A 72,089-nucleotide genomic window follows, 5' to 3' on the forward strand; every position below is an offset into this window, starting at 1 on the left:
CTAATATACAACTAAGTAACAGATTGCATTCTGTGTAGTAATCATAAAAATGGCCCACTTATTTAAGTTTCATACACTTACAGAGAAATAAGCAGTATCTCATGAGCTTTGATATGTCACTTAAATGAGATGGGAGGTGTAGAAATTTAATAAAATAAATAAAAATAAATGTTAAAATCCTGTCTATTCCAGATTTCTATTAGAATGTGGTTTATTCAAAATTTAATAATTTGTGTGCCATCTATTCCTTAAAATCTAATGTACCTATATTATGACCAGTGTCAGAGAAGTAGCACGTATGAATATTAGCTTGAATATTTTCCCCAAACACTAACCTAGGGATCTTCTGAATATATTTACAGCCAGACCTTTCAACAAAACTGCAGTTTAATTTCAGAAAGTGTTAAAATATATTGTACATCAACTTCTGACATACTACGTTAGTATACACAAATGGTCTCTTGAAACTGTATTTATGAAATGTACATTTTAATTTAAATACTCAGTATACACTGCACTTAATCTGCATGTTGCATTTATTAAATACATTAAAATCTGCAATGTAACAAAACGTTTTCTGCATACGAAATTCAAAACACCATTTTAAATGAACAAAAGATGGCTCACTTCATTTTTTAAACTAGTGCATAACACACCAGCTCAGCTCCACCACACTAGCTGTTCTTTCTTTTTTTTAATTTGACATTGTTCACAGACTATTACATATCACAATAAGAGTGCTGGATAAAACATGAGGTACGAAAGTGGTTCAAAGATTATAGGTCATGCAGATCCATGCTAGACAGCAAAGAAAAATGTGAATGAGAACACTAAATAAAAATACATAAAGAATGTGCATTATAAAATAAAAACTCAATTACACAGCTTTGCTTCTTTGGTTACAAAGTAGGTTGAACAATTTCACAGCTTTTTATTCCCCCCACCCCCCCACCCAAAATCATACGAAATGTCAAAAAGCAGAGGAATCATGGCAATTTCTCTATTAGAAAGTAGAAACAGAAATGAGCAAAGTTTTCTTCATCAAAATAGCCCATCAATTATTATATCACAATGACTGGCGACTACCTGTACAGATGCACTATGGTCTTCATACTTACACTATACAAAAATTTACATTCAAGCTGGATCTTAACTACTGAAAATAAATACCAAAAGGTAAATTGCCATTAGTGTTAGAAATAGGCCAGGATTCTTTTGTTCAATTATTGCCTAAACATTTTTTTTTCTATTAAACTCAATCCTGTCTATCAAGTTTTACTGATACTTACATTTATTTTTTAAAAAATTAAAAGTTCTGTGACATTGTTCATGTACATTATGAATAGCAGCCCTGTAATAAATAAAACAAATAAATGAAACTAATGTAGGCAAATGTTACTTGTCATTGAAAGAACAGTGGCTCTAAAGATGAGTTGTTACTGTGTGAAAATGCAAGGCTCAAAGTAATCCATGAGTAATGGAAACCTTGAAGAGCCTTACTAAAGCTCTTAAAGACCTCCACTCATGTGCATCAAACAAATGCAGATTTTTGCATTATAACTCCTTCTACATTTTCCCTTGTGCACTGATGGCATAATTGGACACCAACTGTGTAGTATGACATCTCAGTGAGGGAAAGCGCTTGCAGAATGATTGTCTAATACTGAAAAGGCCAAAACACACAACTGAAGCATGGCTACCTGCTTTCATATAAAGTGGAAAGAAGACCAGTGGCACACAAGGACAGATTGCTTTCAGTTCTTAATGAGGCAAGAAAGCTTTATGCTGAGGAGACATTCGGCTGCTGTGGAGGTTGCGTTGGCTGTGGAGGCTGTGCTATCACTGTTTGCTGTTGAGAAGTGCTACTTGGATTGGCCTGTTGGGTTGAAAGTTGTGATAACTGATCATTGTTTGAAAGAGATTTTAACAGTGCATTTTCCCGTTCAAGTAAAGAGTTTCTTTCAACTAATTCTTTTATTTGTTCCTTCAGTACTTCCACTTCTTCTCTGACTGCATACATCAAATGGCTTTTCACCAGATCCTGTAAAAGGAAAATCAAATAATAGAGAACTTCATATCAAGCTGTTATTTAACTCCAAATACTTGAATAAAACTCCATTGTGAGCTTGAAAAAAAAAATCAAGAAATCTTAGATAAACCACATACACTATCAATAATACTGCTAAATATATAAAGTAAAATATAAAAAAATAAGTTAAGAAAAAATAAACTGTAATCTAGCTTCATATTACACCAAATATGTTTATTTTACTCAAAAGGAATCATGGCTCATGACTGGGATAGAATCCATAGTGAGAAGTTATGATATTTCTAAAAACACAAGCCTATGCATTTTGCTAATAGTTAATGTCTCCATGGATATGAATGGAAACTTTTCATCAAGTATTGATCTGAATTAAGCACCTCAGGTTTACCTTTGAAGAAATGAAAATAATAAATTAATGTTATATATGTGGCATAAGTTGCTGGCTTTTACAGCTGGTCCACAACTTATGAGGTCGCTTAGCAACTGTTCAAACACCACAATATTTTAGATGATTGAAATAATATTAATTCTGACGCACAACTTTTTAGATGATTGAAATAACATTAATTCTGATGCAGAATTTAAACTGTGTTTGCCCAGTTAAAATATTCAGAATTTGAATATTAATTACACAGCAAGTATTAGAATGGACAGTTTTATTGCTAAAAATTCTACAAAAGCTCCCAATTATTTCAGCATTGGTGCTACTTTGCTCATCACAAAATTGCTAAAGTGCAGATAGCCAAAAAACTAAAGCAAACCATAATCTGTGCTGTACTATGCTATTGTTTTGTGATATAAAGAATTTAGGACAGATAGAGAATTCTAAAACATATAGCTATTTATATTAAAATCTCCAAATAATACTCTCACAATCACAGTACATGATCAACACTGTAGGCAAAATAAAGTTGCTGTTTAGAGTGCGATGACTGTCAGATAAGTTTAATAAATAAATAAATAAATAAGTTCCTTACTTACCATTGCCTGTTCTATTTTGTTATCAATGGCTACAACACTCCCACCAGATGCACTGTTTAAAAGAAAAGCAAAGAAAAGTCACATAGGAGCTTTGAGTTCACTGAAACGTTGTTCAGCAAAAGTGATGGAAAAGCAAAGTCTTCCATTATAGTTTCACAAGTCAGCATTTAGCAGTCAATGTTCTTCTACATTTTAGTGATCATTACAAACCTCCAAGATTGGCTACTGTTAATTCCATATGCTCAGGAACAAGGAAGTGTGGTATCTTCAAATCATAGGCATTGTATCCCAGAGAAAGTGAGACATATTTAAATCTCATCAAAATCAATGGGAACTGAGAATATTAATGTTTTCAATAGAACTTAGACATAATTAGTTCATGCTGGTTTGGGCCCAAGATATTTATGCCAGTTTCTGGCCCTTGTTGAAACTGAGCACAGACCTCCTGAGAGTATAAGAAAAGAAATATTGCCCACATCCTATTGGCTGTTATGAGCTCCCACATTTGAGCACATTAATATGCAACTCAAATAGTTCATAATCATAACCAAGTCAACCACTATGTGTTTGAAAGTGACATTTTGATACAAGTCTGCTAGATCAGTATGGAAATATGTAAAAGCACCTTACTGGCACAAAATAAGCCAATTCTTTTACAATAAAATGACACAATACTGATTGTTGGGAGAGTTCCACTTCATTGTAGAATACCCACAAAAGATAGTTGGCTTGATTACCATGGTCCAACACTTTAGCATTCAGTTCAAATTGTACTTTTGGAGGTACTTCCACATCATTTCCACCAGACATTTTACAGTATACAGAACCTGGTTTGAATTCTAGCCAGCACTAATTATGTTTACATCATCCTGTGCCATGCTGATCAAAATGTCATCTCCATATGGTTTAGATTTTTAGTACATTTAATAAATTTACTATAGAAAAAAACCCACTACATGGCATATTTTTTAGCAAAATATTCGGCATTCACTACTAGACAGTTACATCTATTTTTCATTTCTTTATCTATTATTGGCCAGGGAACTTAAGTCATTATCATACTATGTCATTATTCATGTTTTTATAATCTAGCATAAAAATAAGGCAAATTCAGTGCTTTTAACTGGATAAAAAAAATTCCTTCCATACTGATTTTATTTTAAATAATTATATAGCGCAAAATCTATCAAAATTTTAGGATCTCCATTGTTTAGTTTAATCACAAAAATAATCTGCATTAATATATAACTTCAATTATTAATATTTCATTCTTTTATATATGTATGTATACTACAATGTCTTTTATGGCAAAGTATTGACATTATTAAACAAGAACAATAACCGCTGTAATAATTAAAACACTCCATAAATAAATGAAATTATTTTCAACGGATTTGACTTTTTCCCTGACTTTCCTCATTGTAATAGTAAGAGCAAGTTGTGATTAATCTGGGAGATACTGGTCAGTTATGAGCTGGCACTTACGAAAATTAATTCCATTTTTAAAAAAAAGTTTAAGGAATATTAAAGAAACATCTGATTGCCAAACAACATATCTAAAGCAGAAATATGAAATTATAGTTTGTATTTACACTTGCTGAAAATTTGTGTAATCATTTCCAAATTTCTCAGGTCCATAAGAAACATAAGAGCACATAAAGATAAATGATGTAAGACTGATATGATTAAAGCATCATTAAGAACTTTCAGCAGTATGTTTAATACTCGAATAACTTTTTTTTTTCTTTCTCTGAGTCATTACAGTTGCTTTGGATGAATCTATACAAATACTAAATATAAATGTTCAACATGAAAAGGTATGTCAATTAACATGCATTCCATACAGACAGGAATCATAGCATTTCCAATTTAATTCTTACCACCAGGATAGTGCATGAAAAGAATTACCAACACTACTTTATTGTAAATTTATTTTCCATTGTGTCTTCCTTTCTATCATAGGAAATATTTAAATCTTCTCTATTTATACTGTAGTTGGGATCCACCTCAAAATTCCTTGGTGAGGTAGAATAGAATTGTACTATATATTCATTATTTAATAGCATATATTAAAGTGAAATATATCAGCCTTCATTTAAGTGACACCACCATGATGACGTGAGTTTGACACCCCTGACTTAGAGCCAACAGATTCTTGTTAAAATGTGGACTTTTAGCAAGTTTTTCAAAACAGGCATGAAAACAAAATGTTCATTTTGTTTCTTTTAAAGGCAATCAATAATGGAAACATATTTTACATTTAAGAGGTTTTCACTCACTCATTTAAAAACTAAATGCTTAATATTTTATGTTGCTAAGTATTTATAAAGCAGTCCTAATGGTTATTCTAACTTTACACTTCCACAATCTCCAGAAAAATATCTCATATTTTTGAGGCCTTTACATTTTTATTACTAAACAAGCAAGTTGTTTGCATTTAATTAAGTGTAGATTTCACAATTCTATAATACATGAAAAATATGTTTAAATGCCTTTTTCAGGTTATTTGATGTTTGCAATAAAACCTGTTACTTAGGAATATAACTGCATTTACCTACGTTATGAAACATTAATATTCAATATTTTAAAATGGAGCAAGTGCAGCCCTATTAAACTTTTTGGAGTCAGGCAGCATTTTGGATCACATGCAAAGAATAGGAGAAAGGGGCATTGTTTTGTGAAGGTTCTACTCTTTATTGAGTATGTGATTCTAATCAGTTTCTCGACAGTAGTTATGTGATATAAGCAATTGAGCCCTTGACTTCTCTATTTTGGGATCATACAAGATTCAGTTTTTTCTCCTTTGCTGTTTAACATCTAACTAAAACTAACTAAAAGAAACCATGTTTTAGTTTGGAATAAGTGATCATCAATCTATTGAAGATTTATACACTGCCACCATAAACCAAGCCAGAGATGCAGTGGGGGTTATTATCTGATACCTAGGGGTTATGAAGGAATAGGTGATCAAAAATAATCTGAGATGCTGGCTCCTACAAAGCCCAGGATAGGATTACACTCCCTGTGGAAAACTGTTACATGAACCTGCTGGGAGATATTGTGTATCAATATGCTGATAAATATACATTGCCACCCCTAACTGAGCTAGGTATGCCACAGTAATCCGTAAAGTCTGAAGGTAATAATTGAAGATTTGGATGGGTCAGGATCAGAGTAGATTCTTGCATTACTGAACTACTACATTTGTTTCTACCCCAGCTGGATAGGCTTTAGCTCTTGATAAGATCATACTCCCTCTAAAGCAGGAGTGTCAAACTCATGTTATCATGGCAGCGTCATGTGATGTATCGCGACTCCCCCCCCCCGTTGCTAAACAAGGAAGGGTTTTTGCCAGTGTGTGAGGCATCTGGCCTGTGGCCCAAGAGTTTGACAGCCCTGCTCTAAAGGAGCATGCCTGCAGTTGGGGGTTCCTAGACTCACAGCTCCTGCTGAAACTCCAGGTAAAAGACATAGCCAAAGTCTCCTTTGCTCTGTGTTGGTTGATATGCCAACTACTGCCCTTTATGGATCAGGAATCTTTTCCAACAGTAGCTTATGTCCTAAATATCCTTATATTTAGGTTTAAGTGCTGCAAGACATTCTATTGGGGACTTTCTTTGAAGACCACTAGGAAACTAAAATTGGTTTGTAAAGCACTTGTCTTCTTCCTGGTTGCTTTGGAAATGACACCTATTTTGTGATGCACACTGGTTATCAATAGCATTCAAACTGCTGATGCTTATATATAAAGCCTTGGCTTGGTTCTCAATTACCTTTGGAATCATATCTTCCTAAGTAAAATTTACGTATCCTATGCAGCTAAGGAGGCTGGAGAAGACAGACCTTTTCTTTCAGCTGCCTCTATAGTTCAGCTTTCTCTCTTGAATTTCAAAAAGTCATTTAAAGCAATCTTATTCTGTTGGTGTTTAGGAGGCTTGGTCTGGTATTGCTGAGTTTTATACTAGTTTACGCATATATTTAAAAATTGGTTGTTAAAATGATTATTTTTAATTAAGGAAACAATTGGTCCATTGCTGAGAGAAAGTGGCAAGAAAGTGACAAGCAACAGGGAGAAAGCAGAACTATTTAACTCATTTTTTGCATCTGTCTTTACACACAGGGCTAAAACAGTCTAACCTATCAAAAACAGCACCACAAAAATCAGATTAGGAACACAAGTTGAAATAGGGAAGAAAATGGTAAGTGAGCACCTGTCTACCCTAGACGAGTCCAAATCACCAGGATGGATTATACCCCAGGTTTCTGAAGGAACTGCCAGACGAGATCTCAGAACCACTGAACTATATCTTTCAGAGATCTTGGAGCACCGGGGAACTGCCAGAGGACTGGAAAAGAGCTGATGTGGTTCCCATCTTCAAAAAAGAAAAAGAAAAAGATCCAGGAAACTACAGACCTATAAGCCTGACCTCAATACCAGGAAAGATTCTGGAAAAGATAATCAAGCAACGAATTAGCAAACACCTAGAAGTAAACAAAGTAATAGCCAAAAGTCAACATGGATTTGTCAAAAACAGGTCATGCCAGACTAATCTTATTGCATTCTTTGACAAAGTGACAAAATTAGTGGACCAGAGGAATGCCGTCGATATAGTTTACTTGGACTTTAGTAAGGCATTTGATAAGGTAGATCATAACCTACTACTAGATAAAGTAGAAGAATGTGGGTTAGACAGCATCACCACCAGATGAATTCGTAACTGGCTGACCAACTGCACTCAACATGTGGTCCTCAATTGAACTGCATCTACATGGAGGGAAGTATGCAGTGGAGTACTCCAAGGCTCTGTTTTAGGCCCAGTACTTTTCAACATCTTCATCAATGATTTGGATGAGGGAATAAATGGGGAACTCATCAAATTTGCAGATGACACCAAGCTGACAGGAATAGCCAACACTCCAGAAGATAGGCTTAAGATACAGAAGGATCTTGACAAACTTGAACATTGGTCACTATCTAATAAAATGAAATTCAGTGGTGAAAAGAGTAAGGTTCTACATTTAGGCAAGAAAAACGAAATGAACAGGTACAGAATAAGTGGTACCTTGCTCAATAGTAGTAACTATGACAGGGATCTTGTGAATCCTAGTGGACAACCATTTAAATATGAGCCAGGAGTGTGCAGCAGCTGCCAAAAAAGCCAACACAGTTCTAGGCTACATACAGAGGGATAGAATCAAGATCACGTGAAGTGTTAATACCACTTTATAATTCCTTGCTAAGGCCACACTTGGAATACTGCACTCAGTTTTGGTCGCCACGATGTAGAAAAGATGTGGAGACTCTAGAAAGAGTGCAGAGAAGAGCAACAAAGATGATTAGGGGACTGGAGACTAAAACATATGAAGAACGGTTTCAGGAACTGGGTATGTCTAGTTTAATGAAAAGAAGGACTAGGGGAGACATGATAGCAGTGTTCCAATATCTCAGCGGTTGCCACAATGAAGAGGGATTCAAACTATTCTCCAAGGCACCTGAGTGTAGAACAAGAAGCAATGGTGAAAACTAATCAAGAAGAGAAGCAACTTAGAACTGAAGAGAAATTTCCTGACCGTTAGAACAATTAATCAGTGGAACAGCTTGCCTCCAGAAGTTGTGAATGCCCCAACATTGGAAGTCTTTAAGAAGATGTTGGATAGCCATTTGTCTGAAATGGTACATGGTTTCCTGCCTAAGCAGGGGGTTGGACTAGAAGACCTCCAAGCTCCCTTCCAACTCTGCTATTGTATTGTAATTGTTCTTTTTTGTCTCTTTTTGTGTTCTTTCTTAAAAATTGCACATGGCCACAAACTGACACAATAAACAAACAAGATAATGAGATCTAGTATTCAGAGATAGGAGGGAGAGGACTGCAAGTAAAATAGTCACACATCTCTTAAGTATCATTAGAATAGTTGTGACTCTTACATGTAAAGATATTAGGCAAGAATTCTTCCAATATTTTAAGGGCGTATACACTTAAATTATTCAGTGGCGTTATATTATTTCCTATACTATTTATTCCATATTTTGGTATTTTCTATTGTAACTTAACATTTGCATGGAAAAATCTAATATTTTAAAATATTCATTGCACTTTTAACACATTCTTAATTTATGCATTTGTTTGAATGTGGACTACAGAAATCCAACCATAAAATTCTGTCCAAAAAAGAAATTCACTTCAGTGTCTGTACTCCGGTGTCTTCCTCTCTCTCTCTCTTTCTTCCCATCTCTTTCTCCATTTCTCATACAAGGCCATAAGTATTTTTTTTAGGATTATAAAGGAGGCCACTATAGAACTTACAAAGGAAATGTGGAATTTAAATATAGTAATACACTGTATTTGCAGACACACAAGAGGATATATTTTACAACATATTTCTAACATCTAGGAAAAGAATACCTCAAATTCAAGACTAACGCATACATTTATAAAGAGTGGACCAAAAAGAAAGTGTGCTTTTCTCTTGAAACAATCTCTATATATTACAAGTAAATACTATATTACAATTTCAGGAATTGGCTCATTTATTCCTCTCTCTGCCTTTCTAAACATGTACTATGACTACTAATTTCATTAGGACATTTTAACACACACACACACATACAAAACTTTTTCAAACTTATATGAACTGTTACTTTGTTTCACCTTTCAACCATTGCTTAGTGAAAAGATACATAATCTGAAGCTGGAGAAGCAGAGATTTTTTTCATTTTTTATTTCACAAGTTTATCTACCTTTATATACATATGTAAGATGCATATGTAAGATATTTGGGTAGAATCTTTGATATCAGATGAATCAGATGTTTAAGATCCAAAGGTAGTTTGTAACTTTGAAGACTTTTAACAGATTTAGTCTGAGCTCTCTCCATTGTAGCTTTCCTTCCATATGTAGATAAAGCAGAGGCTTTTTGACACTAATATAGGTAGTCTGCTGTTTAGTTTTTCTCCCATATGTCCCTATAACAATCTTTGAAGAAGTAATGTTCTGTCTGTGTCTCAATTCTGATAGAATCTGTTTGGAAAAATTTGCTTGGAGACACAGAAAGAAGAAATATTTATATTGAACTAAAAATCAATTACCCTACTTTCCATTTTCATTCCCAGTTTTTATCCTAAAAAATATTAAGAGAAAGTATTTTATAGATAGCTATGATGAAATGCTTGACTATATTGGGCTGATACTTTGCAAACCATATATACTATTGTCAAAACATTTTGCCAAAATTAAAGTAGCTAATGAAGTTTAATAATTTTATAGTTAAACATTTTATTAAACTGAAAATCAAAATCTTTTAAACCAAATATTAAATTCAATTATTATTGACTCATACAACTTTAAGTACTATCTAATAATCATCTAACTATTTGGTGAGATGGGAAAGCAGATGAACAAAAACGTTTTTAAAAATTATGAGTCTGAATGATTATATCAGTGGTAAATAGTAAAGGTTTAACATGGTAAATTGACGTAAGATAACTGATGAGAAACTTTCTTTGAAAGGGACATTTTACAGTCTTATTTTTAGAATTGTTACTGCCAATAAAACATTTTAATTACTTAGTGAACATATCTGAAACAGAACATGCTGATGCACACAAACTTTCTAGAACATTGTTAAATACTACATTCTAATTTGGAGAAGTTCAGAATTTAAAGAGGTTCAGGAAGTACAAATCAGAACAACTCATTTCCAAATACAAACTGAATGAAATGCTGAGTCAAACCAATATGTCAGATGTACTGAGACTGGAAATGGCCATTGGCTCAGAATTCTAGGGGCAGTATTTTCAACACACAATATGGATCATCACAAAGAGGAGAGCTGTGACTAAACAAAATTGTCAATACCGATAGGCAGACTTTATTTCCCATTTTCTTGCATTTATCGCAAAGTCAGAATATACTAGGCCAACCAGCAAAAATATACTAGGGCAAGCAGCAATTTGATTGCTCCCTGGTGTGTCCTTTTTAAAGCTATTCCACAATCTCTTATTCTGAGTAATTAAAGTAGTGAAAGGCTCCTGAGGTTACTGCACCTAGCAACAAGTGGTAAGAAAAAAACATGGTGTCTTCCCAAAGGAAGCTTCAACCTGGCCAAGGTGTTTAATTCTTAAAACAATAATGTAAAATACTGTATCTAAGACAGAAAGGTTTCTTCAAATACCTAGCTCATACTGCTCAAGGTCCAAGAATGAATTTTTAGAGATGGCTAAACCCAAGAGTATAAAGAACAGTCAAAATCATATGTAGTAGAAACATAATGTGATCAGCAACTGGTTTTGCCAGCTGGTCATCTCCAATATGGTAGGTAACATCATAATTTTCAAATCAGTGCACAAATTCATTTATTACTCTAGGGAATCATGATTATCATACATTTTGAGAACCCCTCCATTACAGGACAATATAGCCTAATTTGACCCTATTCACATCTCCCTCTTGTTCATGGATGCTACTCACCTTATCTATGTAAGTACTGACTCCTAATCAGAATTTCAAAGGGGAAAAAAGGCTTATATTACATTATAAGCAGATTTTGTATTCCTTAGAATTGCTTTATATGAAGCATCTGGATATACACTTGTGAATCAATGTTACTTAGATAAAACATTTCGGCACTAAAGTTGTGATGGGCTCCCACTCTGCTGATCTTCTAGAAGGATGTCAAGGTCTAGCTTTGGCAACTGGCATAGGGATCAAGAGATACATGTTGATAAACAAAAACAAATACAAAAAAAGGGTGATGTGCATGAGAACACCCTCTCCTCTTTTTAACTTTTTAAACTTGATTTTACTCCTATTTTTTAACTTAATTTTAATCTCTATCTCTTTTGTATGGCTATATGGTTTTTATGTGTAAACTGACCAGAGTCAGGATCCAATCTGGGTTGGTCACCAGGACCAGTATTTTTGTCTTCTCAACTTTTGGACTTGTGCTAGAGCCCATCCTCAGGGAACTTCTCTCCCACTAGAATGTGTCCCTTAGATGAGATAGATGGTTTATAAATTTGATAAATAAATATATAACAGAATTCTGAGTTATGGATACATCCACTACAACTACAATGTCAATGTAGTTAGATTCAAAAGTCAATAAATTAGATTCAGGATTTGTTTCCAGTATCATTGATTCAGTTTTATTCCCTCAAAAAGTCTTGTTTGGTTGAAACTCTTCTCTTAAAACTCAATGTGTTTAGATTCCTAAACCTTCCAAAGTAGAGTTGAAGGGTTTGCTGCAGAATTTGTAGAGTTGAATGAACACGGAGGCCGTATCAGTGATAGAAAAAAAAGGTGCTCTTTCTCTATTCCACTAGTGTCTTTATGTACTGACGGAACCCATCAGTTCACAAAATGCAACATTTGCACTCAAGCCACACCATACAAAATAGTGTGAACAGAAATGTCTGGCAAAAAAAAATCAGCATTTAATAAGTAGGCTATAGTCTACAATCAATTTCTCCCCTTTAACTGTAACATCCATGTTTTCTACATTTATCAAATTTCAGATTAAAGAAACCTGATCCATATATTAGACTATTATATGCATAGCAATAAAATATCATATACTGTGCATATCAATATATAAATAATAGCTATCTCCCACGTAAAAGAGAAAAAACCTTCCTTATTATTTATCAAAAAGACTATGAATTTCTCCATGAAATCCGAGGCTTTCCAGAGTTCTTGATAGCTCTCAAATAGATATTCTTGAGATACTAAAGTTGCCTCAGCAGAGCAAGACACAATCTGAAGGAAATGCTGAAATGAATTCTGCACACATTTTGAAAGAACAACCTGCCACGGAGAATAAGTATGAATCTGTCTTCAAACAGTTCTATCTATTCCAACATTATCACAGAATTGGAAAGGATATCTAAACTAACTACCTGCCCTCCTTCTTTCCTTACAGATACATTTGCTTTATTCCAGTCTTCTGAGTTCTTGCTAGATCTTTAGGAGTTCTCAACAATTATTCAAAGTTAATGTAATCATCTCAATAGTCCAGAATGTAACTCATCTAGCCCCTGATGTTTGAGTTCATTTAAAGTGGGTAAGTGTTCCTTTAGCCTCATCTTGCCTAGCTTGTGTGGCAACTTCCTCCTTGCATTAGGGGCACAATCGTAGCCAAACACGGCTTTATTTCCTTTCAGGGAAAAAGCTTTGAAAATAATTATGGTATTCTGTATTCTCATCTATTATTATTCCTTATTCCCCACAACAATTTTACATCCTATTTGCTTTTCTTTTTGTTTCTGACACACTCAGGAAGGCTCCTTTTCACTCATTGGACATTTGTGAACTCAGCACATCTCGTTTCAATCTTTCTGATACTATCTCCACATTTTTGGCCTTTCTTTGGTTATATGTTCTTCCTCCAATTTTGTATTATATTATTTGGCCTTTTTCTAAACAAACCGACAATTTCTTTTCTCTATTTGTGGTAGAATACCAGAAATTGAATCAAGCTTCTATCAGCCATGTTCCCTTTGGTTAAATTTGCAATGCATGAAACTGATAGGTAGCAATGATATTAGGAAATTTTGCTTTCGAAACTAAGTCAGTGAGATGAATATTACTAGATTCCTCTTTGACCCCTATAGTGCTTGTCTTCATGAAGCTAGTAGATCTGAGACTTAACACACAAAACCACAGAATTATTATTTTTCTTTAGTCTTATGGCATATTGAAACCCCAAAAGTGGAAATAAGCTATTAAAAGTACTTGAGGATCTTAATCTCAATACTGAAAACAATGGCTTTATAAGCTCTTTTGAATTTGTTTTAAATATGAGTAATTCAGATTATTGTGATTTTAAATACTGTATTTTTAATCTAAAATGTGTTCTTTAAAATGTTGAAATCAGCAAGCATGTGAATTGAGCAAGCTTTAAGAAAAGCCATTCAGTTTTCTTTGCTTCAATACCACAAATGCAAACAAACAATGATGCTTAATGTTCAATTAGCAGTAGAAAATATAAAACAGACAAGAACACCATAAGCCTGAAAAGCCAACATTCCAATCTTTTAATATTGGAATCTGCTAATATTGTGAGAAAGCAAATTGCAGCTGTTGAATTAGTAACACAACTTTGACAAGTGATATCCTCAAAGTTGAATTTGTTGCAGTTTCTCGCCAATTGCCTTGCTGTAATTGAATTATCTTTTAATGCTTTAATTTATCATGATTCAATTTGTAGATATGTTATAATTGTTATTTTGTCCAATAAATATAGATCTCATATTTACTGTTCTTAACTCTGAAATTTAAGATTCTGATTTATTTTCAAAATACTTTAGTCAGGCCATTTTTACTACTGATAGTTTTCAAACATTAAGTCTGAACTGTTGCTAGTTACAACTGATAGAAGTTCTCATTTTAATATCAATGAACATCTAATTTTAAAATACTCTTCTCCCAGAAAAAGCTTGTGATATATGCAATGGAGCAAGATTACACATGGCCCAAAAGACAACAGTTATGTAACTAAGAAATTTTGAGATACTTTAATTCCCCTACATGGCAAATAAAGGAAGGAAAAGGAAGAAGATACTAAAACGAAGATATTACTTGATGACGAGAAACCTGCACAGTGCAAAGCTCTTCATGCATACTTAAGCATGTATGCTTTCCATACTCAAATATTCATACCTATCCCAGAGGTTCTTTGATTCCTGTAACTTGTTCGAATGAAACACTTGGTAGAAAGTAGTTGAAGGATTCCTATGAGAACCAGGAAATGAAACAAGATTGAAAATGAACAATCTTTTTGAGTAAAATTATGTGTTCTGGTTTAAACATTTAGATAAGCTAGGTTCAAAGCTTAGCAGATATATAATAGATAAAAGAGAAACAAACTATGTACAAAATATTCTTCTTGGATATTAAAGAGAATCTTGCTCCTTACATCATTTTCAAAATGTGTCAATCAAATCCATTTAGATGCTTACAAGTAGAATATAATGATAGCATTTATGATTCACCTAGCCCTGATATTTAAATGGCACTATCTTATGAATGAAGAGTTGTCTGTTATCACTATGCACTGATAATATGGATCCCGAAGACAGACCATGCTATAGATACATGAACAAGGTAGTTTCCACAACTTCTAAACAATGAACTTAAAGGCACACAGAGGAATGGGAATCCAAACATAAAACCTGATGCCATTAACCAGAACAGTTCATATTTGCCAAGCAAGTTATTCATGTCTGATTACCTGGACGAAAAACCACATAGATGTTTCCCAATAAGTAATTTTCTCAAATTATCAACCTTAGGCTTAAAAAAAAGATGTTCTAAAAAAAGGAAAGTCTTAAAAAAAGATGTTCTAAACTGTTATTGCTTAACCAACTGATGTTCTGTGAGCAAAAATGAGATAGCATAGAAAAAGACTGACAAATTCCATGCTGGTAAAGACAGAAACTGGATTAGGAATAAATTCCCTTTACCTAAAGATAAAGATGACAGGCAATACATCCTTCACAGAAAGTTGATCACAAAAACAGGACATCACTGTATTAGAAAGGCAAGAATATAACTATTTAGGTATTATTTTTTATGCATTTCAGCTTGCAGAATGATAAGTTTCTCCAAAATCTGAAACAATTTTCAAGTAGATAGCAAAAATGTTTTATCAGTAATTCCCATAATATCTGTACTCTTTTCTTAACCATTTACTATCCCATAAGGGAAATATATATTTCAGATGCAGTCTGAAGAAATAGAAATCTTATCTTAAAAAATATTATACCTTACTTCTAAAAAATCACAGAGAAAATACTGATTAAACTTATATTACGTTGCAAAAAATTGCCACGCTAAATCCTGAGTTTGCATAATTCTCCTTTGATCAGATGTTGAGGACTTTCTATTTTCAATTCCCAAGGCTCTAGAACAGTGATGGCGAACCTTTTTTGGCTTGCGTGCCGTAAGCAGGGGGAGCGCAGGGAGGTCGTGTGCGGGCGCGCCACACCCATAATGCAATGTGTGACCCCCCCCAGCATACATACGCACATGACATGTGCAAACCCCCCCCCATTTTTTGCTTTTTAATGCTTTTTTCGCCCTCCCCAGGCTCCAGGGGCTTTATAGGAGCCTAGGGAGGGCAAAAACACCCCCCCCCCCGGAGGCACTTCGAAGGCTTCAGGAGCATCCCTGAAGCCTCTGGAGTGCAAAAAGCCACCCCTATGGGCAAATCGGAAATTCAGGAACGGACTTCCACTTTGCTCGTAGGGCTGATTTAAGCCCTCTGGAGACTTCAAGGGGCCTTCCGGAGGCTTCCCTGAAGGCTCCAGAGGCCCAAAAACAAAACTATGAGCAAACCGGAAGTCACTTCTGGTTTGTCCATTGGGTCAAAGCCCCCCGAAGGGTCCGGAGGGCTTAAAACGGCCCTACAGACAAACTGGATGTTCAGGAATGGACTTCCGGTTTGCCCGTAGGACCCGCTTTTTGTGCTCCGGAGGCTTCAGGGAAGCTCCTGAAGCCTCCAGAGGCGGGAGGCTGTTTTTGCCCTCCCCAGGCTTCTATAAAGCCTCTGGAGCCTGGGGAAGGTGAAAAATGGCTTTTAAAAAGTCTGAACTCAGCTGGCCAGTGTGCGCAGGACAGCTGACAGGGCAACACCTTGCGTGCCCTGACAAATGGCTCCGCATGCCACCTGTGGCACACGTGCCATAGGTTCGCCATCCCGGCTCTAGAATCATCGTCAAATAGGTACTACTGATAGCCATGACTTTTGGAAACAGAAAATTTCTGACTATAAATTGTGAAGTTAATTTATTTCCATCATTATACTTTAGCATTTTGATGGCATGCTAAATGCAGTTCATGTAAAACAGAAAGGAAACAGGCCCACAAGAACCTGAGGGCTTGCTGGGACTTGTTCTTGTAATACTAAATTGTAATTTCATATTATATTTGAATGTTGACATAAAAATTGAATACCAAGCCATACCTAAGGAACTATTACATACAAAATTCAAGGAATTATCATACAAACCAAATACAAAATAGAAACTATTATAAATCTGACAAATGCAATTTATGTCATATAATACAATGTTACCATTTTTATTAACAAGGACTATGCGTGTATTTTCTCAGGAAACACTAATTTGCAACATAATCATTACCATCTTTCTACAGTTTTCCTAGACAATTGCCGTGGTGATTTAAAAAGAGAGAATGATGCAGTGTCTAGTTAACATGTGTGTAATTAATGAATTAATTCAGCTTAAAAATGTTTCCTCTTTCTCTCATCTACAGTATTATTATTCTACATTAGGGGTATCCTTTTGACTTGCCTGAACGGCATTGTGTGAATGTATAAATAATGTATAGAAATCACACAATAATGCTAAAAGATTACAATCTTGTGGGGCTGTATTACTATCGGTAGCTGTCCAGGGCTTAGGCTGGGCACATCTGTTCTACATAATCAATAAATATTATTTGTTTGAGAAGGCAAAATCTGTAAGTTAAACCTTATCAACAGATTCTGATAAAAATCTTGGTTAGGCAGTATTAGATAAAGAGGAAACTAAATTTGATAAATTAAATAAAAATATTAAAAACAGAAAGTAAATCAGGGTTACTTCAAGGGAGTATTATAGAATGATTGAGATCGGTAGTACTGTATAACCTAGCTGCACATTTCTAAAATTAACCAAGACACTAAGCTTCTTAACAAGAAAACCTCACTGTGTAAATATAGAAAAACGCTTATGAAATTAAAACAATTAACAAAAACTGTGTAACATTATGGTACATATTTTCTTACAAAGACACTGGTTTTCTGAAAAGAAATGAATTGGAACATTTTGTATTTATCTTGCATTATATTTTGTGGGAAAGTATTTTAAAGTATTGTATAAATCTATTTTTAAACAATTTTCAATACAGTTTAATTGGAGTATTCAACTAAGAAATAGTAAATTTAGTCTAGCCCATTAAAATATTTTATTCAAATATTTGAATAGTATGTACCTAGAATGCATTTACTCTTAAATAATTAAAAAATATAAAAGCATAGAACATCATCTATAGTTTAGAATGACTAAAATATATGCACCTAAATGCTCTTTGGAATTATGATTTAAGCCATTTAAATTCATCAGTATTGTTCACTATTTTAACACATAAAGTTAAACAGTTTATGAATCCATAGTTTTATGAACAATTATTTAAAAAAGATCATTACAATTCCAAAGAAAATCTACTTCAAGTGGCTAACTTTTTGAAGTAGAATATCTTATAATTGAGTAAAATAATCACCAAGGAACAGGATGCTAAAGAACAAAAGATACAGGATACTTGAAAAATTAAAATTAATATTCTAGTAGCACAGTAAAGTTATTGCCTCAAGGATATAGATATTTTTTTCTTTGACATAAAATGTCCACGTACTATGAACAGAAGGAAGTTTATTTAACACTGGAAGTTTTTAAGAAGATGTTGGATAACCATTTGTCTGAAGTGGTGTAGGGTTTCCTGTCTAAGCAGGGAGTTGGACTAGAAGACCTCCAAGGTCCCTTCCAACTCTGTTTCTGTTTCTATTCTATTTTATAAATTTTGTTCACTCTTTTAACCCACAAAATGTATCTTCAATGTAAGAAACATGGAGTAGCTCAGAATGGATGACTCAACTACCCATAATCTCTTTGTAAAGTTCTATTACACTCAAACAAGGGTTATGAGGTATCTTCCCAATTTGGGATAATTCTGTCCCCATCAGTTCACTACTTATCCAGAGGGCTATTTGTGAAAAAGGCAAGTGTCTTTACATTAACTTTTATCTATCTAATCAAATACAGTAAATTTGTTACTATTTTTAAAATACATCGCATATAATTACACACAAACATTACACATCCTTCCAGAAGAAGGCATAGAGAATGATTCTGAAAGACAGTGGGAAGATACATTACCAAGGCAATGATCAGGCAAGGATGGCTTGAGGCCATTCCAAGAAATAAACATAAGAAAAACCATCACACAGACCATTTCCTAATTCAAATGAAGATAAAAGTGAAGGAGGAGGGAAGCACTTTCCCATTTGCAAGATTCTATTACTATGGCTATTCTAATAAAAGTAGATTTAAATCTATATTACATTGGTTTCCTAGTTTGGTTTAACCTACTGGGTTGGGATCAATCTTGAAAGTCTCTTATTCTTTCTAGAGAGGCAGTAGATCTCCCTATTCCTGGATAGTCTAAAATTCTTAAGGTACACCACTACTATCAGCAAGGCACTACACTTCAGCATTGTTGGAACATCAGTAGTAAGTGGATATATAAATAACCAATTTAAAAATTCCATGCTGCAGCTAACACAACATTTGGACAGAATTTATCTCAACCTGCAGCAGCCTGCAGCACAACCAGTATTTCTGCATTTTCATGGGAACTTGCCAGAAAAATCTAGAAGAGACCAGGACTGATTCCTGATTTTCCCAACTCAAATGTGAACTATTTATGGCTGGCAACCTAGTAGAATTTCTCAAAGATTGTACCAAGATCACTTTCATACTGAATTTACTATAAGGAGCAGCTAGAGTTGGCAAAGACAGCATACACACAGACCACAGACATGAAGGTAAGAGGTGGCTACTTTAGTGTGGCTTTCGACAGATTTTTTGCTGGCTCCCTGATTGTCAAAGAAATTTGACTTGAAGTTTATTGGCCCCTTTCCAGCTAAACTTGTGACTACTGATGTGTTAGCATCAATGAAGATTCTGTTTTCCATCAGTCTTTGATTATGAGAGGCGCATCATCTACCCTATGCATATTAGGAAGACTCCAGCTTTGTTCATACTGGTAGATAGAGAAAAGTATGAAGTGGAGACTATTTTGGACTCTGATACAAAGGCAAAAATTTAAGTAAGAAAGATTGCAGGAGACTGCAATAGATATGCATATTCCATAATGGTATGCCAATTTCACATGAACTATCTTCCATTACAAGAATGGGGCAAATCAGAATAGGCAAAGTTTTACTTCCTGTAGGGGGTTATAGAACTGACAAGTGGGAGAAAGGGAAAACACCTCGGTTTATCTACATTCATGATATAAGAATGGAAAGGGGAGGGAACAATTACCAGAACAGGAAGATGAAAAACAGGCTTGCAACAGGAAGGGGAGGGGAATTACCCCTCAGGGCATAAATGAGTAACAAAATTTGTTAAGTGATCTGGAGGAACTGCTGGCTGAAAAGGGAACAGGATATTTGCATTTCACTCCCATGGCCTCACTCTGGAAATGTGGGAAGAGGACTGAGGCTGACAAAATAAGTGATGTGGAAAGCAGAGAGATTGGCCCTGAAGGACAGTGGGAAGATGTGTTACCAAGGTAATAATCAAACAAATGCATCTTGAGCCCATATCATTATTTTTTTTAAGAAAACACTTCAGATAGGCCTCTCCTAAAATCCCACAAAAAAGTGAGGAAGAAAGCACATTCAGACTTGCAAGATTCTGTTACTATAGTTGTCCTAATAGCAATAGCGCTTAGACTTATTTGCCGTTTCACAGTGCTTTACAGCCCTCTGTAAGCGGTTTACAGAGTCAGCATATTGCTTCCAATAATCTGGTCCTCATTTTAGAAACCTCAGAAGGGTAGAAGGTTGAATCAACCTTAAGCTGGTCAGATTGAACTCCTGGAAGTGAGCAGCAAGTTAGCCTGCAATACTTCATTCTTACCACTGCACCACCATGGCTCTTAATAAGAACAGTTTTACACCTACATGGCATTAGTTTCTTAGCACTGGCACCTAGTCAGATTGTAGGTTTCAGTGAATCTGAACAGAATCTGGCACAATAATATATTATTCTATGCATTTGCAGTATAAAATATTTGTTCATTGCATTTTGTCTTTAGAATTATTTTATATCACTTCAAATTCATCTAACATGTACAGTACATCCTAACTCAATATTGTTATATCTACTACTTTTCCTCTAAAATACTTTTTGCAATTTTATGTTAATAGTGGCCTCTTTAGATTATCTGAGCTATATTTATTATTAATTTATTGAGTGTGGCATCTACTACAGAAGTCATGCAATCACTGATATACAACATTAATAAAACACAATATAGGCAGACTCAAGTATACACACACACACACACACTTTTACAACTCTGTAATCACTTAATTCAGAGTCGAGTTGGAGCAACTGGATGGAGCTGACCGGATGCCGTTCCTGATGCCATGCAGAGTTCACAGCAGATATTTTCTCCTTGCACCTTGAGAAACATCTGCTGGTATCTAGGGTTGAACTCTCAATCTTCCGAGTGGGAGGCAAGCATCTTCACCACTAGACTACTGCACTGTGTGTATATGTGTGTGTGTACACACCTGTACCTATGTACAAACAGTATGTCTATTTTTATAAAGTATGTGGACAATATAATATATTAAGGTAAAACCATAATGAAATCACCATTATACTGTATATTGTCATGGTCACAGTAGTATAGATCAGTGTTTTTCAACCTTTTTTGTGCAAAGGCACACTTTTTTCATGAAAAAAATCACGAGGCACACCACCATTAGAAAATGTTAAAAAAATTTAACTCTGTGCCTATATTGACTATATAGGCGGGTGTTTTTCGAACGGCACACCTTACACTATGTCACGGCACACTAGTGTGCTGCGGCACAGTGGTTGAAAAACACTGGTATAGATGGTACAATTCAATATTTAAGGAAGCAAATCAGTGTGCTTCTAGCGTGGCTATGATGAGACCATTGAATGTGCCTTAAAATTTCTTGAGGGAACATTCTCAAACTATATGTATTATCATCTGTTCTGATAATTTTTTGGGGGGGTATGAAATATACACTACTTCCATGATGGTATGCCCTGCGCAACTTTCTGTTCTAATGGAGCAGCTAAAAGTCTACACACACAGCAACCAAACTGGATAATTTCACGGTCAAAAACTACCGTTGCAGCAACTAGATTATCTGAGCTAAAATAATGACTGCCCCATAGTAATATTTTTCCATTTCTAACTTCCTGCAAATCTGTAATCTGTAATTAAAGAAGCAGATTCTTTATCAGACTAAAATTTTTTTTCGTTGAAATCATAATTCAAGATGCCAGATATTCATTGTTGCCCCCTTTAATTTGGAAAGGGGAATAATCCTATGAAAATATTTTACTGAAAACAAAATATCCTTTAAAAGTAACAGCAAAAAAGACTTTCTAATTTCAATAAAAAGAAATCTTGCATAAGTGAAGAAGGATGATAGTAGTTCAAGTGGAACATTATAAATATTTTCCATTCAGAAAACTTGGCCTGTCCATTGCTAATTTTTCACAGAAAGGTAGCATGTTGTTTCAATAGTCTTCTCTATTTGGATTAAAAGTGATTTTACTTGGGTTCCATTGGAACCCATGAGTGGTTTACTTTTCAAATGTGATATTTATCAAATAACATTTAAGCATTTTTCTTCCACCATCTTAAATAGAAAAATATTCAAGAGTTGATTTTACTGTTATGAATCAAGCATTTACTTTCTAAATCAATTAAGATGCCATTTGTTTCTTTCCACTTTTCTAAAAATCTACTTAGAAACACTAGCTTATTGTTGTTGCAGCCTTAACATATCAGCCAACTTTTAAAAGGATAAATAATGTGAAAAGTCTTCTGTAAGTTCATATACCTCAAACGTTGGTTAGAACTTTCATGGCAAATTTTTAAAAGGATTTTTACATCTGAAGTTCTAGATGACTTGGAAATGTATGTTTCAATTCTCTATTTCTACGATTGGCAAGAATGAGATTCACACATGAGATCTGGTAAAGTTGGAATATAGATCTTCTTTTGTTTTTAAAGGCTAGAGATAAATCTAATATTTGTCCTATTAGACTAAGTTATCTAATATCAATTCTATTGATCAATTTAGCAACAAAACTTACAAAACTAATAATTCTTATTCTAAACTATTATTAATCTGAAGGAAATAATTTTAATGACTTTCTTCTCTCATTGCACCGATCTCTAAATGTTCAAAATAAATTGGAAAAGTAAAAATGGGATAAGCTCTGTCTCAGCTGGTCTGGACCGAGTATGGACATGGATGTTATTACCCCTCTCAGTGGACGAGAGTGGTGGCAATAACAGCAGTGCTGACAAGAGAGGCAGCAGACTGGGTAGCCGATCTCCATGGTGGCCACGCCCAGGGAGTTGGCCAATATGGGACTTTTCCTGGAGATGTTTCAGGTACGCTTTGAAGATGGGTCACGAGTCCAACTAGTGGAGGGGGAACTCCTGTTGCTGAAGCAACAGAATAGGTTGGTAACGGATTATATGAGGGGCTTGTCCCAGGGCCGGTGGAGTAGCTCCACTCCACTCCCCCTCCTCATCCTCAGGCCAAGGTCTCTCCCTTCATCCCAGCATTGGCACCCCAGCATGAGGGGGCATTGGCATCCTGGGTCCCCTCTCTCATCCAGTTCCTGTCAATGCGGAACTATGCCACCACTCCACTTTCATATTTTCTTTCACTTATCATTAAAATGTCATATTTAAAACACTGCATGCCTGCTAATGCAGGTAGCTAAATATTTATTCAGCAAACTTTTTCCTATTAACTATATGAACATGATATGAACAAGATGCTAAGTCCTAGACCTTCCTTAGGCCTGCATTCCCTTAGGCATGAAAACTGGGAGACTTTGTACCAGTCATTCTCTCACCCCAACCTACCTTACAGAAAATAGAAAGTAGGAGTATTAAGTTTGCCATGCTGCCCTCCCCCCTCATCCATCCATCAATCCATCTCAGGATAAAAATATAATTATGAATTTTGATTTTTTTAAATCCAAAAGGTACAAAACTGAAGAGAGATACTAGCTAAAAACTGAAATGCAAGAGTTTATAAAAGGTTTCTCACATCATAAATTAGTGACATAAGACAGATAGGGTATGATATCCTTTTCTGCTGGAACAGATCGTGAAAGCTTGTTATTCTATTGGAAGATAAAGCATCATCTGGAAAAGCTCAGCAACTAAAATGATGGCTTATCTCCAAACTATGCCGGTCTGGTTATAGAATAAATATAAAACTTCTTGTGAACTGAATTGGATGATAAGTAGTTAATTCATATGAACTAACACTGGCTTATTAACCATATTAAATATATTGCTGTATTTCCAAATTTTAAGTGCTGGAACACCAGTCCTTTTTAACAAAAGGAAAAAAAATTCAAAGTGGCTAGACTTATGTTTTTCAAATAAAGACCTTTAGAATAATTTTTAAAGGGCAAACTATTAAGATATCTGATCCAGTCATAATAGTCTCAGCTTTAATAGGGATAAATATTTCTATCTTATGGCAACATCCAATCAGATCACAAATATATTTTTGTATGCCACTAAATAGACAGCTTTACTCCACTTAACTAACCTAAAATCCTAAAAAAAATATTGGATTTGTAAACAGGAAGTTTAAGTTTGGCTATTTAAAATGTTTAAGCCAACTACTTCAGAAATGGGACTATACAAAGAGTATACTTTTTCCTTTATTTCATTTGCTGATATTTGATCTACATTCATCATTGCCTTTTCAATGACATGTCATTTCTCTGCTACAATCTCAATAGATTCTAAATTTATTTTTCATTCATAGTGATTCTAATTCAGTCATCACCAACCACACAGGCTGAAGTAAATGAACATAAAATAACAGAGAACCCATTTTTCATTAGTCAGTGCAATAAGTCTATTAGGACACTTACAAGCCAATGTGAAGCTCATATTTATTCCATGGAATCCTTTCATGGGTATAAAGGGCAAGAGAACTTCTTCTCTGATCAATTATGACAACACAAGTTATTTAGAGATAAATACCAAGCCCAATCTAACTCTGTAACTCAGTGCCAGAAAATCCACTGTATAATAGAAATAGGGAAATTGGCTTATCAAATGAAACAGTATTAGGAAAAGCTACTAACAATATTTATTTTTAAAAAACTTTGTGAAAAATATTAAGCATTTATCAATAATCAAAATTCTTAATATAATGGTTTGTTTAGTATAGGGAGGATAGATAATTGTGTCACTGATATTAAAATTTATGATTTTTGCTAAATAAAAGACTTGATGTATGCATTTGAACATTGCAAGGTCCTGTTATTCTAAAAAATGGAAGCAGTTTTAATAAAATTATTTTTAAAAATGTCTAAAACATGGTCTTCCAACCTTTTGACTTGGGCTGCATATAAAATATATAATACACTTCATGTACATAAATAACAAATTTCCACTATTTGTATTTTTTAATATCTTGTGGGGTTGCATTAATAGCTGTCAATGGCCACATGTGGCCCAGACACACCTGTTCTAGAAAGATAATTATACAAGTTTAATAATATGCCAGGTAACTGCCACTAAAATTTAGGACAATTTAATAAGAAATTATTCCTTGCATTCACTTTCTTCTTTAATTATATCCCAAGATTTAAGGTTCTGATTCCAGAACATTTAAGACCATCCTGTTTAATAATGTAAAATATCAAGATCTACAGTTACAGCATGATCTGTGTATATTATGAATGTAATAGATCTAGAAAGGATTGGAATGAACTTTAACTCTCATATATTTTGATGAATGTGTAAGAAAATCTGTTGTTATCCCATGAAGTTAATTATATAGAACTACAGTGAATCTCAAAGGATGTACATAAGCCTTGAACTGGGTTCATAGCAAAAACTAATTTTAGATAATGGTTATACCTGTTAGCAAGCTTAAGAAACAACTAGGAGGGGGAAATCAATAATAACAGGATGTGAATAGAGCCTAGAGCCTACTATTTTCAATTTGTACAATCTTTTTAAAATCTAGCCTTCAAATAGCAAATATAAAATGCTATGAACAATAGATTAAGAGACCATCATCTCTACCATATCATACAGCTAACTTTTGTTTTTCTTCCATGAAGAAAAAAGCCTCAAAATGTTAGTTTTATCTTTATAATATTGTATCACAGATTTGGACAATATACAAAGACATTTTTAAATATAACACAAACGTGGTTTGTGAAGAATTTCTTGCAAATTTTCAATCATTTATTGGGACTGCTGAACCCATACAGTTCATATTGATTAACTAAGTCTTTCTATACAGTCTATGGTATTTATTACACCATGTATCCATCAATTGAAAAATGAAGGTTTAAAATAAGTTTTCACAAGAGCCAAAAGTATAATAATGAGTTTGTTGTATTTCTTAAACAGTCTATGGATTTAAAAGAATATAAGTTTAGCGATCAAATATATGCTAATTTATTTAAAAATATTTTAATTTGAATGTTATGAAGCATTTTCTAATTTAAAAAGTAAAATTGTAGCTTCATACATTTATTAATTTGATATAACTCATAGAGGACCTTTATTAAACCAATGTAGAAAAATTATGTCGCCTTTAGAGCAAGCAGATCAATCTACTTTTTAACTGTATATTTTCAGATTTAGAATGTTTGCATACTACCAATTCAATACCATATATTGAGATCAATTAACTGAATATTAAAATTCAATTATACTATCATAATCTGTTGAACAAAGCTTCTTCTATTCACATGACACTAAGACATAAAACTAATTTATGAATCCAGTAATTATATAATTCTTCTGCTGATGAATATCAGACCCACCCAGAATTCTGAAGACCATCAATGAGAAGAGATATTATTTCCGATGTAGTTTTAAACAACCTTGATAATAATGGGGTGCAAAATCACAGAAAACTATAATAAACTTTACCAACTAAGAAAACAATGTTAGCAAAAGAATCTGTGCTTTGAAATCCTTCATATTAAACAAGACTTCATTTTGAAATTCCAACCTATCCAAAATCTGTAAAAAAAAACAGTATTGTAATACCTACAAATTGCTTCAGAACTAATTCTACGGATTTGTAGTACTATTTACTTTAATAGGATAGGTTAAAAACTGATATTTTTTATTACAATGCTCATTTATTTTGTTATAGAACTTCTTTGCCTCAAAATTTAACTGTAATAAGTAGCTAAGCAATATAACATAAGTACACAGAAATAAGTAACTACCTGCTAAAAATAACAGGTTTCTCCTGAGCATCCCACAAGGTCATATTTAATGCCAACCAATTAACTGGAAGAATCTTAAATTATATGAACCATATACATTTTAAATCAAGCACAATGCTACCTCCTCTTTTAATTACATTATAAAATACATTTCTCCCTATTTTTTACAATTTATTTCTTGATTTCCCATACAAAAATCATGTTTCTGCTGCTGTGGAAATTCTATCATAGAAAGGGGGGAGAGAATATATTTGAACATTATGTGCATATAAGTACGCTATTAACATACTGTCAGTTTTGAGATGAGGGCTGTGTAAAACTGCAATTCCGTTTTCATTTGGGTATACATATGACTACAAACTATTTGGACTGAATGAATTATACTATAATAATAATCAGAAAATGAAATGGAATAAATTCAAAAATAGGTATTTCATATATATTATTCCATGATACCATGAACACAGGACTTTAACAAGCACAATCCAATTGGAGAAAAAAGACTGCAAGCTTACAATGGTGTGAAGAGTGAAACTTGCTTACAATTATACTACACATATATTAAAACATTTTATATTGATACATTATTAATCCATTAACACTTAAACCTTGTGGATAGCAAAGTTGCTGTGGAATTTATCTTTTATTGACTTCAAGTTATGGAAATAAAACCAGAAGTTACAATAAGGATGCATAATAATATAAAGATGCATGCCTCTATTATCAGATGGTTTATCTTTAATAAACCATAGCAATCATTAATTATACATAATATTCAATTGATAATAATAGACTGTCAATTGCTGTAAACTACAAAAGTCTCTTGTTGCATTTAAACATAAGTAGATTTGTTGACAATACGATTTCATAGATATATGAGTTTGCTATTTTTCCAAGTGGAAAATTTTTATATCATGCTTACAACTTATAATGAAACAGAATATCCTTGAGATCACAAATCTGCATAATTGAAAGTTTCTTCCTGAAATAAATATTTTAGGGAAAGTTTTTAAAGAAAAACCAACAGAGCAAGCCTATATATATATATTAACTGAGAAATCCTGGAACATATTTCCAAGGTGATTTAACAATTGCAAATTTTGATGCAAACTATTTGTTCTACATTTTTAGGTTTACTTACATTAACTTTTATAAAGCTGTTTCAGAGCCAGTATCTTAGTTCAAGAATGTTCAGCTTTACAGAAGAGATTGGCATTTTCTGCATATCCTGATTTTTAAAAAAATATGAACTCTTTTTATCCCCTCTTACTTTACTTTTGTGATTACATCTTTTAAACATACATTTCTTACTGAACTGTATTTCCTTAAAGCATTTTGATGCTTCAACGAATGAGGGAGCTCTACATTTCCAAGAAAGCATTTAGAAATATTTTATCTATGGAACTCCAAAACCTAGGAAAGGTCTGGTACAACTTATTTCAAACCAGAACATGCTGTTGTTTTAAAAAATAGCATACTAAAATTGCAATCCTAAGCAATTTCTTTTCAGGAAGCAAATTCCAATCAAAATTTAAGTGTAGCATGCGGTTCAGCAAACATCCTTTAAAACAGAACAGTGTGCTCTTTTAAGATTTTATGTTCCTTATGAAATACTCACATACCTGTAACAATGATAAAGATTCTATTTAAAAAGAAAGTCAATGTGGAACCTTCTTTACCTCTATCATCTTTTTCTTAAGAAATACCTTTTGTTAATATCTGCAGGTTTATATTAAAACTCCTGGCGGATATATATTCCAGATTATATTTATTTCCTCATATGTTTCCTTTCACATTTGTGAAAATATATAATTAGTTATTTGATAGAATATGTTGATAGTCCAGTTAATAAGGCTAAATTTAATTATTTCTAGTTCATGCTAGAGAAAAATGAAATAAAGTATTTCTTTTCAAGTTACCAAATGTACTTGATAGATTCAAGAGTTACTGTAACTGTTTCAGCAGAATAGAAGTTTATCTTTTTTTATTTAATGTCTATGATCTCATTTCCTTAAGATCTTCCTTATAAAGTTTTCCACATAGTTTTGCAACATAAATAGTTTAGTAATGAACCAGAGAGGTTAAAATTTATCCTACTTGTCTATCTTATCAGCAAGTACCTTGAAAGAGATTTAACATATATTTAAACTCAATAAACATTCCAGTAAAATGTGTTTCCAACAATACATTCCATTTAGAAAATATAAAAATAAATAAATACCTGTCTTCATCACCATCAACAGGAATAGCTATGCCAAAGACAGTGCTGGCAAGACTGTTCATAGGAGTAGTTGCAGGTAAATTAAGAGGGTTTGTTAAACTGTCCGGAATAGGTGGCTTCACATGAAGTTTGTTTTCAGCAACAAGAGAAAGTGGTGGTTGAGGTAGGGGTTCAGATTTTCTTCTACTATCATCAATCTGGCCTAAAGGCTGTGTCTGAAATTGTCCAATGTTAGATTGTGGTAGATTTGTAGGTACACTGCTTGTGCCTTGCATTAATGGAAGGCCAATATGTTGCTGGACAACACTGGAACTTCTACTGACAGTTGTATGGCTGGTCAGCTGAGATTGGACTAAAGTAACAGAGGCATTTGGCATAGTAACAGAAGTTGTAGACACATTAGGCACAGTAGTACCAGGTACAGCTACAGGCACATTCTGAACTCCGGAGACTATATTGTGTGGAGTACCAGCCACTTGACTGCTGCCACCCATTTGCTGCTGAGTCATGGATTTCTGTTGAACAGCCCCTGCATGTCCAAGGCCTTGTACCACACCTCCTGGTTGAGAAATGACAGTCTGAAGTGGAGTTGTCAGTCCACCCTGCATTAGCCCAGATCCCTGTCCTATTGTTTCGCCTGCTGGTGAAGCAACTCCCATCACTGGTGCTAGAGGTGAAGGATTCTGACCAACTACCTGTGCTGCTGGAAGACTGGAAGCTCCAGTGCCTGTGACCGAGCCAGAAGCAGCCTGTTGTGTAGCTCCTTGAGACTGCATTACTGTCATATGCTGAATGTACTCTGGCTGACCAGGAGTCTGGGCTGACACCATGTGTACTGGTGTCATTTGCGACTGAGAGTAAGCAAACTGCTGAGACTGTGCCACTGGTACATTTGCTTGCTGTACTTGCTGTTGTGGCATAGGCAAACCTGGCTGAGCTATTGCTACATTTGTAGTTGGTAAGCCTTTCCCATTAGGCCCAGCTTGCCCCATGCTCTGTGCATTTACCTGTGTCTGCAACAGAGGTCCCATCACCTGCTGGCCTGCTACTGTGGCTCCCGAATAGATTGGCTGAGCACTACTATGAGGCTGCTGACCAATAATAAAATTAGGCTGCTGTGGAGAGGGCTGGTTTATTTTCTCTGGCTGGAGTAGCTGTGAAACAGCAGTAACAGAACTGTCAGCTAAGGAGTCAGGGCCATGCGCAGAAGTTGCCACACCTGAGACAATCAATGAACTACCAGTAGCACCTAAGCCACTGTCCCTATCTTGAACAACTTGTTCAAAAGTACTGTTGTGTCTAATGCAATCACCAGTCCTGGCTAACACAGCCCCACCATCCGAGTCCCGATCATAGTATTCCATACACGTCCATCGTCCCCGTCTAAACGGCTCTCCAGTACCATGGTCTAGCTTGATCACTCTGAAGCGAGAACTGCATGCAGCAGCAGCCGTTAGAGGCATGGCTGGCGGACCAGCAGCTGGTTGCACACTGCTGCCTCCTGTCGCTATTGAGCAGGCTTGGCTGGCAGTCGCTGAAGGCATCACAGTGCTCCTGGGAACCGCTCCTCCATTGGCAACAGGCACAGCAGAAGGCGGCGGCTGGATCCCTCCAAAAGCTGCAGCAACAGCAGCAGCAGCTACTTGGCCATCCAGAAGCAAATTGGGAGAGACTGTCCCTGGAGTCTCAGCATCACCCACATTGTTGAGAGTTTCCTCGGAGGAACTGCGCTCACAGACATCTTCAGGTCCATAGTCGGTAGCACGGGACACATCGAAAATCTCCGATGAAACATCCTCTGTGCGGGATTCATCCGGGTCGTCCAAGCTCTCGGTATCCTCCGTGATGCTGCTGGCCACCTGGGCCGTCGTCACACTTGTGATCTGAAAACAGCTCTTTTTCTTGGCCGGCATCTTGGACATGGCTCCTTCCGAGAAAAACGCGGCTGAGAAGTCAGGGGGTTCCGCCCACCTGCCCTCGCCGGAGTCGACGAAAAACTAGGTGAGGACCTTGAAAGGGGTCCGAGCTGGCCACCACACACAAGCCTGGCCGGGCGTAACGAGGAGGAGGATCACGTTCTCTCTACGGCGCAGTCGCTGGCCGTCTCGCACATTCCTCCGGCCTCCCGACGCAGTCCGGGCTCAGCAGGCGGTCACCAGGCCTGGGGTTGGAGACGAGGCAAAAAGGGAAGGGGGGCGGCGGCCGGGCTCCTCCTCTTCCTCCCCTTGAGTAAAGCGGCGGGCCCCTCGGCGGGCAGGCGGCGGCGGCGCCGCCACCACCTCCTTCTCCTCCTCTCGCCTCTCCGCGAGTTCCGCTGTCCCCTTTCGCAGCCGAGGTTCCTTTCACAGCCGTTCTCGGGTTGCGCGGCCGGGGTGGCGCTATCACTCAAGCCGCTCCGCTGCCGGGCTTCCGGCCAGACCCGGGATTCCCAAGGCGGGACAACGCCGCTGATCCGTCCGCAAGCTTTCGGAGAGGGGCGGCGGCAGCCGGCGAGGCGTCCCTGAGGCGCAGGCCGCCCTGCCTCCCCGCTCTACCTGGAGATCAGCACCAGACGCATCATCTTCTGGGGAAGGAGAGAAAAGAGGGGACAAGAACGAGTCCGGTCACAGCGGCCCCCTCAGGCGGGCGGGCCTCCTAGACGCGGCGGGGTCGCTCGCTCCGTGCCGCCAGAGCAAACTCCCCCCGTCTGCCGAGCCAGGTGGCAGCCAGGCGGAGCGGCCGGCCTCCTTTCTCCCTTTTTCTGAAAAGCGCCGCGCACGCTCCGTTCCCCTGCGCCGCCGAAGGAGCTGAAATTCAAACTGCTCACTCCCCTCGCTCAAGATGGGGCTCAAATGGAGCCGCGGGGCAGGCTGGGAACTGGAGCAGGGCTGCTACTGCGGCAGCCTCGCTTGTCCCCGCCCCCCACGCAGGGGCGCGCGCTGACATCAGCACCAGCGGACCCGCCCCTCTCCAGCTCGAGCGGGTGAGAAATTTCATCCGGCCGAGAAAGGGGCGGGCGGGGAGGGAGGGAGCGGAGCGTGACTTCTCTGAGTCAAAACCCTTCCCCCTTCGCCACCGTCATGTTAACCGTTTGGAATATTCCACTGGCTCCACCTCGCCTTCTCTTTCTCTCAGCAGACTTGGTATCTTCCCGGAGGGAGGGGGAGACCGGGGGGGGGGGAAGCGAGGGTAGGAATGATGTAGTGTCTTTTTTTACGTCCCTGCTTCTACTCCACGTCGAAGTTTTATCTGCCCCGGTTGTGCCACTTTTATCTTTAGGATGTGACACGCCCGCCTAAGTTATACTATAACTTTTATAGCCTCCTCTTTGCCTCGAGGATTTTTCTAATGAGGGAAGGGCTTCCCCTGCTGCTAGGACTACATTTATGAGTCTGCTGGGTTTTTTAAACTGGTTTGGATCCGCATTACAGTCAAACGTTTATCCACTTCCACAATGGATTTCACTTATATTCTTTGCTTTATTTCCCACACCAGCTTTGATAGCCCAGTATGGCAAAAATGGCCAGAGAACTAATGGACAAATGTGTAGGAAATTTTGTTTCTTTTCTGCCACGTAGTGTTTTCCAGGATTTGGCAGCTTTGAATAGGACATGCCTTATCAAACGGGGCACTACATTATATTTTGACTAAAGATCCCCCAGGCAACAGATTCTGGGCTGCCAAAATCCAGGCAACCACTAGATGGTGACACAGAGCTGTCTGCATTTTGGCAGTTCAGACAATCCTGGATAAGTTCTACAATCTCATCCACATTGAATAGAATGTTTGTTGCTTGTTTTTTTAAAAAGATTTTGAGAGCCAAATTAACAGTTCAGAATATTTGCCTATGCAATTGTAACCCAAGGGATCAAGTGCAATTTGTTTCCATGAAACAAATGAAAGTGTTTAGGACAGAGCATTGTATCCTTCCAAATGTGTGTTAAATTTCAATTCACAGCCACCTGTAATCCAGTAATCAATGGTAAAGTATGTCAGGAGAAGTGTTTTAGGATCTGAAGGGGGACATGTTGCCTTTTAGTTTATTAGATGAGTTTGTTTGGTTTATTTTTTTGCTATTTCAATGTGCAAATTACTAGTGATTTTAAAGGGATTAAACAAAGTTGTTGTGAAGTACCAGATGACCACAGATTTGGTTCACTTCCCAAATGTTCAAATTTAAGATTATCACCCTCTTCTTAGCACTAGTGTTATGTGTTGTAAGATACAAAGATTGTTTCATCTTTTAAATATTATTTTTTCACACTTTTTAACCGTCCGTCTCTCAGAAAGGGACTTTGGGGTGTGTATACAATTTAATCTGCAACAATATTATATGTAGAGAGATGGAAAGATTCAGCATTTATCCATTATGGAAGAATGGTTGGTGAAATTGATGTCTTGCTGAGATGGATAAACCAATTTTGATTAGAGAAAAGATACTATCTACATTTATTGCTGACTTGAAATGTCTTATGGGATTTTTCTGTAAAAATGAATTTGTAATTTATGGTTTTGATGATTAGGCAGGTTGTTTTTTCCTTGTACATTTTGCTTTGTCTTTGCTTTCTTTTTATTTTTTCCTTACTTTATATTAATTTAAATCCATTTAATGACAATTTTTATCTTCTGTTTAAAAAGTTTTAATGAAAACATACACACACACAGACACACACATAAAGCTGCAGTTGATTCAGTATACAGCAACCTGGTTATATGGCATGTTTTGTCCATTTCATTTCCCCTATCCTTGGGCCTCTTATATTGACTTTCAATGGGTGCAGTCTAAAATGCTTGTTTTGAACTATAAAACCATATATGACCTGGCATCTAGGTACTTTTAAAAAGCATTCTTCAACCTGATCTGACCACGCCATCTGAATTTGCACCAGAAAAAGGATTAGGATTTTCCTGAGTCTGAAAGACAGGCTTATATATGCCCTTTGTTAAAAAGTCTTAATTTGACCCTTGGGTTCATTTTAACTTCCATCCATTGCTTCCCCTTCCCTTTTTTAATATAATGTTCTTGAAATAATAGTTCTCAATCCTTGCTTCACCTTTATACCAGCTTCTTTGAACCCACTCCAATTACATTTTCATGCAGGATACTCTATGGAGTTTGCATTGTCTCACATTAACCTGTCAGAGATCAAGATGAATCATTACTAGTGCTATTGAAACTATTTGCTGTTTTTTTATACCTTGGATCACTGAATATTTTACTATAACAATGGAATTCCCTTGACAAGTATGGCATTTCAATAATTACAAACTTATCTTTCTCAAAAGGTAAATTCTTAGTCCTTCCTGCTGTCAATGAGAATTTCTCAGGGCTCAGCATTGGATTCCTTATACATTCTATACTCTGATTTCATATTCAAAGTTCAAGCATAATATATATGGTGACTTTCAGACCTATTTATCTGTGTTTACTCAGGATTATATTATATTGTATGTGTATGTCTTTTCATTTGCCTAGACAGGGTTTCAGATTGGATGTGCTCCTCGTCTTAAAGCAAAGATGAATAAAACAAAGATTACTGTGTTCTACACTAATTTCCTTATCCCTTCCTATTTTCATTGGAGTTTTAAGTTGCTTGTCTTGCCAATTGTTAACCACCTAACAGTATACACTAGTGACAGACTGTCCTTAAAATCCTCTATTAAAAATGTGAAAACCTACTGTTTTCATTTAATGACAATTTATAGAACCCACCAGAACTCACTACTGAGACAGCCAAAATTTGGGTCCATGGCCTGGTTGTGTCCTGCTTGAATTATTTATAGCATCCTATTGGCTGGGTTCATAAGACCTCTTTTTACAATTTCATTTGTATTCAGAATACTGCTGTTCATACTATTCTAGATCTTTCTTATTTTATCCTTACATGTTTTTATAGTCAATTGTTATAATATTTGGGAATTTGACAAAGATACTGGGACAAATTAATGCTGCTGACACATCATGCTCTGCTTATGGGCACACCCATCAGCAAGTGACTCATGGACACATGCTCTTGGCTCAATTATTGGGCCATAGTTATTTGGTTCTGTCACATACTAGACTAGCCATGTTGTGTCTAAGGGTTTTTCTGGTTGTGTAGAATAGACCCATGCCAGGATTACATTTGGAATTGTAAAATAATAATTAAAAAACACACTAGAAGGCTGCTTTTTTATGGATCCCCATGAGGTTACTTTAAATAAGTAATGTTTTACTTGTTACTTTAAGTGTTTAAAGGTTGTATAATAAATCTTCTCACTTAGAACTCTTTTATTTTATATTATGATGTTATAACTGATTGAAATAGGTTATCATTTCCATTGTTTAATTCTAGGTCTATATTGCATTTAGCACATATTAAATAAAACTATGATTAATCCAAATTAGTGGGTTCAAAATACAAGAAAAAGTATTTCAACCAACATCTCCTAACATTTTCTACCATGAAGATGCTACATTGTTATCAAAACTTTTTAAAGACCATCATAAAGTACATTAATTAATAATATGGCATCAGCGAACACTATGGCACATATGGCTTGTATAAATGTCATCCACAGGAATCCAAATTTAACTTTAAAACTTTTCCTTTAAATAAACATAATGAACAACATAAAGAGTCCTAAAATGTCATAAGATGATGAGGAAAACATTGCAAGGTTTCATGATCTCATGAGAGGAATTCTCTCTCATTCATTCATTCATTCATTCATTCATTCTGTCTGAAATATATTCAAGGACCAGACCACATTCTTCTGTGGTGTCTATTATTCTATTAATGTTCTGTTTTTTCTGTTCTGTTCCTGTTCTGTGACTCAAAACATTGGTCTTCAGTCATGTAGACCAACTCTCTAAACTGAACCCTACATTTCTTCTTGTAGTACTTCTTTTCTTCTTTTAGAGGATTCTGCTATGAATCAGCTTCTTTAGTTGGTCTTAATGGATACATGTCTGGCCCCAAGGCTAGAGATGTGAGGATGATTGTACTGTAGTTTATCAGCAGGCTGATCTATGAAAATAATAAAGATTGATTTTATTTGATTTTCCAGAGACCTGAGAACTAGACCTGTCATACTACAGGCCAGAGGTGAGTTGCTCCCGGTTCGGCATGGATTGGGCGAACCAGTAGTAGCGGCAGTGGGAGTCTCGGCCCACCTGCCCAGACACTTCAGAGCATGCGCAAAAGTATTGCGCAAGCGCACAAGAGCCTGCGAGCAAACCAGTAGTAAATAAAATTTGGAAACCTACCACTGCTAAGTCCCACTATTAGAGATACACTGAATTTAAAATATTGGAGAAATGTCCAAAATAAATCAGTTCCAAATGAATCATGAATCACCTTAAAGATTTACAAGTAATTTGGAATACATGGAAGCACAGAGAAACAGAGTGCAAAAATACATATGTACCTCAGAATATCCAATTAATAAAATCTCATTTGGTTACCACCTTCAAAGCCTTCATGGCATGAGTCCTGGCTATCCAAGAAAGTGGCTTACTCCAGTGGGATTAGCCTGCCCCATTCAGGGTGGTAGAAGGGGCATGTTGCAGTACATAGTGTAATGTAAGACAGGTAGCTATATCCTGATCCCCTATTAATCTCTACTTTGTTCCTGCAAACCTTTTCCCAACAATAAGTCTACAAGTATGCACTAATTAGATCAAAAGTAAACTAGCACAAATAATTAGGGTTATCAAATATATATATAAAATCAGGAGGAGCTTGGAGGCACCTTTTTAGACTAATACATTTTATTAAAAAGTATAACTTCATCAGATGTATGATGAAGATATACAGTAGGGTCTGGAAGACCATGGATGGAAGAATAAAAAATTCTAATGTTTTGCTCCATTTTTCATTTCACAATGTACAATATTCTGATCCAACATAAGACTATCATTATTTAAAATTCATTGCTAAATGTCATTTGTTATTATGAAGTTCAAATTCCTAATTTGAAGGAATCACTGCTCCAATCCACACACATAGTTTGCATAAGGATTCTAATCTGAAATAATCCTGTAATGCAGCTTTTTCATAGTAAAGTATAGTGATTAATGTTGATCAGCTTGAATTATTTGGATGAGATCTGGCTTGGCCTAAGGAAGGAGAATGGAAGTTAACAAGGGATGAAAAATCAAAGGACAATAGAAGTTAACAGGTGTTGGGGAAGAAGATGAAGACCAAAAAGGAACAAGATGCATAGATTTACTAACATTTCTCGAGAAACTATTACCTTATCACAGCTGACTTTTAGCTTTATTTTATAGTCAGGTCAATTTTTCTTGATACTACTCCAGGGCTGGGATCTCCCCAAGGAGTTTGGGGAGGTATTCTTTTTTCATTTACCTGGCACAAATTTATTTTAGAGAGAAGGCCACTAAAAGCAGAGTTGGGCACCTCATATTGTTTTGGGGCACAGATTTCCCACTTCTGTTTTAGAAAATTCTTCCATACACTGGCAAAATGTGAATTGTACTTTTCAGCTACGCTTAGGAAAACTTCCAAATTCTGTTGCTAAAGTAGGGAGAGAGATATGTATACCTGCACATGGTAAGATGTTTACCAAAAAAAATCTAGTATGCCATTATCAAGTCTCAGATATAATGTGCATGCAGGGATGAACTATAGGACCAGCTCAAGGTTGACTCAGCTTTCCAACTTTCCAAGGTTAGTAAAATGAGGACCTGGATTGTTGGGGTAATATGTTGACACTAAATTGCTCAGAGAGTGCTGTAAAACACTATGGAACAGTATACAAGCGTAAGTGTTGCTAAGTGCTATTTTGTACTCCCCATTTACACACTTCTCTGAATATTATGTATTCTCTATGGAGAAACTGACAATATTATAATATTATAAGGAGGGTTTTCCAATTGTGCAGAAAGGATAGTGAACTTATTTGGGATGAGATAGAATACGCATAAACACGAAATTAAATGACTTACCCATCTTATCACCCCTAAAATATGGCAAACTCCACCTGTTTGTCCTTTTACATAGCTATTAAAAGCAAATGAACTTTATTTTCATTTGGCATCTAGCTACTCAAAGCCTCTTCCCTTTTATTATCAGGTCTGGAGTTATTCATATATATTTATATCTGTATATAAAATCATCATCTTTATTATACCCTGCTTTTTGCGCACTATACACATCATGACAGATAGATACTGCAGTCAAACCTGTTCCTGTGTACTTCAGGGGCAATACATTTCCTCCTATCTAGGAACTGTCAAAGGCATAATAGCTCTGCCAGAAAATGGAAATAATTCTGCATATACTAATCAACTTTGGCCAGGCCATGCTGAAGGGATGGCTTACCTGTTCACAAGATGGCTATCACGTTTAAGAGAAGACTTTAGTAATGCATAGGCTGTTCTGTATATAGAATTCTATTAGCATAACATTATATTTTCCTGTCTAATAAGACTAGAGTTAAGATGTTTTTAAATCCTGCCCTTATTACTTTATAAGTAGCCCAAAGTGGTGAATATATATGGTACTCCTTCCTCTTATTTTCCCCACAACCTCCTCTGTGAGGTGGGTTGGGCTGAGAGAAAGTGACTGGCACAAAGTTATCCAGCCAGCTCTCATGCCAAGGTGAGATAGCTTCTGGCATCAGTCTCCTAGTTTTTAGGCCAGCACTTTATCAAATTGTTGTTAAAGTCATAACAAAAAGGGCCTTTTCAAATGTTGGCCAGAGCACCTTATATTAAACCCCCCCAATAATAATACAGACATGCATTGTTTATTAGAAATATACACAGTATCATAATAATTATAAGTAGTTAAAATGAATTCAGTGATTGTGATAGTGTGCTAGTGTTTGCATATTCATATACACTAGAAATAAGAATGTTTTTAAATAATGTATGAAAAACATAAATCAAACAAAATAGTTTTATGTTTAGAGAGGAAAAAATGTGCATGTACATGATTGAAATGGCCCGGCAGTGCTTTTTTAGAGTTCTGCTTTGTTAGGGCCCATAAATGGGAAGGTTAGGCAAGACAGATTAGCATGTTGTTCTGCATTTTACACAGAGCATTGCTTCTCAGTCTGAACATTAAACACAAAAATAATGGATTTGCTAGGGTGTGGAACAGTCCTTAAGTTATATAAGCATCCTAACAAGAATTAAGAAAGTTGTCTTCCAGTAATGTGTTAGATCCCAGGAACTTGAAGGACTATGTGTATGTAACCTTTTTAATTGAATCAAGTACATGTTCTATTATTTTCAAGAAGGCTGCATCTGTAGTTAGGTTATTTTCATTAAGTAGTAAATTTCCTATCTTCTTCAGTTTACAGAATAATGATCATCAAATGTGTTGGGGAACAATATTGACTCTTCATTTGAGCACATATTATTTGCAACATTTATTTATTAATCACTTCTATCTACAGTAGCAACCCATTTCCTTCAAAAGGGACTCTGGGCAGCACATAACATGAACATATTGATCAAAACTTTTAACACAAAAGAAACTGCGATAAAATAAAAAAAGAACAGTTGGCTTGGAGTTTTATGTAATTTACACTAAGATGTGTAGATAGATAGATAGATAGATAGATAGATAGATAGATAGATAGATAGATAGATAGATAGACAGACAGACAGACAGACAGACAGACAGACAGACAGACAGACAGACAGGAAGGAAGGATAATTTTTAAAACAAAATTTTTAAAAACATCACATTTCATATTTATAGATTAGCCTTTCCCAGATTAGTGTTGGATTCCAGTTGCCATAATCTCAGCAAGCATGACCACTTGCAAGGAAGATACTGTGCCTCTACATTGCCTCTCTGTGGTCATAAGACTGGTTTGCTAAGCTTTATGATAGCTATTAAAGACAAAAGAGGACATACATTTTGATCAAATTTGCATATGTTAATTGTTTTAAATGCACATCTGGGAATTATAAAAATAACTAATTAAATTATTGCAATTTAAGTAGAAATATTCTATATCTGACTTCATAGGGAAAATCAGATAATCAGTTGATCTCACATTGCTGCCTAATGCTGATTGGTGATAGACAATATAAATTTTTATGTTTTAAAATTATTTTTATCTTCATATTGGACTTGAACTAAACAGCCTTTCAGACAGAATAGCACAAAGCAACATTTAACTTTCCAGACATTGGTGAGATATTGTTAGAGCTAAATATCTCAAAACTTCAGTACGAAGATCTCTTTAACTATAGATTTATTTCCAAAGAATAGAATATTTGGTTTTGCTGCCTGGGCCACAAACTGCAATTACTAAAATGGCTTTAGTGGCTTCCATAGTGGAATTAAAAGAAATGAAAGTTTGTTATATTTATGATTCTTCACTCTTATGTTTCTTTATAAGTGAAGAGATTCCCATATATGTAGATCTGACAGATACTCGAGTGGCTGAGATGGTTGTATCTGGCTCTTTGTCTCAATGAAATGTATTATTAGTGCCATGTGAATGTATTTCAATTTGTATTATAATCACAACAGTTTTTGTGCAATTAAGTCATGGAACTGCCTCCTCTTTTTCTTCTATAGGATATTGCAATGAGTGGCAATATGGTTTGATATAATTGGGTCCAAGTAATTGGGTATGAAAATTCTTTAAATCCAGTACTATTATTATACTAATTAGTTGTGCCTAGTTTTCTTTTTGAGTTTTGTGCTCTCTTGAATCCAAACTGCTGTCAGTCTTCCAAGGTAGACTAGACTAGGACACCAAGGTCACGCATGTTATTACTATTTTTATTATAAGATTATAGTAACAAAATCTTGCAAGTCTGAATATGCTTCCTCCTCATTCCATTTATGAGAACTAAGGAAGAATTTGTCTGAGATGCTTTATCGGGTTACAGATCTGGCTCGGACCAAGATTTCTTTTATCTGAGTATTGGTTTGGGTTACGACTTTCCCCCCTGTTCCACAAGGTTATTGCTCCTACACTTAGCACATTAGGGTGTGTGTGTGTGTGTGTGTAGAGTCATACTATAGTTACAATTTATTACTCTTTGTTTATTGTTTATGGGAGCACAATGGCTCAGTAAAGACGTTGAGCTTGTCATGCGACAGGATGAAATCCCTATACTTGCCCCTAGCAGTTTGAAAGCACGCGAATATGGGTAGATATATAGGTACCATTGCGGTGGGAAAGTAACAGTGTTCTGTGCACCTTGGGGCATAGAGACCTGCTGGCAACATGACTATGGAAATGTCTTCAGATGTTGGCTTTCTCAGCTAAGAGACGGGGATGAGCACCACTCCCTAGAATCAGAAACAACTGGTCAGGGCATTTATTTTTTTGTTTATTGTTTATATTTATAAATTTTGACATTATTAATTGAATTCATATTTTAATATTCTGAACTGAAGGCTTGCTTAGATGTTTGTAGCATTTTTATTATTAGTTTTTAAAATATCCTTTAATGTGGGATTTGAAACCACTGAATGATTTTTTTATGATATTGTTAGGTACTTGGGGGTTTCTTTAAGCAAAGAATGTGAATTAATCAAAGGCTATGTAATTCTGATCATCATTTTTTGGCATTTTAATAAAGAAATGTCTAGGTCACTGATTATTTATTGATTTATTCCACCATTCTGAAATGGCTCCTACATTAGTCAAGTTTTGTTGGATTATTTCATTAGATTTATGTGTTGGGAGATACATAATATCAAGTAAATAGCAGGCTAAAAGTTTTCAGGGGACATTTTGTCAGCCTGATTGCATTGTGATACAGACACCTATTTTCTGTTTTTTTTTTATTTCATTAGTCTTACTTAAAAATCAGAATATATGTGATTTTTTTTGGAATTCTACATATGCCATTATCATATCTCTGCCATAATATGATTACGTTAAAATAATACATTAACATTGAGTTTATTTATTTTCCTAACTGTTCTCCATCGTATGTTGTAATGAAGTACAGTGCCGAGTGCTTACACAAGTTAATTATTTTTTAAAAGGCCTATATATTGTTCACTGAGCATTGAAATTATTTGTTTTTGTCAAATCATTTTATTTTAGTGAGTTTATTAGACACTAAAATTAGTGTCACAGAAATACCCCTGATCACAAGGTTGTTGTTGATTTTCTCAACATTTGTCCCACATAGTTGGAGGGTCAGTTTTAATAGTGCACTCACCAAGCCGGTTAGCAAAGCTATCAATTTATGATGTAACAGGATTGTCACAGAGACTGACACTAATTTGGGCTGAGAGGGTGTAACTGGCCAAAGGTCACCCAGTTGGCTTCCATGACTAAGGGAAGACTAGAATCTGAATTTAATTATTACACTACACTGGTTCTCTATTCCCTACTTTTTGGTATTTCCTAATAACTTACAATCAGCCCTCTTAGATGTATTATTTAATACAACATTGAAAATCTGTTTACTTGAAATGCCTTTTCATGCCCCTTATTTTGATATCTTGTTTTATTCATGTTCCATGGCTCTGGAATTTTTTAAACAAATATTAATTCTGTAATATTTTCATACAACACCATTGTTTTTAGATTTTTAAGTATTACAATTTTCTGTTTTGCCAGGATGGGTGGATTTGGGATTAGAAAAATAGAAATATTTAAATTCAACCAAATCTCTTTCTCTCTCCTTCACCCATCTACCCATTAACTCATTTCAGTATGTTTTTCACATTAAAAAAAAATCTTAATTGGCAAATCCAGCCTTTTAAATTATATAACATATGAACAATGATTTAGGCGATTATTAGCTTAGGAAAAGAAAGTTGGTAATTCAGGGAGGACTCTTTGACTAGCCAAATTTCATTATTTTACTTTTGCATATTTCTGTCACTGATACCACTGCAGACTGTTTCCAGAGATTGGCTCATTACGTTATTATTGTAAAGGAAAAATGCCATCTAAGGAAATGCAGGGACGAGGAGAAACTTTTATAAGGCAGCTAAGATATTATATATGATTATTTCTGAAGAAATATTAGAAAATCGTATAGATATTATTTATCCTGTCCAAATTATTTCATGCTCAAATATTGCCTAACCCTGCCAGAGATTGAGAGCAACTAAGAAGTGTGTCACAATTTAAGGCGGGGGGAAGGTCAGCCTTGTTCAGGTGACTAGAAAACATTGCTAGACTCACTCTGGGCTCTTTCTTATTTGGCTTCTGCAAGGCCATAGTGGTGAATTGCAAGTCCTGTGTGTGTGTGTGTGTGTGTGTGCGCGCGCGCGTGCACATACATACATACATACATACATACATACATATATATATATATATATATGACTTGCAATTCACCACTATATATATATGCAATTCTCTCTCTCTCTCTCTCTCTCTCTCTCCCTCCCTCCCTCCCTCCCTCCCTCCCTCTCTCTCTCACTCACTCACACACACACACACACACACACACACACACACAAACTACCAACTAAGCTAAAATGTGGTTTTCTTTGGGTTTAGCATAGTTGTCTATAAACCAAATACAATGTTTTGTAAAACATAATATATCCCTTGGCATATATTATGAATCCAGCCCTTGTGACTTAGTAAACAAACCATGATTAAGAAACCATGGCTTAACACAATGTGAAACATATCACTGTCTAAATGAATAAGAATAACCACTTTCATAGTAAGCAGGAGAAGAAGAAAAATCCAATTACTGCAACATGAAAATTCTGTTTTTCATAAAGATTCATACTTAGTCCTCAGCATTCCAGTTTCCTGATCAAATAGAATCCCTATTCATGTCCAGTTTAGTCCAATTTGAAGAGCAGTAGAAACATTTCTAGATACCTTATGCATAAATGTATATTACGTACTGTAATTAAATATTGGCAGGAGATGAGAAATTCCATTTTTATCCTATAGTAGGATAAAATATGGCCTGTAATGATTCATTATAAGATTTTTAAAACCATCATACTCAGTATGAAAAACAATGCTGTTTTCACAGATTAATTTGATAGTATGTCTTATTTCCTCGCAATATAGAGAAATAAAATTAAAAAGTTTGAGTAATCTAGATAAAGTAATACAGGGTTATAATGAGCAATGTACCTCATGGAACCTGTTTTTCAACTCCTTATTTAATAATTAAAATGATGAGAATAAATAAGCATAATTATAAGGTAATTGCAAGTGTCCTACTATTTTTGTTCTTTATGGAATGAAAGACTAGATGGCCTAAATATTATCAAGCTAAAAGCAGCTGTGACACATTGGAATTGATTGGGCAGATTCAATGAGTAACCAGAGACTGAGCCAATAAGCTTTCTGTCCATCCTCCTCCCCTGACTCCTGAGGAAGTGGCAACTCACAGTATATAAAACACTGGTTAAGGAGCATCCAGTTTTCCTGAATGAATAAACTACTCAGCCCCAGAATAATTCCATCTGAAAGTATGGAAGGTGGGTGTGGTCACGTCTAAAATCTTTGTTTTTCCTTCAATAAATTATGGAGGGTGGCTGTAGTGTCAGAGAGTAAATGAGTTATCAACAAAAAGGTTGGAAAAAGGACTTTTAGGGAAGAAATGGTGAACTGAAGATGGCTCTGTCAAAAGTAGAGTTTACAACTGTAGCTGAATGAAAACATGGCAAGTAGACTGGTTCTACATGTCATCTTTTCTCCTTGTCCCCTCTGAATAGGGAGAAAACATGAGATTTCCCACAAATGCTCCAGACAGTAGCTCTTTGCGAGGAGACCACAGCAATCTCTTACAGTTATCAAGCTAAAGTCCATACTTCAACAGTTTCAACAGTAACAGAGTTGGAAGGGACCTTGTCAAGTGAGGAAGGTTGAGAAACATTGATCTACAGAATAGTTTTGGACCAGCTCTTCCCAGCCTGGCTCTTTGTTTTGGAACTACATATCTCAAATCCCCAGGTTGAACAAAGTTTTAAGTATCAAGTGTAATTCAAATGCCATAGATTTGAAATGCCAAACATTTCTTAGTTAGTTATGCTGTCGAAGTCCTGTATTATGAGTGATCTTCTTTATTAGAAATAAACTCAAGTATTTACATCTGTTAACATAATCAACAATAAAGTTCTGTCATAAGATACATTGGACTTCTTTTTTCATCTAATTCAGTTTCAAGGTGGAACATTTTTCAAGGGTGCGATAGCATGTCAGTCAAAACATTGAAAGATGGAACTCTAACCTTATCAATCCATCTTCTAATTCAAGTCAGTGATCTGATCCATAAGATACTTTCTTCTTGGAAAAAAATATTTTAAAAACCTGTCTTTTCTCAATGGAAATGCTTGAAAAAACACTTTAAAAATGTTGCATAGCATTAGTTATTCTTTTCAAGTTCAAATGTAGACTAGTACTAAATCTCACTTAACAAACAGTGCTTGTTTCCTGATTTTCTCCTGACATTTAAGATCAAAGAATGATCTCTATATAATTAAAGGTGTGTGAGACAAGTCACATATCAAATTTAGGTATGGATGAAAGAATTATGCTACTAGTATATTATGTAATATGATTTCTCTTAAGAAATAATATGATTTATTTGATTTTTGGTTTCACATATTGCATGAATATAATAAATAAAAGAGTTTCTAAATATTGTTTTAATATTTAACATAAGATATATGAATGTAATAATTCTGGTTTATTCAACAATACATGACTAATTAATTCTAACTTAGTATGTTTGAATCTAGTAACCTTGACTTGGTCTCTATAGACACAATTATTATCAAGACACAGGAAGCTCTATTAAATAGTGGTCTGATTTGTAAATGTTACTAATTTGTAAATGTTCACAAAATTCAAAATATGCTTTTTAAAATTAAACTAAATAACCAATGTTACAATCATTACGACTTTATGACAGAGAACACAGAGAAAATCAAGTGAGGAAGAGGAATGTAAGAATGTTATTTTCCTACATTTGGGGAAAATAATAACTTCCAACTAAATTATTAAGAAAATTAAGATCTTCAAAGTATCATACTGCTTTTCCTCATTTCCCAGATATAATCAATTCGCCAAGACAAGAAATCCAAACTTCATCCACTCAATATCAGTGTAAGTTTTTTGTAGGACTGTCACATCAATCTTGTACTTCTGATTATTTTGTCCGATTCTTCTGATTCTTTGTTCTTTCTTTACCTCTGGATCTTCCAAAGCAGATAGCAGAATATGTATCAGTTTGCATTCCGGAAGAAATCTCTCAATAGCAGACTTTCATCTTAATTTCTTGGTTGCTCCAACTCCACAGAAAGTAAATTTCTTCCAGGCAAGAAAGAAGATAAAATAAGGTTACAGAAATCTCAGAAACTTATTTGCTTTCCTTCTTTAGAATCTTTTAAGACAGAAACTTTCTTTGTCTTCACTCAGGGCTCCTGTATGAAAAGGTGATGTGGTTGTTCTCTTATCTGATGCTGGAGGAATATCCACCTGGTTAGAATATAAATATCTCTCAAGTTCTAAATATATGCCTTAGCAAGTTGAACAGCATCACATTGCCATAAAGTGAGAAAATGGAAAAGTACTTTTACTTCCACTCTCAGCTACAATTTTATAGATAGATTTTCTGAAAGCTATAAGGGAAAACCCCTATTTTTCTGTTAAATCCATCTTAGTAATTGTGGAAGTCTTAAGTATTAGAATGAATACTGCATTAGTTATTTGTTGAGTTGAATAATTAATCTGGGAAAGTTTTGAATTGATGCATAGTCCTATCCAAAATATACATATATCTTAAATTTTCAGTGCAAGTGGGAGGACAATGTTGAAGAAATGAATGTTAAATTGCTCTTTCCATATTTGATCCTTGCTGCTCTCTTAATGGTGTTTACTAGTAATTTCTTAGTCCATATTATTGTGGGTTTTGTTTCTAATGTAAAATTGGAGCTTTTAGCTAATCCCTTATTATGGCTTATTTAGGGATGCCAGGTTAAGTAGAGAAACAAAGATCTTTAGTAGGATACCAGGATAGATGCTGGCTAAATCATATTCTATAGTTCTACAGGATGCACTCAAGGGTAACTGGGTGTGGGATCCTTGGTGTGATAATTTATGGCCACTACATAATATCAATTGAGTTTAAAACATTTATTCAATGTATTTACCAATTTAAATAGTAAAAAGCAATATTTCAACACTGTAATCCTATGCCAGTTGGATGTAAACATATGCAGACTGAACTTTACAGTAAATTAAATTCCACTGAAGTTTATAATTTATTATTATGCTTAAGTGAGATTCCAGTGGGATGTAGATTAAGATGACAAACAACAATTGGCCCAAGCCATTCAGTAAATTTCAAAACAGAAAATAAACTCTTTACTTATCTACCCATGGTGAAGCTGTGTAAAGATTATATGAAACACTATCTTGATTTAAATTCAGCACAGGAGAAGCCAACAGCATTAGTCTGAAATGACTGAAGGACAAATTAGAATGTTGATAGTAAAAAATGCAAGAACAATCTCAGAAAGATCCTGTTAAAAATGCTATCAGAAGGATCTAATTATCAGTTCAGAAGGCTCTTAACTTAAAAGACTGCCATGAATAGTTTAGTGGTTTGAGATAGATAGTGTTTGTGTCAGTCATTTATTCAGATGGCAACTTAGCTGGCATTCTGCTTATGTTGTCTGAATCTTCCATATTAGCTCTATCTTTTGATTTCACTAGGGTTTAAATTTGGAAAGTGAGATTTGTTTTCGTTATAAATAGTTTACAAGGTTGTCTATTCAACAAATATAAAAGAAGCTGCTACCTTTCATGATTCTTCCAAACTGAACTTCAAGAAAAAAAGTGGGTTCATCCAAACAAACCATAATGCAAACTTCAGAATGTATATTAATATTTCCAAAGTAGTCTAATGATATTAGGTTAATTGTGTATTGGAACATCTAAGAGGTATCTGGTCAAGATTAACACTATCTGAACTAAACTGTAGAGTGAAGCATGTCATGTCATGCTTATAATGTCATGCAGAGATAAGCAGTGGAAAGTCTGGATGTCTGGAACTGTTTCAGTTGAATTCTGGGTGAAATGGAAAACATCATAATTGAAAAAAAGTGTGAGGAATACATATTTAAAAATTATAAGTTATCATATGAATTCAATTTACAAACAGACAGTTCATTTCATCTTGTGCCCTAAAATATAATCTTCCACAAAGTCCTGCCAAATTTGTTCATTGTTCTTTCCCACCTTTTTTTTCTTTCCATTTAAATGCAAGTCCCTAACCCTCCTTATTAAAGAGAAAAAGTAGCTGCACAATATGTTTTAATTGATAGTGCTGAGTCAAATGTCAAAAGAACCTTTTTTTTCCTCACACAGGAAAGTTTGTCTTTCTTTAAAGTTGAAAGGTAATGGACATTTACTCAAATCTGGAAAAATGATTGCTCACTGGTACATATGCTTTGCATGCAAGAAGCCTCAAGTTCTACCCTAGTGTTTCCAGAGAGAAGGTGAACAAAGAAACATGTGAAATATTGCTTATTGACCACTGCTGTTTTTTTGCAGTACCTTATCTGAGAAAAGTTCTGGAACACAGCAGAAGTTGAAAATTTGCAAACTCGTTTTTTATCATTTGTGAGATACATTTCTCACTGTGAAAAGTAGTCTAGTAGCAAAACAATCAGCTAATAAGGACTCCCTACCACCACAAAAGAAAGAAATTTCTTCCTCTTTATGTAAAAAAGTCTGAGCAATGGAATGCTCATGCTAGAATGTCACCTTCATGTTCATGCTAGAATGTCACCTTCTTAAACTACATTTGTCTAGGTTTCTTATTTGGGAGTAGAGTATCAGCTAGAATTCTTATGTGACAAGTTTAACCTTTCTTCTAATAAATATGACTAACCAGAACTCTGAGAGACTCTGAACTTTTTCTGGTCCAGACAGGGAGGAGAGAAGTCTGGCATGAGTTTTGTTTACTTTATTATATATAATATGGAATTTGAATTGTATCACCCTCCTGTCCTAATGTTCTAGCACAGCAATTATTATTATTTATTTGCACTGTAGTAAATAATGTTCTAGTTTGAATTCAGCAGCTTTTTACCATTCTAATTGGGATTTAAAGTAAAATATACTGGATACAATATAGCATAGCATAGCATAGCATAGCATAGCGTAATATGGATGGATTTTTTTTCTATATAGTTTCCTCTTAGTACTAGAGCCTTTGTAATATAACATGGACTATATTAACATGTATCTAACATGGGAGATACAACATACTAAAAGCCATACAACAGTTAGAAATACTGGTACTGAAGAATTAAGTATAATCCCTAGAGGAATTAACTGTAAAGCAGAAACTATAACTATCTATGTATCTGGGGCTGATGCAGGTTTGTTGTTTAGACTCAAGAGCAAGATAGCTCTCAGAACAGTATAATTTTAAGGTCTGTTTATATTACTGCACTTTTTTATTAATGCTAATGAAGCACACGCTATGAGGAAAGTTGCAGTGGTAGCACAAGTAGTCATCCCTTGGATCTAATACTTGCAACATGTGGTATTGCAAATAATTTTTAGCATTAGGTTAAATCTTGTACAGTATAGACTAACCTCCCTAAAATCCAATTCTAATCTAACCCTAACCTGGCAACATTCTTATCACTGTAATTTATGTTTGATACATTAGCCATAGCCAATATGCTTCATTAAGTCAAAGACAATGTCGCTTCAAAGCGGAATTGATAAAGAGGATCAGAAACATCAGCTTGTAGCTACTATAGATTATTCAAGGGTACGGGGTGGGTTTAAATGTAAAAGCAGATTCATGGCTGCACAACTCCACAAAACAGCTGTAGTAACAGATGCATTCTTTTCTTCATGATATCCCAAGAGTATCTTTCAATATCCTCACAATGAGAGAAGTTGACCTGGAAAATGTACAGCATGCCCCAAACTTGCATATGATACTGCCTGAAGCCTGATCTCTCTTTGTTAAAGCTGAGCAAGTAGCATTACAGTTTTGGTGAGGATTCCAGAAAGTCAATAATAACATCTGTATCCCATATTTATGTCATTCATTTGCTGTTGCAACTGGGATATGGAGCATGATGAAAAATGGTGGCCCCTTGTAATAACTATCAAAAATTATACTTTCTAACAATTGATATCAGGCTGCTTTGTTTACTATGCATTTAGGCTGCATTAAGCTGTCAAACATATTTTTCTGAAGAAAAACTGATTTTAAATGTGCCTTGATATCGGAGGAAATGTTATGTATACGTAGCAAATATTATATATGTGGCTTCCAGAATACTTTTCAACTAGCTACATTAGAGTATACATTTAAAATCGAATGTAGCTCTGAGAAAATCTGACAAGGATTATATTTTCTTCAGAGAACAGAATGGAGGATGTTTGTTACATAGGACTGGGTTAGGAATAGAAGCTCCCTGTGAATCTTATAACAGAATTCAGAAAATTTGAAGTAGATCAGCAAGAATTTCTGATTACCAGTTATTTAATAGCAATAGATATCCAGTAATTATTCTCTTCACATTATATTGCTGCTTTTAAAATTCTTGAAATTGGGATATTTAAAAATAGAACTTTGTGAGGAAGGATTTGACTTCTGTTCATTTTCAGCTGTGAAAAAAATAATCCTGGATTTCGAATGTTTTAATTATGTGTACTTTTTTCATTAAACTCTAGTTAGAAAGTTTCTAATATAAACAATATTCAAACTTAAAGACTATCATAGATGTAAAAGATTATCATGTAGCTTAATAAAATTTTCCTTCTATGCAACTATTAAAATACGCAATTCTTTTTTCCTATGCATTTTTGCCCTTTTATTTTAAGTAGTGATAAATTTCTTGTGTTCAGAAGCTAGCAATTATTACTCACTCCATGTGTGGGCAATAACAGTATATCAAAGTGGAGGAAAAGCGTTATTTTTATAGCCCAAAGATCATCTGAGGGCACCATATATGCTTAGCAGCAGCAATTCCTAGGGAGATTTTAAACTAAGAAAACTAAGGAAAAAGAAAAAAAGTGATGACATGCCCACTATCTAAACTATTGCTCCTTTCTTAATTCTGAAACTGCCAATGGAAACTGCAAATTTCCTAAGGAATATTTTACAGACATATTACATGAAAGTTCAGTTTTGTTAGTTGTCTGTGGAAGCTTAGTTGTCCGAAGTAAAATACTCTGGTAGAAATGGTAGTGGCAGATAATGGGATAAGTTTGAACGCTTTTGCATAAAAACTACGGTGGTGCACCATGAACTTCTATACAAGTATGTGTGTTCTCTCCCTCCCTCCCTCTCCCTCCCTCCCTCCCTCCCTCCCTCTCTCTCTCTCCCTCTCTGTTTCCCTCCTTCAGCCTGAAGATTCCAGCTCTAAATGTGTAACTCAAATAGTTTTTGTATAGCAGTTGTCAAGCTACTAATAGCTGAAGGTAAGTGAAACATTCCTCCAGATGTCCATGTCATTCTGTTTCCTGGTAAAACAGAGAGTATAAAAATATTGGACAAGTGTGTTCATGATTCCCCTCCAGTCCTGGTATTTGATAAATAGTTCCTTAAGTTCATATTTTATTTAGAAAAGCATCTAAATATGTAGTCTGCCTACTTAAACTACAAGGTTGGATAATTTGTTTTGATTTGTTTCAATATTGCCCTAGCACCATCATGCACTCATCTCTCTCTCTCTCTCTCTCTCTCCCTCCCTCCCTCCCTCTCTCTCTCACTCACACTCTCTCTCACTCTTTCACTCTCTCTTATTTCTGAAGTCTCAAATTAGGTTGCTTAGGAAAACAATTCCATGTCTTTCAAGTTTGTTGAAACTTGCGGAAGACACAGTGTACAATTTGACCTAGTCGCTGTTTGCTTGGTTGTACATCTGACCAATTTTCGTCGGGAGGAGAATTTGAATTGTTCTTAAAGGAGCAATAAGGCCCAGTTCATTAACTGGCTTTAAAATGCAGCACATGCTTAACTTCAATAGTGGAAGAGAGACACACACTTTTATACAATTTTTCATAACTTTACCATAAACTCAAGTCATAGTTCCCCAGCCATACAGCTTAATCTACTTTGGGCTACATTGTGGACAATAGAATTAGCAAAGGCTAATTCTATCAAGTAGTGCCCATTACTGATAATTGTCATGTAGGAGTAATTAACTGAGAATCTCATTTAAGTTTTCTGAAAGCAACTGATAGTTTCCAGTAATGTAATGTATTGATCATTTTGATACCTACTGAACATCGCCTCCTGCTAAAATGGTTATGTCCCCAAACTACAAAACCCAAGATTCTATTTGAAAGTAATTCAAGTAAGTCTCAATTGTTTCTTTGTCTAACTGCAAAGTAAGGATAGAGAGCAAGAGCCCTGAAATGCCCATTACCAGTAAGCATAAATAAGGAAACCGAAAAAACAGGCCGACCACCATATCCCTTCATAGTGTGAATTATATTAAATTTGTACTAAACTGTAGAGTTTGGTTAGAAGTTGCATTCGTACTGTAAGTGTACATAGGTTTGATACAAAGTGATGTACAGTATCTTCTTCGAAGACAAGGCATTTGTTGTGGCAATGGGTAAATTACCCCTTAATATCATGCTATATATAAAATATACCTGGGCTAAATGATTTAAAATAACAGTGTGTCATTCCCTTCCTTTTTCATTTTCCTGACCAAAAGGAACTGCATTCAATGTTTCATCATAATCAACAAAGATGCTTATGAAACATGCATGTTGGAACAACAGTGATTTCATATTTACTCTGTTACTCGACTCAGGAATGTAGCCCATGCTTGTTGTACAGCTGTTTGTTTGACTGAGGCAATTACATATACACCAACTTTGCAGTTTCTCTGGCCTGTCAGTTCTGCTTAGAGGCGAATTAAAGAAGATAACTCTTTAACTGAAGAGAAAAAAGTTATGGGCAAAGCAATGCTAAATGTTTTCACTGATGAAGCTCTTTGGAGGCACTTTATGCTGTTACAAATCCACAGAAGCCAATTGCAGGTGGTCTGCAGTTGTCTTTACTTCCACGGACTTGAAGTGCTGAGCAAAAGGAGCCCAGATCACTACATTAATTGCTGCAGCAAGATGAGTCTTCTCACTCTCACCAAAAAAGAAGAAAGAAAACCCCCAAACCCAGTAGGGCAAATGTTAGCATACAAAGCTCCCTTGTAGAGAATTCCACTTAGTTTCCTCTCCTCATTGTTTTCAACATTCAAAATTCTGTTTTCTCCTTCTTTCTTGGATGGTTTCCTTCTGTATAATGGGGCCATGCACCTCTCCAACTGATGCTCTTGTGTGTTGCACAATTTACACACTGGGTTGCCATGATCCTACAACTTGGCACTTTCTTCAGGCAGGTGGCGGGGGGGGGGGGGAGTAATGAAACATTTATCTTTTTTTTTTTTTTGCTGGCTCATTTTATCGGGATTGCTCCAAAAATGTGGTAAAATTGTCAAAGTTCTGGAGTCAAAAGGAAGAAAGAAACAGTAATTCCCTCCAGTAGAATTACTTTTCATTTTCATTCCAAATTTATTTTATTTGCATTTTGAGGGAACTCTGAGCAGCTACTTTGAAATGCTTCCAGACTCATTCAGTATCCTCCTGTGGAAACACCCTGATTTATTTGAAAATCCAACCAAACCACAAGTGAAGGTGGATAGATGTTTGGAGATCTCTGCTGCTTCTTGTTTCCTTCCTTCCATTGGAAGAAACAGGGAAATTCTTTAACTGAACTAATTTCTTTCTCAGGTGAAAGAGGATTCTCAGTCCTGTGGACATGAAATCCCACTTCCAATAAATCTCCTTTCAGTTCCTGAGATTAGAAGCTCCTCAAAGAGCTAAATGGGAAATGATATTCCTCTTTCTGTATCGGATAAATATCTTTGATGTCCAGTTCCAAACGTGGCTATAATGATAAAAATGGTTTTGAAGAAATCCCTTCTGGATAAGAATCTTACTGTGGAAAACAGATTCAATTTCAGATTGCCTCTCCTACCATCCTATCCCCACCATTTTCCTTTTACTTCTGCACAGCAGGGATTTCATCATGGTGGAGGACGTCATCTTTAGACTATTATAATGTACAGTCTCTTCCTTCATTAATTAGTGTCACTGGAAAGGAATGGTCTGGCAACACCAATTGGATCACATGCACTCCAAATGCTGCCCTGGTTCTCATTCCTAAGCCATAATTTACTCAGCCTCTTCCTGCTATTTTACATTGCTGTGTTCTATTTCTATCTTAGGCAATCCATAGAATTGTTCCCAAGCCTTTCTGTCACCAGAGCAAAGACTGTGTTTCTCTACTGTATGGTTCTGTTAGGATTCTTTCACCTATATCCCTTTTCTTTAAAATTATATGGTCATCAATCTTAGCTGGTCTCACAGTTCTACTGTGTCTTTGTTTTATTTTTATAACAAGTAGTGTGGTCCTCATCCCATTCATGTAGGAGCAGGAGTGGGTTCTACCCAGCATTACTGCTGGTTTGCTTGTGTGTGCACTTTGCAAGCTGTGCGCGCATGTGCAGTTCAATGGAAATTGTTCTGCGCGTGCACAGAACTCCAAAAAAGATGGTGACGGTGGCAACCGGGAACTGGCTCGGGTGTGGTCAGCCTGGGTCATTGCCGGTTCTGCAACCCAGGCTGGCATACCACTACTGGTTCAACCTCTGTACAGTAGGAGGCACCCTTTAAGGCACTTTCGGATTAAAAGGATTAGCCGTTTGACATCACGCCCAGAGGATGCCTGTGGGGGCTCCTTTCATATCCCCATTTAGGTTACATGATTTGGATGCTAGCAAAGCCACATTCAAGACCTGAGTGCTGCTGTCTGGTAGGTGAGCTCCTGTCACTGACTGCAGGCAATATAGCATAACTCACTCCTACAATTAAAAAAAAATGTAAAAATGTGGATAAAAATGTAGATAATTTTTTTAAAAAAATATTTCTTTCAAAAACCATTGCAGAGGTTGCTAAATTTGTCCTCAAGGCCAATGGAGAGGGTCACTGTCCTAATTTTAACAAATTGCTCAGAGAGTTCAAGAAGATCAGATACTTTGCCAATGTTTGCATATCTGAACATCCCCACCTGTTCAAATTCTGGAGATGGTACTGAGTTTTAAAAAGTTTTATTTAATATTATTTTGAATTTTCTTATGTAATAGACATAACAGTATCTAATATTGGGATATTGAAAAAGTTCAAAACTTTTTCTGTGGTTCTTTCCATGTTTTCCACACGTGAGTCTTTATCTGTGGCAGGAAGTCTGAACCAACCACCTGAAAAACTACTACTCACAGATGCTTTCATTTATTTTCCTTTTCTAACATTTTCTGGCAAATGCAGGATCCATGGTTTTTTTTTTAATCAACCAAGTGATCCATTAATTGTGGCAGAAATTTGCCTATGTCATGAGCTGAAGAGAACGTCTGGCCCAAAGTCACCCAGCCAGCTTTCGTGCCCAAGTGAGGACTAGAACTTACAGACTTCTGGCTGTCTTTCATAGCTACCTTCATTATTGGTCATTTAAGGAAATTACACTGCTACGGGTCTTTTTTTCTTGATGAGTCAATTTGCAGCATCAGCTTGTAGGGTATCATACATTCTTATTTTCCCATTTCCTGCTAGCCATTATAATTTACCACAGTCACCTAGACATCATACTTAAGCTGCCATAAATAGGTGAGGTGAAGCCATTAGTAGATTTGAATCAACATAAACCGTCTATTTTGCAGTAATTTTCAGAGCAAGTCAACAAGTTATATTATTAGGTTATAATAATAAAACCGTGATTTTTAAAGCCTGCATAATCTTTCAGTAGAAAATATTCCACCATTATTATTGAGATAATTTACAATCACGTGGAATAAACAGAACACCAAAGCAACCTTGGAATAAGTGTTGAAACATACACAAGGCTTTTATGGATATATTCAAAATAGGGCTAAAATAGACACTTCCACCTGAAGTCACCCAATATAAACTCAGTTTTTTGTCTTGAGACTTGAACAACATAGTACTTTAATGAGTACAAGAAATTGTGCAGCCTTCAATGTGGAATGAAACAATTTCCTACAATTCTGGCATCTGACTTCAACATTAATACTATGGTTTTATGGGTAGAAGAATAATATATGTATTATACTATGGAGTATTTGATGCTCTCTTAGCTTGGCTGTTTGCTTGCAGATATTTCATTACTCAACTAGGTAACATCATCAGTATTCATGAGTGTGGAGTTTGTTCCCTCTTTATACACAGTAGCTTGTTAGTGGGGGTGTAGCTTTCTCCTTGGTAGTATCTTGTGTGCTTCCTGCTTGATTGTTTGCCTGCTGTTAATCCCTGTTTATCTGGGTGTTGGCTGCTGGAGAAGATTGGTCATATCTTTTTGCTTCTTTGTTAACTTTTTTATTCTCTCTTTTGAATGTTGTGTAATTGTGGTTTATTTCTATGAGTTTACTGATGACTGATTTGTCTGATTACTAAGATTCCAGGAGCTCCCTAACATTTTGGGATTTAGCTTTGCCTTCTGTTTTTCCCCCCCTTGGACTACTGGTTTTGGATCTCTTAAGATGTTATGGAGGGCTTTGGTTGGTTTCAAAGCTATAGTGATGTTGTACGGTTTTAATACTGTAGTCTGCTGATTGTTTCTGAGTTGTTTCTGATGTATGGCAACATAGTTTATGTTGGTTGACTATAGTGAGTTGAGTGATCAGATACGTTTTGATTGCATGGCTGTTTGTTGCATGGCTTTCCATTTTGTTGGAAGATGTGGTATAGACAGTCTGTTTCCCTTTTTCTGGGGTGTGTGGGTTGTTGCAGTTCATCTCAATAACGTTCTTACACAGTTCCTCTTGTGGAAGGTTGAATACTCTTGGGGAGGTTGGAGATATTTTCTTCTATTGGAATATATTTTACCTCTGCTGAGGGAAAGAGCATAAGTAGGCCACTGATCTCTGTTCTTCAAAAAAATAGAGAATCATGGGAGTTTTCAGAAGAAACTTCTAGGAGAGCTGAGACTCCAAGGCATCTATTATTTACTGCTTCATCCAGAAGACTGTCCTGACTTGAAATTCTTTCTCTTCCTCCTACCCCAAACCCCATTTCAAATGTTGTATTTGTTAATGGAAAAAAAGACTATGACAGTTATGAAGAGGAAGAATAAAAAAGGAGAAGAAGTTTGGATTCTTCAACCCATTCAAACCACAACATACATTCGGAACATTGAGGTGATTGTTATAGGGGTTTTAACAAATTCATGCTTTGTCCATTCAAAAAATATCAACTATGCTGGGGCTAACATTTGTTAACGCCTTTTTTTTTAAAGGGCCCACTGATTTACCAACTAATGAGAGTATTCCCTCTATAACTTCTAATACTTGAAGATATTTTTTATGAACTTAGCATGTGTTAGGGTTTTTTCCTAAATAGCTTTAAAGATAAAGGTTCCCCTCGCACATATATGCTAGTTGTTCCTGATTCTAGGGCGCGGTGCTCATCTCAGTTTCAAAGCTGAAGAGCCAGCGCTGTCCAAAGACATCTCCATAGTCATGTGGCCAGCATGACTAAACGCCGAAGGTGCATGGAGCACTGTTACCTTCCCACCAAAGGTGGTTCCTATTTTCTACTTGCATTTTTAACCTGCTTTCGAACTGCTAGGTTGGCAGAAGCTGGGACAAGTAATGGGAGCTCACTCTGTTACACAGTAATAGGGATTCGAACCGCCAAACTGCCAATCTTTCTGATCGACAACCTCAGCATCTGAGCCACTGAGCCATCACGTCCCTTAAAGCTTTAGATACTTCTTTAGATACTTACTTGCAACTTCTGGAGCCGAGGTGGCGCAGTGGTTAAATGCAGCACTGCAGGCTACTTCAGCTAACTGCAGTTCAGCAGTTCGGCTGTTCAAATCTCACCGGCTCAGGGTTGACTCAGCCTTCCATCCTTCCGAGGTGGGTAAAATGAGGACCCGGATTGTTGGGGGCAATATGCTGACTCTGTAAACCGCTTAGAGAGGGCTGAAAGCCCTATGAAGTGGTATATAAGTCTAACTGCTATTGCTATATAAAATTATAGCTATCCGTCACCTGTCTTTTGAGATTCATGTAAGTTTCAATAGCTTTCTTTGAAATGAAGTTGCTGCTGCAACTGCCATCTTGCTTTATATTGTGACAGATTCTTATTTGGTTAAAAAAAATACATATTAAAATAACGTACAGTATGTAATGTAAATGGAGCCTGATAGTCAAACAGAAATTGTCTGTACATGGGGCCCTAACTAAGTTTCATTTAAAATCACACTCTCAAACTGTTTTTAAAAGAGAGAGATCTATTACAAAGATTGGCCTTGGGAGTTTGTGAGAGAAGATGCAAGAACACTTTAACTACACCCTTGCTTCGCTGATTCTGCCATCCGAATGCCACAATGCAAGCAGGAAGTCTACAAGTTTTGTGCTTGACAGTTTTGCTACCAGCATCATTTAAAGAGGCTTTCTTAGCTGACAAGGCAACAAAGCAGTAAGATCAGTCAGTTTCAAATGAATTGAAACCTAAGGCAGGAAATACATTCTGTCTTGATGCTTTCTGTAAGAAACTTGCAACTATATTAGGAGCAGAGCAATGTGTGTCAGAAAAAAACCCAGAATGTGTTTTCAGATCTGTGAAAAATGAATAAATCACACGGTATAAAAACTACCGCTATTTTCTGCAAAAGCAGGTAGTAGCTCAAAAATGTTAGTTCCAAATTCGCCAGCAACATCTCACTGTGAATCAATTGCTGAGTTGTATTATTTTTTACCATTATGCTAACAAGAATTTATTGGTCTTCTGAATAGTGTAAACTTACTTCTGTTACTTTGAGAACTAAATTTCAGAATTTGATGGATTCCAGTGAAAAGTTTTTCCAATTGCGATTTGGAGATCTGCTGCTGGTCAAAGGAAATACTGAATAAATAAACTGATCAATGGTCCTGATTAGGTATGTTTCAGTCTAAGATAATAACCAGATGACATAATTAAATCATTGGGGATGCTAGAGCAAAAGTGTCTTTATGATTGGAAATAAATTGAACAACTTCCAGCCTGATACACTGTGGGTGGATTTAAAGCAGTGGTTCATGGCTTCAACTCCCGGGGCTACCAGCATTCCTCCAATCCTTAAATGTAACCCTCCAGGCACCTAGCAAAATTTTAGCCAAGCTGTGTTTTTCAATGTGATGGAAGACAAAAATTATTGCATGCATGAAACCAATCAGATAGATTATATTTAATCTTAACTAAGTTTCAGTCACAATCAACTGTAGAGGCAGAGGATTAAAAATAAATAAAAATAGTGGTTGTGATCACACAATTGTAACTCCTTAACAATTGTAAATCCCCAACAATTCCACTTTGAACACCTTTGGTTAAAAGGAAAGGCAATCAGTTTTGGGGCAATCAGTGTGGTTGGACTCCACAGATATGATTCAGAACAGAACAAGAGAGTTGGAAAAGATCTTGAAGGTTTTTTAATCCAGCCCCCTACTCAGGCAGGAAATTCTTTACTGCGTTTGAACTGACAAATGTTTGTCCAATCTGTCCTGTCTGAGGAAAAGAGCACTGTGCTTTAAGACATAGTTCTTTGTGGTTTCCATCCTCCATGTATTTCTACTAGTTTTCTAGTAACTGTCGCTAGCTTTTTTGGGCATGATTGGGCAGTTTTCCAACAGCTATTGGGAGGTGGGTTATTTTTGGTCCCAAAACAAAGTGAGTAGATGTAATTGTCCAAGCTCCTCTCTCATACTTTTTTATAGTTCTAAGTGGCATGTTTCTGTTCTTTCTGCTTTACAAATATTATCTAGTTCCATAGTAGTCCTGTTCCCCCCCTTTGACTACAGGAGGATACAATGAAACTACTCCTGGTTTTGTCACCATAACATTCTGAAAAACTAATGTAAATCTTATTTTAGACTTAAACATGTGAGAAATTGTGTTGGCTGATGGGTTTTGATTGAAAAAAAAAAGGTTGTGTGAAGTCTTCAAATGGAGTCTTTAGACACATGCAGCACTGCATTTGAACTGGTATTTTTGAGTTGCTAAAGTAGCCACCAGAGCTGTCCAGAGGATTTGAAACTTTTGTCAAAATGTCCAGAGCAAATTTTCCAACCTTTTGTTTGCTTAAGTGAACTCATAACACATATTTTAAAATGTGGATTCTGTGTTATGATGGTGTGACATTGCTGTCATCACTTTGCTACACACACAACCTCACATGAAAACACCTGTATAAGCCACACTACTTGCAAAATCTATATAGCTGCTCTCAGGTGTTTACAGATTGCAGAGGCATGTGCATTAACAGCCACTTTGCTTCAAAAACAGAAATTTCACATGTGCTTCCATGTGTTGGGAAAATACTCTTTCAGACATATTAAATGGAAGGTTGTTTTATTCAAATTGGTTTACATTTATTATCTATGTTAATCAATTTCCTAATAGTTTAACTTTCTTGTTTCTATACAAATACATTTTGGACAAAAGTGTTATATTTGGAATATTAAAATCTTTGAATTTATTCTTAGGAGAGAAAGGAGCTAGTTTTGCAGAATTCCTGCATATAGTAACTACCATACCCGGTCAATATATATTTTCTTACTGCTGCTTCCTCAGTAGTGTGTCCTGTGTATTTTCTCTTGCTTTTTCTCAATATTTGACAAGTCCTTTTATAGAATCAGATTCCATAGAGCTTTTTTTAATGATTCAGTCACAAGAAAGTCCACTTGTTTTCCATTGTGTGCTTTAACAAAGGATATATAAAGGAAGTAACCCCTCCTCCAGCATAGATCTTAAGTTAAGAAAAGCAAATACAAATCTGAGCATACATGGCAAGAATCAGATACGAGAGTGTTATTTTCTTAATGATTCTCCTAGTCACTGAATGAGAGAGGGTGCCATACCGTTTCTTTTGTGAATAACTACACACAGAGAAGATTTAAAAGGATCTGTGTACACACTGATTCTTGTGGGGTTATGTTAGAAGTAAACATTGTCAGAAAACTTGTGCTGTGTCCAAGGGAGTTAAGGCAAAGCAAGCCTTGAAATCAAACCAAACTGTCCAATAGATAGTACAGAAAACTGGTTTGTTTGGAGACACACAATAAAGGTTTTGCTTAATCAAGCTAAGGAACCATCTAATTTAACATCTTATTTCATGAAGTAGACAAACAGGTGCTTCTGGGAAGCTCAAAGCAAGCTTGCTTAATAATTTTGCAAACAGACTCACCAAAACTGAATGAGTTAAGCAATACAACCAACACAGTATATTTTAAAAATCTCATTGCTGTAGATTGTCAAAATTGGCAATTTTAAGATGTGTGGACTTCAGTAACCCAGAGTGCTGCCTAGGGAATTCTGGGAATTGAAATTGCTAAGGTTGGACACCCTTGATCTTGACTGTCCTCAGCATGGCTGGCAGAGGGTTGCTGCCAAAAACTGTTTTTGTTAGCAGAGTGCTCAGGCCACCATAGGCGCCCTGACATGAGTGATGTCAAGCTGGCCATGCCCCTGGCCATGCCTCTCCCCCCCAGGTAAAACACAACCCTGATGCGGCCCTCAATGAAATCAAGTTTGACACCCCTGATCTATGAGCTGAGTAGTGGAGTGGATATTTCTAAAAAATTAACTGTAACACACTTTATAATATGTTATTTTGTTTTTAATTTTATTACTAGATTTACCAGATAAGAAGATGATTTCTCCCATTCCTGCCTCAACAATTATACATGAATATGTTAATAATAAAGTGCTGCTGAAAACAAAACAAAAGAATTGCAAAACGACTGCAGACCTTCTGTTTGCAAAGAATGGATGCCTTGGAAAATTAGTTACCACTTCAAAAGGCCTGGTGCCGAGTGAATTTAACCCTTTTTGTAACACTTAAACCAGGCTTCCTTTTTTTTCATTTCTCTGCTCAGTTACCACTTCCTGTGACTTCATCTCTATCCAATTTTAATGTCATACATTTTTCCTTTCCTTCATTTTCTAGTGAAGTTGCCTATTCTCCTTACCCCATCTTCATTCTGTTTATTTCCTTCATTTCTCTTTTTGAAGTTTTTACTAGAAAGAGGAAAGGGAATGTGTCTCTGTACCCACATCTTTTTGTGTCTGAGAACATGTCTGCAGACACAGGATGATTGAAATATATAGATGGTATCATATTTTTTAAATAGGGTACCTTATTTTGTAAGCAATTAATTTTAAGTAATGATTCAATTATTTAATTCAATTACTTTTTTTTAGTTGGCCCTGCCCTGTTTTGGAATGCAGCTTCTAAGAAGTGTGCATGCATGCATACAAATATGTGTATATAAGTGGGTCAAATAAAACTTGAATTGGTTAATGGAAGAATCTCCAAAATCTGCAAATGGCAACCAAATTGACAAAGTGGACGTAGAGCATTGCCTAGGGTGCTTGTCTGTGTTATTGTTTTAAATATTTTTTTTGCTATTCATTCTTGCTCTTAAGGAATGGTCTAAAATTTAAGGTAGGTTTTTTTTAAAAAAAAATGGTACAAACAGATGTCTCAAAAACAGAAAGTGATTTTAGCCTCTTGAGATTTCTGAGGAAGCTTGAATTAACTTAAATCAGACCTACTCATTCTTTTTGGAGGCTAATGGACACTTCTGGCATTTTGCTAACATGTCTTAGGAATTCAAAGAAAGAGGCTTCCCCAAGAGGGATAGCATATTCACAGAGGGTGAATACACAAAGAATACAGCCAGTCATAAGAACAATTTGCCTCATGGCAAAATCGTGAGATTGCTCGCTGCTGCCCTCATGAGCCTCTAAGATACTCACTATCGATAGCTAGTTTCTCTTTTTGGAAGGGTTGGAGAGGAGGCAGCCCCAATTACAAATTAATTGTTCCCACTCATCCTTTCGTACTCAAAAAGTACATTGTCTATGGAACCTATGTGAAATCTAATGGCATTCTTGGATATGGAAATATTCCAGAGACAAGTGTTGTGCTTTAAAACTAAGGTGACCAGACGTCCCAATTTCAGCGGGACAATCACGCTTTATAACAATTTGTCCCATGTCCCGGGGCGTTTTTAAAAAGTCCCAATTTTCTGGCTTCATGTTGAAAGCCCAGTGAATTTGCTTAAGAAATCCTAACCGGGGCAAGACAAAAGACACCCTGTCTAACCTCTCTCTCTCTGTCTCAGTACTTTCATTGAAAATATTAAAACGTTAAAGCAACAAAACGGACCCCCCCCGCACCCCTTTTACCTAATTTTATAAGAAAAAATGGCCAAGTACCATAGAGTTGCAGGAAACACTTGGCTAGAGAGGTCGCGAGTGTTACTTCCTGGAGGGGAGGGGCACGGAGGTTGGAGGTCTGCTCGTGTAGAAAAAATGGTGGCAAAGTTTCTTTGAAAAATATTTCCCTGACTAATTTCACCATTTCAATTTGCTCAGTTCTTTGTATTAACATCTACATCATTCTGGGTTCACTTGGAGTGCAAGCCTGCTGGTAAGTGAGCTGGGTTTTTTTCTTTTATTTTTTAAATATATTTTAAAATAATATTTTATTTATTGTGCATAGGATTTTTTAAAATTCTGTGTGGATTCTTTTTTTAAATTGTCTTAGACTATTTAAAAAAAGATTCTATCCAAAATAAATTGAATTAAAACCATGTTTAAAAATTCTATGCACAATACTTTTAAATATATTGTGCATAGAAAGAATAGTTTGAAATGTTTTACTTCAATTTATTCTGTGTGGATTCTTTTTTTTTAAATTGTCTTAGGCTATTTAAAAAAAGATTCTATCCAAAATACAAAATACCAGCTGCAGTTATTCACTTAAGAACTGTGGCAAGAAAGGTGGTATAATAGGCTTAGTGACCAAAGTTACAATGGCATTGAAAAAAGTGACTGATGACCATTTTTCACACTTAGCGACCATTTTCACACTTAGCAACCGTTGCAGCATCCTCATGGTCACGCAATCAAAATTTTGATGTTTGGCAACAGATTCGTATTTATGATGGTTTCAATGTCCTGGGGTCATATAATCACCTTTTGACAAAGTCAAATGGGGAAACCAGATTCACTTATGTTAGTAACTTATCAGCTGTAGTTATTCACTTAAGAACTGTGGCAAGAAAGGTGGTATAATGGGCTTAGTGACCAAAGTTACAATGGCATTGAAAAAAGTGACTGATGACCATTTTTCACACTTAGCAACCATTTTCACACTTAGTGACCATTGCAGCATTCTCATGGTCACGTGATCAAAATTTTGATGTTTGGCAACAGTTACAATTTATATTTGTAAATTGTAGTTATGTTGAAATAAAAAAAAATATTACAATACTATTTTTGCGTTGTATGAAAATTTTTGTTGCTCCGTATAGAATTTTTAATCAACCCCCCCCCCCGGTCAAAGCTGTCCCTCTTTACCAATCTGAAAATCTGGTCACCTTAATTAAAACATGTCAAGTTTCTTTTAGGTCCTTAAAATTGAAATAATGCATTTTTAAAAGTAGAAGGGAGCTTGAAGAATGCCAAAGGGAGTATTTCTAGAAACATTAATACTAATCAGGGATTGTCTCTAAGGCAGAGATAAAATAAGATGGTGGAGCTTCAGTTGCAGTCTTCATTGCTATCCTGACTTTTGTTTACTGCCACCCCATGGTCATCCCTGTATTAAAAGTGTCATATTATAGACCTGAAAAGAAGGCACAGGATTGGATTGTACAATTCTGGTTTTGGCCTAATTTGTAAAACAGTTCATATGGGATAATGCCATTTGTTTGGTTCCTGGTCCAAGGCATATTTATACTAGAAGATGAAAAGAGAACTATTTGCACTGCAGTTCTCATTGTCTACCAGCACAGGGGCAGTCTGGTGTAATTCACATAATCTTGACTGCAAAATAGCCAGGATCACTTTTATTAGCTTTTATATAGTTTTCAAACTATTTTGGGTCCACTCTTTTGGAATTCTGGAATTAAACTACAAACATCTGTTCATCTATAGATGCACCCAAAGGGGAAGTTAACTTGATCTGTTTTTTGTAACATCTGGCTTGGTGAATATCTTGTATACCTTTTGGTAGCATTTAGGTTGGTGCTAATAAAAGTGTAACTCAGCAATGGACTAAGAGGAAGGATATGCATATCAGACAATAGCCTATGTTTGAACTGGCAGTTACTCACACATACGCAGCTTTGCAATGTTATCTGTAAAGTACATTATGACTAATTTATCTTATAAGCAGTTTCATCATGACCTCTGCAGTACAGGAATGTTTGGCTTGCCTTCAGTTTCAAATCATACTGCATAATTTATAGATTACATAATCTCACCAGAAAAGGTTAGATGAAAAAGAAATGCACACTTCCTCTGTTGATAACTCTTAGTACTGGAAATTGCCACTTAAACTCCAGAGTAGTGTATTTGAGTTTAGAGTCTAGTTGAAGTGGGAGGGAAGGGGAATTCTGACTTTTTTTTAAAGTAGGGGGGAAATAACAGACACTCCCCTAGGCAATTAGATAATGAATGTTTATAAAAGGTCACCTAGCACATGTGAACACCAAAATGCTTATTAAGTCAGTCAAAAGTAATGGCCTGCCAACACAATTTTATATAGACACAACCACATCCTGTTAGGAATCCATGATAGCAGGAGAGTGGTAAAATTAGCTGCTTTCAAATACTCAGTTAACATATGCAATGTGATCTCTTCCAGGGTGTATTCACTTGAATATTTGACAGACGCTCATGTTTTCAGCAGTTCACAGGATGCTGCATGTCATCAGCTTATCAAATGGCTGTATGCATGTTGTGGTTACCTACCAGGTAATGAACAAACGTCAGTACCAACTCAACATATCTTGCTGCCATAGATAAATTAAGAACTTTGTCTTTCTCCACTCTTTCTGCTTTATTTAAAGCATAGGTAGTAACAATAACATAATGTAATTGCAAACAAAACATAACATACTAATTATCAGTTTCATATTTCAGCGTTATACAAATATGAACAAACCATATGATGGAATGAAAAAAAAGGTGGGAAATATGAGCCGTAGGCAAACAAAAATAAAAAACCTATGTTGCTTGCAAAAGTACTTGCTTGCCCTTCTGTTTTAATCTAATGTTTTTTTCAACTGAGGAATAAAGCAGACAGTTGTCAAATAACAAGAAAACACTTTCTGAATTTAACAAAAAAACCTTTTATGTCATTTTTATTATCAGAAGGCTATTGTTGCAATGTTGCTAATAATGGCTGAGCAACACATGCTCTGTCTATCATGCTTCCCATTTTGCTGGTGTTAATATCAGCAAAGAAACAGTGACCTGAAACAGGACTGTGAATGCAAAGAAGGGAAATGAAATTTTATCTTCCTAAGTCTGTTTACTCTTTCTCCATGGCTAAAACGAACCAGTGCAGGATTTAGAAAAAGGAAAAAGATAAATTTATCTTTCCTCAATAATCCATCTGAAAACGATGTAAGCAAGTGCACAAAACTTGCAGAATATGTGTAGTTACTGCATTTTGTATATAACTTACAAAAGATTCCGCAGTTGATGAGCCCCTTAATTAAAAGATATGCTCAACCATGTGAAGTTCAAAACAATAAATTATTTTATATGCTGCATTTTTTCCTTATGTTATGATCAACCAATTTAACTTTTTAACTTTTCTTAAACTTCCATATATAACTCTATGGTTTGAACATTTAACCTCTAGTTGGCAGCAAAGAGTTAAGTAGGTTTGTATCTCTTGATAGCCATCTGGTGGCTATCTCTATTTGTGCAGCCAAGATCAGTCACGAAACAAATGCTGCTGAAGTGGAGTTTGAGAACCCGGTTTAGTTGTGAGGATCAGTGTGAGAGTTGATAGAGGAAAGGAGGTGAGAAGCTAGTGTTCATTTGGAAGGGAATTCCTTACCAAGGAATACACTACTGAAATAGAAATAGTCCTTGCAATTACATTTTCAATTGCATGGACTGGTCAACTTCAAGGCTTCACACTCAACTGACTCATTGAAAAAAGACAAATAGGAATGGCTGCAGAAGTCGGAATTCCAGTTTGCTTAGCAGCTAAAACGGGGCTTCAAAATGGGAAGAGACCAGGCTAAACGAGATACCTCTATAGGAAACCAGCAAAATCAGTTGGAGCCCCAAAACTGATGGCATGAAATACATGATTTCATATATACATCAATGCACTTTATAGTGACATCATTTAGCAGCTTCAAGCTCAATGTTAGAGAAAAATTGCTGTCCAATTATTGCATCTTAAGTTGTTTTCAGACTTCTCACCTACAAGAAGATATAGGTAGAATGTGCAGATATGTGCTTGGGAAATGATTAGAGGGTTGTCCTTACCACAGCACAAGGAAATCCTATTACCATGCCATGAGGATTAGTTATTTAAAATGTGCAACATTATAGCCTTGTTAAAATCATCATTAGGTAATTATCACTACTGGTACTTCCTGCATCTCACTTCTCTCTAGTCTAGCTACTAGATCTGGGCTACAAAAATATCAATGAAAACTGTAAAAATACTGTATGAATAACCAGACCTTTTCAGATTAGATCTGGTTCCCTCCCTCCCTCCCTCCCTCAGTATTCCTCTCTCCTGTCTCTCTCTCTCTCACACACACACACAAACACACATGAACAAAAATATTATGGCCCTACATTTATGACATCATTATAAACCTAAGTGTGATAGAAAAACGTATCATACAGGGTGGGGCATAACCTTTTCCTAGGGGGTCACAGCAAGATCGACAGCAGTTTACAACTTCCGCGACACCTCATTTTAAAGCCCATAAAAAACTGAATTGAATGAGCTATTAAATGTTAAATTTGCTTTAAGAATGGCTGGAAAATTCGATTCGGAAATGCAAATGCGACTCAGCAATTGTTAAAGGAAAACAATGTCGAATTTTGGGGCAATGACGTCTGGCCGGGAAATTCGCCAGATCTCAATCCGGCAGAGAACATTGGGGCCATAATTAAGGATTAAGGATGAAGTGGAAGCTCTGATGATTCAGGAGCAAGGTCAAAATTGATATTCGGTTGAAACTTTGAGAATGAATTTGGAAACTGTGTTGAAAAATCTGGAAAATCGAACGGAACTGTTTGAAGATTTGTTGTGTTCTTATCCACCTCGTTTGAATGCTGTTCGAAGGGCTAATGGTGGTCATACTGACTATTAAATCGTGTCAATAAACTCAGTTTTTGATGGGCTTTCGAATGGTGTATGAATTATTTGTGTTGTTATTACAAGTGTTGCTGTGACCCCCTAGGAAAAGGTTATGCCCCGCCCTGTATATCAGAAGCGGTTCACTGACAAATGCGCGCTCGACAAATGCGTGCCGACAAAACCACTGGGAAAAACCATGAGTTCAAAATCGTGCTGACAAATGAGTGCAGAAGCATGCCGACAACAGCGCGCCGACAGAAGCATGCTCTAAACCTAAACCTAACCCTAAACCTAAACCTAACCCTAAACCTAACTCTTACCCTTACCCTTACCTTAACCATAATCGCGCTTCTGTCGGCGCTCTTTTGTTGACGCGCCTTTGTGGGCGCACTGTCGATGTCGCTGTTTTATTGCCGTGGTTTTGTTGGGTGCGCTGTTGTTGGGCGCGCATTTGTCGGGTCACGATCAGAAGTACCAGGTTTTATTTTGCAAAATCTTCTACAATAAGAAACAAATTCAATTTTAATTTACTTCAAAATTCTTCATTGTTTCTGATGCATTTCACCTATACATTTATTCCTCTGAAAGCCCATAAATTTATGTCTAAGAAGAGGTATAATTACAATATCTCAGCTGAAAATATTTTATGAAGCACTAAATAACTTTTATGAGTAGGTATTTATTGTATGTAATAGGAAATATCTCATCACATCTAGTATAATCTTTTCCTTCTTCATATGCCTCAGTATGAAATGAAATCAAAGCTATAAACCAAGCATCATTTTAGAAAATGAGCAGTCAGTAAGTTTTTAATTGGAAAGTTCCTAGTGTCATATCAAACATTTTTTTCCTAATGATCTTAGTATTAAGTATTCTGATTTGTAGCCACTGGGGGTTGCCAAGAATTAAAGTTATACATTCACAGTTATATGTCACTATTGAGCTCTGCATGGTTCCCATTTAGCTAAAGGAAAAGTGACTTTCCTGGACAGGGACACCAGAAAGTCCAGAATTTGGAAAGTACCAGTATATCTGTCAGTCCTTCAAGGTAGACTGGACTAGGAAACTATACTGGCAGTAATGAATGTTAATACTACTTTTATCATATGGTTATGGTTACAGTAGCAGAATCTTGCAAGTCTGTATGTGCTCCTTCCTCCCTTTCCTTTAACTCTATGAGACGTAGGGAGGGTCTTGTCTGAGATGCTTGCTTGGATTACAGTTTTGCCCAGATTCAGATTTCTTTTAACTGACTGTTATCTTTTAGTTGTAGCTCTTTTTCCTGTTCCTCAGGATTATTCTTCCTCCCCATTATAATATTTTAGAATAGGAGTACCATGCTGGTAAAGCTAGAGAATAGACATTCCATTTCCAGAAGCAAATACAGAGGTTATTTTTACACATCGCAACTTCTGGAAGAATAATCTTTATAATTTCAGTTTGCTTTTGATTCACCCTCCCCCCCCCAACAAATGTATGCAGAAGCTTTAAAATAAAGCTTCCCAATATTTCTGCTTTCTCTGAATGCCTTTTGAGCCTCTAGGGCCCAGAGGCATTCTTGCTTTGATTTATACTTTTACTACAGTCTTAGACCAGCATAATTCTTGCTTTGCTTTCCATTTAATTTTTAAAATCAAATATTCTTTTAAGGACATTATTGTTCTTGGTCTGAGGGATTGGAGGATAAGAAGTTAGGTATGTAGGTATTGCAAAATGTGGGAGATGAGGTGGGGGAGAGATGAGGGAGGAGGCGATTTTTAAATGGAGGGATGGGAGAAAAACTGTAGAAAAAAGAACATTAAAGCTGTTTATGTTGTTTATATTATAACAAGATAACAATGAATTATGTGAGAAATAAGCTTCAAAAATGTCTTGGATGTGAGAAAGCATTGATTACACAGAAAAACTAGATAGAGACATCCTAAAAATAGAAGAAACGAAAAAGCAATGTCGAATTATTTCACTGTATGATAAATGTCTGGGAGATCCTATCGAGAGAAAAATAATTGTTAATTATGATAAATCAATTAGGTCATATGTGTTTATGTTACAAGAATTATATTCAATAAATCTAGCTGGGAAATTTGACCATAGAATATTAATTCTAATATTAATTCATCTACATATGCTCCTAATTAATTAATCAGTTTTGTTACCTATAAAAGATTATGAACAGTAAAAACAAACATAATTTTTTTAAGAGGAGAGATGTCAATATTTATTTTTATTTTATTTTATTGGAATTTGTCAAAGAAAATGAGAATAAGAATAAGAGAATAAAAATACAATGACAGGGACAATAGGCACATTAGCGCACTTATGCACTCCCCCTCTACTGACCACTTAAGAATGAAGTAAGGTCCACGGAAGTCATTTTGTGACTGAAACTGTGATATTGATCATTAAATAGTGACTCATTAAAACCTTAGGCTAGAATGTTTAAGAAATTTCTAATTTTAATGTTGTGGATGCACAGACAATTAGAAATCCTGCAAAAAAATCCTTTTAAAATATATTAAGTAGAATAAAATCAAGGAATTTTCAGTCTACCACAGGGGTGTCAAACTGGCGGCCCACAGGCTGGATACATCATGCACAGACCATGGCCACCCCAGCTCATATGATGGTGATATGACACCACGAGTTTGACACCTGTGATCGACCACATCTGCGGTACAAAAATCCAGTCAGCAGAGAGTTAGATTTTCTAAGCAAGATGTGTATAGATGTATTGGTATCCTTTGGCATCACATTGTTTACCAACTGGTATCTGTAAGACATCACATTTTAATACCCATCATCTTTTGCTATTGACCATGTTTAATACAGCTGATAGAAGCTGATGTCTAACAAGATGAATTAATTCATTGTTTGTTTGTTTGTTTTTCTTTAATATGCTGCCAGACTCTCAGCAACTCTGGGTGGTTTGCAAATGGTTAAAAACAAAACTACTGTAAAACACAAAAATGAAAAGTAAAGATGACCAGGATAATGACAAACCTGTATGGGGAAAAAGAACCACCAAAGTGTAAAGGGAGCTTCAATTATGCTTACCAAAGGCCTGAGAGAAGAGTCATGTCTGCAGGGGCCTTTAAAACATCAACAGGATGGGGTCATTTGAATTTTGGGGGAAATGTCATTCCAGAAGGCAGGCAGCACCACAGAGAATATGTGCTTCTGAGATTCTGATAGATGGAAATTTTAATTGCAGGAACTCAAGAGTCTTTTATAGGCTTTGACCAGCAGCTTGAATTGCACTGGAAGTCAAATGGCAACCAGTGGAGTTCATGAAACAGTTGTTACTTGTTATAATGAACCATGCCGATCACTGCCAGTGCCACTGGATTCTGAACCAGTTGGCGCTTCCAGGCAGTGTCCAAGGCAGATACATGCAGAGCACTTTTATTTTAGCAGTGTCCCAATATCTCAGGGGTTACCACAAAGAAGAGGGAGTCAACTATTCTCCAGAGCACCTGAGGGTAGAAAAAGAAGCAATGGGTGGAAACTAACCCAGGAGAGAAGCAATTTAGAACTAAGAAGAAATTTCCTGACTGTTAGAACAATTAATCAGTGGAACAGCTTGCCTCCAGAAGTTGTGAATGCTCCATCACTGGAA

At 35.9% G+C, this 72,089-nt stretch overlaps 1 protein-coding gene across 2 annotated transcripts; it reads right to left on the reverse strand.

Annotated features, from left to right (window-relative positions):
• Nucleotides 1–369: 369 nt before the first annotated feature.
• TSC22D2 (TSC22 domain family member 2) lies at nucleotides 370–32,139 on the reverse strand. Of its 2 annotated transcripts, XM_087725388.1 has the most exons (4): nucleotides 29,332–32,139; nucleotides 14,686–14,757; nucleotides 3,029–3,080; nucleotides 370–2,041 (listed from the first exon to the last, which is right to left on the reverse strand). In XM_087725388.1, exons 1-4 carry the CDS (start codon nucleotides 31,251–31,253, stop codon nucleotides 1,781–1,783), a joined length of 2,307 nt encoding a protein of 768 aa, XP_087581514.1. In that variant the 5' UTR covers nucleotides 31,254–32,139; the 3' UTR covers nucleotides 370–1,780. The 2 variants fall into 2 exon arrangements, with proteins under 2 accessions (XP_087581514.1, XP_087581515.1); XM_087725389.1 differs by lacking the exon at nucleotides 14,686–14,757 and having other exon boundaries at nucleotides 29,332–32,138.
• Between the last annotated feature and the right edge of the window lie 39,950 nt (nucleotides 32,140–72,089).

The sequence above is a fragment of the Thamnophis sirtalis genome, unplaced genomic scaffold (assembly GCF_051295495.1).
Source record: "Thamnophis sirtalis isolate CommonGarterSnake01/CBP01778 unplaced genomic scaffold, rThaSir2_p1.2 scaffold_11, whole genome shotgun sequence".
In the NCBI taxonomy this organism is placed as follows: Eukaryota; Metazoa; Chordata; class Lepidosauria; order Squamata; family Natricidae; genus Thamnophis; species Thamnophis sirtalis.

Excerpts from the sequence above, each read along its gene's own strand:
- TSC22D2 (XM_087725388.1), bottom strand. The coding sequence starts at position 31,253 with ATGTCCAAGATGCCGGCCAAGAAAAAGAGCTGTTTTCAGATCACAAGT. Across the intron at positions 14,758-29,331 it reads GTTGATGGTGATGAAGACAG|GAATCCTTCAACTACTTTCT; the intron begins GTATTTATTTAT and ends TGGTTCTCATAG. Across the intron at positions 2,042-3,028 it reads ACAAAATAGAACAGGCAATG|GATCTGGTGAAAAGCCATTT; the intron begins GTAAGTAAGGAA and ends TTCCTTTTACAG.